General features: G+C 35.6%; 1 protein-coding gene and 1 pseudogene across 1 annotated transcript; both read left to right on the forward strand.

Annotated features, from left to right (window-relative positions):
* The first annotated feature begins 2770 nt into the window (after nucleotides 1-2770).
* Nucleotides 2771-47859, forward strand: Aadacl2 (arylacetamide deacetylase like 2). Its single transcript, XM_013078863.2, is given in 5 exon segments — nucleotides 2771-2908; nucleotides 31729-31951; nucleotides 34815-34884; nucleotides 36661-36832; nucleotides 47260-47859. Coding segments are annotated over 5 exon segments (1203 nt in total).
* A 7142-nt stretch (nucleotides 47860-55001) lies between these two features.
* LOC110347793 (ADP-ribosylation factor-like protein 5A pseudogene) lies at nucleotides 55002-55846 on the forward strand (annotated as a pseudogene).
* Nucleotides 55847-72089: the final 16243 nt, after the last annotated feature.

The raw sequence follows: 72089 nt of genomic DNA on the forward strand, positions 1-72089 counted from the left end.
TTCAGGAACCCATTCCTGTGGCAATGGCATCAATTCATTCAGGAGAGCTCTGCTACCTCTGTAAATTACCAACTCTCAACTCTGTTGTGTTGGGGATTAAGTGTCCAATGTATGAACTTTAGGGGATACATTCAGCCCATACTGGAAAGGGAGGTTTTGCTTAGAAAGAGAGAATTAGAGGTGACTTCTATAGCATGGAATCACTGTACTAAAGAGAATCACTGTAATAAAGAGAAGGTCTGGGAATTCTCGTTCCTGGGGGGAATCCCAAACTTTAGAGATGAGCAGGGGAGAGGGAAGCAGGAAATGGGATGAAAGAAATTTGAAAAATTTGACCCATTTTGTGTTTCTATTTGGCTCAGCCCTGAATGGTATCCTGGTGGCTCAAGTCACTTATGCCAATCTTAGAGAGAGACATGGAGCTGACCCACCTCATTCAGTAGATTTGACAAGTTTTCCTACTAGCACAAGCTCTCAGAACTTTGTTTTGTGTTGGGCTTTAGCTTTATTTATCCCTTTACTGAAATATTGGGCTAGGCTTTACAGTTCATGTAAAGATCATTCTTGCTTGGTTCTGGGAGCTTGATTTGTAAATTTCTGGATTTTGCTTTTACTTTTAAAGCAACAGGAAATGATTAGTGCATTCTCTATCCAAGTTTCCATCACACAAAATTCAGCATTATCAATTCTTCTGTGGGTGTTTATGTGTGTCTCTCATACCTCTTACCTATCAGCCTAACCACAGGAGGAGGCAAGTCATGCAGTTACCTTGAAATAACTTTGTCAATAGAGCAACAGAATAATGTATAGTCTAAACCAAGGTCACTGTGAAAGTGAAAGGGTACTGTTATAGGGATAGAGACCTGTAGGCAGGGAGAGATGAGGGACACCTCCCCCACTGAAGGAGTTCAGACAGCTGGCAGAACAGGCTTAACCACCAGTGAAAAGCTGACAGTCTGCGGTTGCACCTCCTCTTCACGCTGTACCCTGCAAAGCTTGGTTTGCCAAGATCAAAAGGCAAAATCCTTGGCCCTAAGTTGTAAAAGGTCCCTGAAAAGACCCTAGTAATGAGCTAAGTTGTCCCTAGTAATGAGCTAAGTTAATCATTAACCAATCAAGTAGGGGCACCCTCAGTCCAGAGGCAGGATAGGCCCCACAACTACTATAAAACCAGCATCTTGAGCCCCCTTCATCAGTGGCCCCATTTTGGGTACCACTGCCTGTCTCTCTGAGAGAAGGCAGCTGTACTCTCGCATGCTTTCTGATTAAAAGTACAACTTTGGTTCTATGCTTTCAGTCTCTGATCCTTCCACAACCTTCTGTGTCCTCGGGACAATCAGGCCCGGGACTGTGGGGACTCACCACCTGTCTCTGCCTGCGACACTGTCTTCAATACTTACAGCAAAAAAAGCAGGTTTCAATTGTGGTGACCTCAGGCAAAGAGGAACAGGCCAACCTATTTGTAATAACCAGTGTTCCTACCAATTACTTTAGAAAAAAGCCAAAACTCCTAGGTATGGCACATAAATATTGTCTTTGTCTCAAGCCAACTTATTCATGTATGTGTCCATAATTGTACTCTATAATTTCCTGGACTTTGAAAATGTCACAAATTCTTTCATGTAAGTAACAGAAGACAGAAAAAGAAGAGCATGCAAAAGTTGGGTAATATTTCAAATTTTGGGTCACTTTCTATTATAAACATGTTGGCTTATTCAAATTTAGACTACTTTCAACCTCCTTGTCATCTTATCCTCTTTTATCCATGTAATTCTTATGCCTCATGTATTTTAGGACAAAAACCTTTGTACCTATCATTCAGGTGTTCATATAGATAGTGAATTGAGGTTGTAATAAGAAATTAATTCATGGATTAACATGAGTAACATGGAGTAATTAAGAGTAAAAGTAACAACTTTCATTTAAAACTTAGTGGAGAATCTTGGGAGGGGTCTTAAATTAAGAATCTATTCTATTAAAAAAAAGCAAAAAATAGTCTTACAAAAATGGAAATTAGAAGAACAGAAGAAATATCACAAAGGAATGGATTCTAGGTTTACTCACTTGTGTAATGCTTTTGCTTAATGCTGAACTTAGTATACATAATTGTGCAATAAATATTTATTTAATGAAGACATACTTTCCCCTGGTTATATAGCTACTGTATATGGGTTTAAACACTTTCAAATTTAATGCAAAGTAAACATTGCACAAATATTTCTGCGCTAAGTGAAGTAATTCTGGAATTGGAACAAGAATGTTTCCTCTCCTATTGTCTAAAGGTCTGCTGATCCCAGTAGATTTAAATTTTCTTAATGATCTGTGCGATATTTTTGACATTGATTCAATGTCATAACAGGGCTCTTTTTAAACCTCTTATTACTGATCATTGTAAAATAACCATCAGAGAAGTTGATTTCGTGGTTCTTCTTGTGCTGCTCTGAGGATACTAATAATAATGTTTGCTGTGGTGATATCCACAGATGATGAAAGAAGGCAATGCTGGAGGCTAGAATTTTAAGTTGTTTGTTATTAAGGCATAGTTGATGAGATATATTATAAAATAAGTTTTATGGTAAATGCAATTGCAGAAGCAGTTATTGCAATCACTGTTAATATTGCAACTGAAAGTTAGGTCAGTGTTACTAAAGTGATCATATTACTTGTGAGAGTTTGCTATGTACTTTTGTCCTACTGTTTAGCCTACTTAGCCCTTTATATATGGGGTGCCATTAAATTTTTACCACACTGAATTTGGGAAAAGAATATCATGGGGTGGAAAACTCTGGGCTTTGCCTTGTTTTGTTTTCTTTTTGCTTATTATATTTATGCACCTATACCAGAGAATATTGAAGAATGCTGGAAAATAGGAATTATGAATACTTTTCTGAAAATTACTTCATTTATGGTAATTTTTCCTCCCTGGGAAATTGGGATGCATTGTTAGAATTATGTGTAAATTTTCTTTCAGTTAGTATTATGCAAGAGCTTTTGTTTGTATTTTAGGGATTCAACCAAATAATATTAATATATTGAATTTGATCAATTAATGTTACTTGAATCTAGATAAAGCAAAGGGAGACAAAATGTGTGCTACGAATCTGTATCTAAAAATAATGACCATATACTGTAATAACAGTAAAAGATATGATATTGTCTAAAATGAAAATGGAGGGAATTGTTAATAGCTTGAATGCATTTGACATTTTTGTGATAACCTAGTCTCATATATTCTCCAAAACTTATATGTATTTATCAATTATGTTTTTCACACTTTTATTTATATTTAAGACTTTTACTGTTTTAACCATTTTTTCTTTCTAAAGAGTTCTCCAAATTTCTGGTCTCCAAAATTCTTTCCATTATTTGAGTTACTAAAGGCCACAAAGAACTTTTCTTATGTGAGCTACATTTATTAATATTAACTGAAATAGAAATTAACATTATTAGTATTTAATTTATTTAATGACAATGATGATGATGGTGTAGTAACCTCATTACAAGTTCACAAAAATGATATATTTGTATTGAGACAAAATGTACTGTTTTAAAATAGGAAAAAGTGATGATAGTGGCATTTACCACATATTCTCAGACCTCTTTAATATGTGCCTTCATGGAAAATAGCTGTATTTTCCTATTGGGTTTTGCAATTTATCTATTGTGATATCTCATATCATGTAACCTCTTGCAAATTCCATGGAATCATGAGAAAATTGATATTTTAATAGATACCAAGAATAAAGGTATTCCTTTATTGCTCCTACTCCTTGATCAAGTCTGAAATGTATGAATAGATTTTCAGATTTTGAGATATGCTGGTAATTTTTTCTATCCTCAGTTCTAAGTTACTGATTTCAGATTTTTTTGTGTTTGTGACAGTGTCAGAATTTGAAGTCATTTATACCACATTGAAAATACTTTGCCCATTTTTCCAAAGTCTTGTGGATAATGGGAAACTTCAAGAAGACAACAACCAGCAAATAAATGGTTAGAGAAGAGAGGATAAACAAGACAGATGACAGATTTTTCATATCTGTCATATTCTTCAGAAATTTCAAAGTTTATTGATTCACCCTCGTTCCACTTTTCCCATTAGTTTCTCTAGTCTTGCTTCTTCACTGAACAAGAGGAACAAATGTCATCCTACAGAGAAACTACTATGTTATCATCTCTGAGTAGCTCATGTATCTTTAGACTTTAAAGTTAAAATTATTTATTTCAAAAGCAATATAAGGATAGAAGAAAAATATGCATTTGTTGAATTGATTTTACTCTCTCAGATACAAAGTAGAATTATGTTTGACATTGCATGTGTAAAATAGAACTGACTTTATCCATTTGCTCCTATGCATATATTTCTTTATTTACAGAACCAACATGTGAGAAATAATTATTTAATGATTATGCTAGAGGTTGATTGGCTTCCACTTGTTGAAAGGATAAACACTTTTTTCTTTTTTTAAAATTAATTTTATTGGCATATTTTAGGTACACTTTTTCATTTTCTCATATTAATTCCATTCTCCTCTTTCCTTTCCCCTACCCCTCCAATTTCCTATGCCCCTTTTGTTCCTATTTCACATTATCCATTATACCTTTTAGTCCTCATTTACACTTTCAGTTTCTCACACTAGAGAAACTATTCAGTATTTACAAATGTGTGCCCTATTTATTTCACTTAAGAGTATCACCTCAAAGTGCATCCATTTAGCTATAAATGTCTCTAATTCTTCATTCTTTATGGCTCAGTAGTATTTCATTTTGTAAAAAAAAATCCCCACATTTTCTTTATCCAGTCTCCAGTTGATGGGCAATTGGACTGCTTCCAAGTTTTAGCTATTACAAATTGTGCTGCTATGAACATGGGTGCACATATATCATTGTGGTATGATTCTTTTAATTCTTTGGGGAAGATACCCAAGCAGGGGAATAGCTGGGTCAAATGGGACTTCCAGTCCTAGTTCTTTGAGGTATCTCCATACTGATTTCCACAGTGCTTGCACCAGTCTACACTCCCACCAGCAGTGGAGCAGGGTTCCTCTTTCTCCACAGCCCCACCAGCATTTGTTATTGGTTGTCTTCTTGATAGCAGCCATTCTTTCTGGGGTGAGATTGAATCTCAGCATTGTTTTTATTTGTATCTCTCAAATGACCAGTGATGTTGAACATTGTTTTATACATTTATTTGCTATTTCTACTTCTTTGTCTGAGAAATGTCTGTTCATTTCAGATCCCATTTTTGGATTGGGTCTTTAAATTTGGGAGGTCTGATTTTTTTAAGTTCTTTATTGATTCTAGATAGTAGATCGTTGTCTGAGGAATAGCAGGTGAAAATTTTCCCACATTGTGGGTTGTCTCTTCACACTGCTGGTGGTTTCTCTTGCTGTGCAGAAGCTTTTTAATAGGAAGAGATCCCACTTGTTGATTGTGGTAGTTCACGGGCAACTGAGGTTTTGTTCATAAAATCATTTCCTACATGAATGTCTTTCAGAGTTCTACCTAACCTCTGTTCCAGTCAGTTCAGCATTTTTGTTTTAATATTTAGATCTTTAATCCATTTTGATTTTAGTTTAGAGCATGGGGAGAGATATAGGTCTAGTTTTAATCTTTGACAAGTTGAAACCCAATTTTTCAAGCACTATTTATTAAAGAGGGTATCTTTTCCTCCAGTGAAGGTGTTTGGCTCCTTTGTCAAAGATGAGGTGGCTGAGTATGTCTGGAGTTGTTTCTGCATCTTCTAATCTGTTCCACTGGTCCTCAGGTCTGTTTCTTTGCCAGTACCATGCTGTTTTTAATCACAGTAGCTTTGTAGTATAGTTTCAAGTTGGGGATTGTGATACCCCCTGCCATGTCTCTGTTGCCTAGAATTGCTTTAAGCATTTTTAAAATTTTCATGGTGAATTATAACTCAAGTGACTTCCAGGAGAAGTAAAATTTTTAATATACATTAGTGAAGAATATATCACAGTCCTTGATAAGAGTGTGGAAAAAATTAATATTGTGCAAAACCACATTGTTTTAATTTTCTTTATTATGATATTATCTTTTTATATCTATCTCTATTTTGTATTTTAAAAGCAATCTTCAAAACTTACTACACATGATTTTAGCCAAAAGGCTGAGAAGCAATGCAATCTTCAAAAGTTTTCACACATTATTTCATAAACATCATTTCTGTGGTGCTATTTCTCCTCTCTTTTTTTGGCTCCAGTGACACAACTGTTAGACCTTTTGATATTGTCCTAAAGGACCCTAGATACTCTCCTGTTTTATTTATATTATTATTTTTATTTCTTTCTGTTTATAAAATTTCTTTTGAACTATCTTTAGGTTTAGTGAATTTTTTGTCATCTTCACTTTACTTTTGAGCTCATCTGCTGAATTTTAAATTTTAGATAAATTAATCTTTCTTCATAAGATTTTCATTTAGTTGTTAATTTGTTTATTTCCAGAGAATTTGTCTTCATTTTGTGGAGGATGTTTAAAATATTTGCTTTGATTTCACTTGAGATCAAGGTTTGTATCTCTTGGTATATTTCCCTTAAGGAAATGGTCTGATTTCTTTCTTCTTTTTATGTCAAGAAATTAAGATGATATTCTGGTATTTTGACTATTTTGTTATGTTAGCATGGAGCTTTTTACTCTGAAGAATATAGCCTTTTTTCTCATTGTTTTGTTTTGGAAGGAAATTATTCATTTTAGTAAAGGGCCGAAAGATCTGCCCTTTTTCCTGTGAGATTCCAATGTCAGTTCAGTTTTCAAAATTTTTCCATGTTGTCTGTGTTTGTCCAGTCAGGCAGCACTTATGCGTTGGCTCAGAACTGTGTACCTCTTTACACTGCATTCAGCTACCAGAGCCTTTGCTGTGCTTCTTTGATTCTGCTTAACACTGTGCAGTTTACAGGTGAACCCAGGACTCACACCTTTTCATTCATAATGTGTGGGGGCGCTGTTTCTACCTCTCTTTCTTTCTGGGATTTGTCCCACACTTTCTGTCTCCAAAGATCTTTTTCTTATTAGTGCTTCTGGCCAGCAGAATATTTTTACTTAGTTTTAGTAATCCATGATGCCAAGTAGTTTGATATCTTCAATGTGAACCTTTGAAGAAAACAAAGGCAAAAATAATGTATGATTGCTTTACGTGTTTTGGACAACAGATGCCCCTTTCCAGTTTCTCTGGCTATAGAGTTTTAGCTGAGGGTTTCACATGCCTTAACCTTCACCACAATGGATGAGCAGCTTTAGCAGTGGATCCAGATGGAGCAAAACAAGAGTTAGGAAAGTATAAGAAAAATAAAGGAAATGAAAATGGAAATGATGTACTTCCCAGCATACACAGTCTGTGCACAGGATATGCATTAACCTGTGCAGAAATGGGAAGTTTCTCTTGGAATATTTCTAGTCAACTCCTGCTGCATCATTCTGGGGCTTAGTCTAGAAGGTCAAAGAAAGATGACTAAACAAAGTCACCCTCATTAATCTTTAACCAAGTTTTAAACTTTCTTCTCAACATTTTTTTAAATTTTCACAGTAATTTGTTTCTTTTTATTTTGTGCAGAATTTTTTAATGTTGTCAATGAGAGAAACAGTTTTTAGTGAAAGTCCCCAGAACCTATAATTTTAATTATCCACTACAAATAGACTCAATAATTAATAAACATTTCCATTATGAGTATATTCTTAAGAATTTGAGAAACATAAATTAATACGAGAATGTTGAAGATAATAAATGTATTTGTATATGACAAATATATTTATATTTTTTAAAAGATATTCAAGAAGGCTATAAAATAATAATAAATAATAATAAATAATTTGACACTGCAAGATTGCAGGATGTGATTATGGTGATAACTCATCTCTACCTGTTTTCATTGTCTTTGTTTTTCTGCTTAAGTTTCAAGTTCCAGTGTTAAAGAACAGTAAGAAACCCCTACCTTAGGTTTACATATTACCTTTTGACTAATGAATGCTTGTCCTCTCAATCAGCCAGCTCATCAAGACCTTCAATTAATAAGCAGGGGTTGTTCTGTAAAGTGAAATAGGACACTGTTGCTAAACAAAGAGGTATTTAAGTCTATGTGGCTTGTATAGACAAGGGTGTCTACAGTACAATTTTACATTACCTCTTTGACTTATCCTATTCTAGAGCCCCAAAATACCTTCATAATTGTAGTTGGCTGTCTGCTTTACAAATGCCTGAAATGTGTGTGTGTGTGTGTGTGTGTGTGTGTGTGCACCTTAAGTTAAAATTCAATGGTTTTTAAAAATAATAATGGCAATGTGGCAAAATGGCAATTTCAAGACCATACAATATCAACAGAACACATTACTTCTGATACATTATTCCTCATTCAACTGTCATTTTTAAAAATTGAAAGTCCATTTCTTGCTATCATCAAATCTTTTGAATTCTTCTAGCAATTAGGAAGCTCTCTTTTTTCCTATTCTTTTTAAATGAACAGACATTTCTCAGACAAAGAAGTAGAAATAGCAAATAAATACATGAAAAAATGTTCAACATCAGTGGTCATTTGAGAGATGCAAATGAAAACAACACTGAGATTCAACTTCACTCCAGAAAGAATGGCTGCTTTCATGAAATCAACCAATAACAAATGCTGGCGGGGCTGTGGAGAAAGAGGAACCCTGCTCCACTGCTGGTGGGAATGTAGACTGGTGCAACCACTGTGGAAATCAGTATGGAGATACCTCAAAGAACTAGGACTAGAGGTCCCATTTGACCCAGCTATTCCACTGCTGGGGATCTTCCCCAAAGAATTAAAAGAATCATACCAGAGTGATATATGTGTGCCCATGTTCATAGCAGTACAGTTTGTAATAGCTAAAACTTGGAAACAGCCCAAATGCCCATCAACTGGAGACTAGATCAAGAAAATGTGTTTTTTTAATAAAATGGAGTACTACTCAGCCATAAAAAATGAGAAATTAGAGACATTTATAGCTAAGTGGATGCACATTGAGGCAATATTCTTAAGTAAAATAAATAGGACACATGGATAAATACTGAATAGTTTCTCTAGTGTGAGAAACTGAAAGTGTAAATAAGGACTAAAATGTATAATAGGTAATGTGAAATAGGAAGAAAAGGGGCAAGGGGAAGGAAGTGGGAGGGCTAGGGGAAAGGATAGAAGGGAATGGGATTAATATGAGAAAATGGAAAAATAGGAACAAAATCTTTGTAAATAGGGAGGAATGGAGGGGTTGAAGGGAGGGCTGGGCAAGGGTGAAAAATAAGAACCAAGAGAGACTATGTAAAGGTGCAAATTTCCAATGATGAATGTCATTATATTGTATACCTAAATGTACCAATGATTAGAATGAATAATCGATAATGCAAAATAGGAAGAAAAGGTCCAAAGGGGTAGGGGTAGTGGGAGGGACAGGGGAAAGTAAAGAAGCGAACGGAAAAATGATGAGAAATGGAAAAAATGAAAATAAAGTCTTTGTAAATAGGGAAGGGTGGAGGGGATGAAGGGAGGGCTAGGAATGGGGAAAAAATAAGAACCAAGATGCATTATGTAAAGGTACAATTCCCAATAAGAAATGTAATTCTGTTGTAAGCTATTGATTTTTGTGTGGTGACCTTGTAACCAACAACTTGACTGAATTTGGTTATTAAGTCTAGAAGACTTTTGGTGGAGTTCTTGGGGTCTTCTATACAGAGTATCAGGTCATCTGCAAATAATGACAATTTCACTTCTTCATTTCCTATCTTTATTCCTTTTATTTCTTTCTCTTGTCTAATTGCCGTGGCTTATGTTTCCAGCATTATATTGAACAAGAGTGGTGGTAGTGGGCATCCTTGTCTTGTTCCTGATTTTATTGTGAAGGATTTCAGTTTTGAACATTTAGTATGATACTGGCTTTTGGTTTTTCATAGATAGTTTCTCTCAGTTTGAGGTAGAGATGATCTATTCCAATTTTTTGTAGGGTTTTTATCATAAATGAAAGTTTGATTTTGTGAAATGCTTTTTCTGCCCCTATAGAGATAATCATATGGTTTTTGTCCTTGGCTCTATTGATTTAGTGTATTACATTGATGGATTTGCGTATATTGAACCATCCCTGCATCCCTGGGGTGAATCCCACTTGATCAAGATGTATGATCTTCTTGATGATCTTCTGGATTCTGTTTGCCATTATCTTATTGAGGACTTTTGCATCTATGTTCATTAGTGAGATTGGCCTATAGTTCTCCTTCTCGGTTGGGTCTTTCTCTGCTTTGGGGATCAAGGTGATGCTTGCTTCCAGGAATGAATTTGGGAGTATTGCTTCCCTTTCAATTTCATTGAAGAGTTTCAACAGTAGTGGCAGCAGTTCCTCTCTAAATGTCTTGTAGAATTCAGCAGTGAAGGCATCAGGGCCCGGGCTTTTCTTAGTTGATAAGTTTTGAATTACATTTTCAATTTCATTGGTTGATATTGGGTTGTTCAGAATTTTTAGGTCTTCTTCGTTCAACTTTGGTAATTCATATGTATCTAGGAATCTGTCCATTTCTTCTTTGTTGTCCATCTTATCGGTGTATAGGTTCTGGAAGTAGGTATTGATGATCCTCTTGATTTCCACTGGTTCTGTTGTAATTTCACCCTTTTCATTCCTAATTGCATGGAGTTGGGCCGTTTCTTTTCTTTTTGTGACAACGTTGGCTAAGCTTTTGTCAATTTTCTTGATTCTTTTGAAGAACCAACTCTTGGCTTCATTGATTTTTTTGTATCGTTCTCTTAGTCTCCATTGCATTGATTTCTCCTCTGATCTTTATAATTTCCTCCCTTGTATGAGATTTGGGGTTGTTCTGCTTTTTTTTTTCCAGAAGCTTGAGGTTCAGCATCAGGTTGTTTAATTGGGCTCTTTCTGTTTTCCTAATATGCGTATTCACTGCTATGAATTTCCCTTGTAAGACTGCTTTCATTGTGTCCCATAGATTCTGATATGTTGTATTGTCATTGTCATTTAATTGAAGGAACTGTCTGATTTCTTCTTTATTTTCATCTGTAACCCATTGGTTATTCAGAAGTGTGTAGTTCAATTTCCAAGTGTTTATGAAATTTTTCCAGTTTCCTTTGCTATGGATCTCCAATTTCATTGCATTATAGTCTGATAATATACAGGGGATAACTTCAATTCCTTTGCACTTACTTAAACATGTTCTATGTGTGAGTATGTGGTCTATTTTGGAGAATGACCCATGTGCAGCTGAGAAGAATGTGTATTCTGATTTTGTGGGGTGTAAGATTCTGTAAAGATTTGTTAAGTTCATTTGTTCAAGAGTTCGATTGAGTTCTAGTATTTCTTTGCTTATTTTTTGTCTAGTTGATCTATCTGTTTGTGACAATGGGGTGTTGAGGTCCCCCACTACAATTGTATTAGTGCATATATGACTTTTCATGTCCGTTAGTATTTGTTTTATATAGTTGGGTGCACTAGTGTTTGGTGCATAGATATTTATGATTGTCTTCTCTTCCTCTTGGATTCTTCCCTTTCCAAGGATGTAGTGTCCTTCTTCATCTCTCTTAATCAGTGTTGGTTTGAAATCTACTTGATCTGCAAAGAGGATAGCTACTCCTCCTTTTTTTCGGGTTCTTGTCACATGGAGTATTGTTTTCCACCCTTTAACTTTCAGTCTATGAGTTTCCTTTTGAATTAAGTGTGTTTCTTGTATGTAGCATATTGTTGGATTTTGTTTCTTGACCCATTTTGCCAGTCTATTTCTTTTGATTGATGAATTGAGACCATTAACATTGATGGTTATAACTGAAACACATTGACTTGTCATTGCCATGACTTTTTCTTTTTGTTGGGTTCTCCCCCTTTCCATTTAATTTCTTGTCATGCCAGATGGGTTCATTCTGCTTTGCTTCCTGGGGTTGTGATCCTCAATGTCTGTTCCTAGGGTATTGTGTAAAATTCTTTGGAGTGCTGGTTTGGTATTCATGAAGTTCCTAAGGTGCTCTTTGTCATGAAAGTATCTTATTTCTCCATCCATTTTGAAAGATAGTTTTGCAGGGTCCATCAATCTGTGTTGGAGGCTGTTTTCTTTTAGGGCTTGGAATATGTCACTCCAAGCTCTTCTTGCCTTGATGGTTTGTGTTGAGAAGTCTGCTGTGATTCTGATGGGCTTTCCTTTGTATGTGATTTGTTTCTTTTCTCTGACTGCTTGTAGAACTTTGTTCTTCTGTTGAGTTTCTGGAATCTTAACAATGATATGCCTTTGTGTAGATTTTTTTTGATCAAGGTTATTTGGAGTCCTATATGCCTCACTTATCTGTATGTCAAGCTCTTTTCCCCTGCTTGGGAAGTTTTCTGCCATTATTTCTCTGAAGAGATTTTTTTTTTATGTCCTCTCCACTCTCTCCTGTTTCTTCATTGACTCCAGTCAGTCTTATGTTATTCTTCTTTGCATCATCTAGCAGCTACTGGTTTGATTTCTCATGTTCCCTTATAATTTTGAAGCAATTTTTCTTTTCCTGGTCACTAATTGCAATCTTATCTTCTATATCTGAAATTCTGTCCTCACATTGGCTCATTCTGCTGTGTAGACTTTCAATGGAGTTTTTCATGTCCTGGAAAACTATTTGCATCTCTTTTATGGATTCTATTTGTTTCTCATGTTGGGATTTCATCATGTTCCTGAGCTCCTCTCTAGATTTATTAATCATGTCTTGCACTAGGGGCACAATTTCTCCTGTTATCTGAGAAATTATTTCTGATTTCATTTTTTCCAGATCCCCTTTTGTTGCCAGTTCAGTGGGTCCAGGTGCTTGAGTATCAGAGTGTTCCATCTCATTTCCCTTTGTGGTTGCTGTAGGTGATCTGGAAGTCTGGTTTTGAGAGTTATTTACGTGTTTTCTCATTTTGACTGGGCCAGGGGGCTGTTAGCGCCTGCCTGGATTACCTCCTCTGAGCCGGGAGAGGTCGGACAGGGGCCAGGAGCAGTGGTAGGGATGGTGGCCCAAAAGTCCTTTCCTGTGGGCTGGGAGCAGTGGGAGGTATGGTGGCAGGGAAGCCCCTTCCTCTGGCCCAGGAGCAGTAGGATGGCGGCTCAGAAGCCCCTCCCTCTGGGCTGGAAGTTGTGGGAGGGATGGTGGCCCGGAAGCCCCTTCCTCTGAGCCAGGAGTAGCATGACCAGAGGTGACCCAAAAGCCCTTTCCTCTGGGCTGGGAGCAGCAGGATGGATGTTGGCCAGGAAGCCCCTTCCTCAGGACCAGGAGCAGTGGGATGGCAGCTCAGAAGCCCCTACCTCTGGGCCAGGAGCGTTGGGACTCAACATCATGGTCTGGTGGTCTGGTGTCCTCTGCAACTTTGTAGTGTGGAACCAGGTAGCTGTACGGAGGAGTGGGGTGGGGGGTTGTCCAGTGGATTGTTGCCAGGGCGTGGGCTGATTCAGTGTGTTTCACATGACTTGCAACCTCGGTAGGGTGACACTTTCAGTTTCTCACAGCAGAGAAACTATATGGCATTTACACATGTGCATCCTATTTATTTCACTTAAGAGCATGGCCTCAATATGTATCCATTTAGTTATAAATGACTCTGTTTCCTCATTCTTTATGGCTGAGTAGTGCTCCATTTTATTAAAAAAAAACCCCACATCTTCTTTATCCAGTTTCCTGTTTATGATCACTTGGGCTGTTTCCAAGCTGTAGCTATTACAAACTGTGCCTCAATAATCATGGGTGCACATATATCACTGTGGTATGATTCCTTTAATTCTTTTGGGAAGATACCCAGCAGGGGAATAGCTGGGTCAAATGGGACCTCTAGTCCTAGTTCTTTGAGGTATCTCCATACTGATTTCCACGGTGGTTGCACCAGTCTGCACTCCCACCAACAATGGAGAAGGGTTCCTTTCTCTCCACACCCCCACCAGCATTTGCTATTGGTTGATTTCTTGATAGCAGACATTCTTTCAGGGGTGAGGTGGAATCACAGTGTTGTTTTCATCTGCATCTCTCAAATGACCAGTAATGTTGAACATTTTTTTATACATTTATTTGTTTGTTTGTCTGTTGAACCATCCTTGCGTCCCTGGGATAAAGCTGATTTGGTCAGGATGTATGATCTTCTTGATTACCTTCTGTATTCTGTTTACCAGTATCTTGTTGAGGATTTTTGCATCTATGTTCATTAGGGAGATTGGACTGTAGTTCTCTTTTTGGGTTGGGTCTTTCCCTGGTTTTAGAATCAAAGTAACACTAGCTTCTAGGAATGAATTTGGAAGTATTCCTTCCCTTTCAATTTCCTTAATGAGTTTAAAGAGCAATGGTGATAGTTCTTCTTTAAATATCTTGTAGAATTCAGCAGTGAAACCATCAGGACCCTGGCTTTTCTTTGTTGGTAAATTTTTAATTATGTTTTCAACTTTTTTTTTTTTTTTTGGTCCCAGGGATCGAACTCGGGACCTTGTGCTTGCAAGGCAAGCGTCAGAACCCCTGAGCTAAATCCCCAGCCCCTTTTTCAACTTTTTAAAAAAAAATATGTTTTCAATTTCACTTGTTGTAATTGGGTGTTTAGAATTTCTATATCTTCTTCATTTAACTTTGGCAATTCATATGTATCTAGGAATCTGTCCATTTCTTCTGTGTTTTCCATTTTATTAGAGTACAGGTCCTCGAAGTAGGCGTTGATGATCCTCTGGATTTCTGCTGGATCTATTGTGACTTCACCTTTTTTATTCTCAATTGCATGGATTTGAGACTTTCCTTTTTTTGATAAGATTGGCTAAAGGCTTATCGAGTTTATTTATTCTTTTGAAAAACCAACTCTTTGATTCCTTGATTTTTTGGTACCATTTTTTTAGTTTCCATTGCATTGATTTCTGCTCTGACCTTTATAATTTCCTCTCTTGTATGAGCTATGGGTTTATCATGCTCTTCTTTTTCTAGGAGCTTGAGGTTCAGCATTAGGTTATTTGAGCTCTCTCTGTGGTCCTAATATGGGCATTCACTGCTATGAAGTTCCCTTATATAACTGCTTTCATTGTGTCCCATAGATTCCTGTATGTTTTACTCTCATTATTATTTACTTGTAGAAACTGTCCAGTTTCTTCTTTAATTTCCTCTGTGACCCATTGGTTGTTCTGGAGGATGTTATTCAATTTCCATGTGTTTGTGGGATTTTTTTGGTTTCTTATCCTATTGAACTCCAATTTTATTGCACTATGGTGTGATAATATACAGGGGGTAACTTCAATTCTTTTACATTTATTTAGACATGTCCCATGAGCTAGCATGTGGTCTAATTTGGAGAATAACCCGTGTGCAGCCAAAAAGAATGTATATCCTGATTTTGTGGGGTTGAACACTCTGTAAACATCTATTAGGTCCATTTGTTCAATAGCTTGGTTCAGTTCTAGAATTTCATTGTTGACTTTTTGTTTAAATGGTGATAGTGGGGTATTGAGGTTCCCCACTACAATTGTATAAGTGCTTATTTGGTTTATCATTTCAATTAATATTTATTTTGTATAGTTTGGGGCATTTGTATTTGGTGCATATATATTTAGGATTGTCATCTCTTCCTCTTGGATTGTTCCCTTCACAAGGATGTAGTGACCATCTTTGTCTCTCTTAATTAGTTTTGGTTTGAAATCTACTTTGTCTGCAAACAAGATTGCTACCCCTGCTTTTTTCTAGATTCCTGTCATATGGAGAACTGTTTTCCATCCTTTTATTTTCAGTCTATGAATTTCTTTTTGAGTTAGGTGTGTTTCTTGTATACAGCATATGGTTGGATTTTACTTCTTAATCCATCCTGCCAGTCTATTTCTTTTGATTGGTGAACTGAGGCCATTAACATTTATGGTTATCATTGATAGATAATGACTCACCCTTGTCATGATGTTTTACTGTTGTTGGCTCTTTCATTTTTTATTTTTCCCCCTTTTCCTTTAGTTTCTTGCCTTTCCTGGTGGCTTCCCTCTGTTGGGCCTCATGGAGTTGTGACCTTCATTGTCTTTTTGTAGGATATTGTTTAGAATTGTTTGGAGTGCTGGTTTGGTGTTCATGAAATTTCTCAGGAGTTCTTTGTCATTGAAGTATCTAATTTCCCCATTGACTTTGAAAGATAATTTTGCAGGATACAACAGTCTAGGTTGGAAGTTATTTTTTTTTTAGGGCTTGAAATACTTCACTCCAGGCTCTCCTTGACTTTAGAGTTTATGTTGGAAAGTCTGTTGTGATTCTGATGAGCTTCCCTTTGTCGGTGATTTGTTTCTTTTCTCTAATTGCTTGTAGGATTTTGTTCTTCTGTTGGGTTTCTGGGATCTTGATTATTGTATGTATAGGTATAAATATTTTTTGATCATGGCTAGTTGGAGTTCTGTATGCCTCACTTATCTGTATGTCCAATTCTCTACCTTTGTCTGGGAAGTTTTCTACTGTTACTTCTGTGAACAGTTTTTTAATGTCAGTTGTACTTTCTCCTGTTTTATCATAGACTCCTATCAGTCTTATGTTATTCTTCTTTGCTTCATCTAGCAGTTGCTGGATTGATTTCTTGTGGTCCCTAACTATTTTTAAGAGATCTTTGTTTTCATGGTCCTTAACCACAATCCTGTCTTCTATGTCTGATATTCTGTCTTCAGATTCTCTTTGTCTGCTCTGCATGCTTTTAATGGAGGTTTTAGTCTCCTGAATATCTATTTGAATCTGTTTCATGGATTCCATTTCTTTCTTATGTTGGGCAACCATGTTTTCCATTTCTTTCTTATGCTGGGCATTCACAGCTACCAGCATGTTTCTGATCTCATCTATTTTCTTGTCTGTTTCTGCTCTAGAGCTTCTAATCATGTCTTTCACTCTATTCACCATCTCTGTATTCATCTGGTAGATTATTTCTGTTTGGAATTTTTCTAGAGCCTCATTCATCTGTTTTGTTACTTCTTGTGCTATCAGTTCAGGGTGTCCAGGTGGTTGATTATCAGATTTTTCCATCTCATTTCCCCCAGAATTCACCCTTGGTGGTGTGGAAGTCTGAGTTTGTGCCTTGCTTAAATGTCTTCTCATTTTTTTTTGTACTGTCCTTGGTTTAATTCCTGGGTTGATACTTCAAAATTGCTTGTTGTAATTATCTTTGTTGCTTGTAATTAGAGCCCTTATGGAATGATTGCTTCTCAGAGGTGTCTTCCAGATATAGCTGGTCTTTAGGTTTTAAGTCTCCAATGACTCTGAGGCTATCTCATTTTCGTTATACCAGGAAGGATCACTGACTAGATCAATCACAGTAACTTAGCCCAAGTGATACAATCAGCAACACCCTAGTATCAGGTACATCTTAGAAAATGACAATTTGTGAAAGTTATTAATCTATCACCTTTAACTGTGTGAATTAAATAAAAATTGAGGATCTACCCAACATATGTTTATAGAAAATAAACTCTTCCATACAGCAACTTTACCCTTCAGGATGGGGAGTTAGAAGGAGTTGTGGAGTGAGGGTTAGATAGGTAGAAGGATAGGGGAAGGTTAGCAGTGAGGCCAGAGGGCACAGGTGAGAGAAGGTAAAAGAGAACAAAAGAAAAATAAAGAATAAATCCAAATTAGGGCCAGAACACGAACAAAAAGTGAGATGAAGAACAATGTGGGCCAGTAAGGGGGGGGGAGGGAAAGAGAAAAGAAAGAAAAAAAAGAAGAGAAAAACATTTGAAAAGAGTAGGAAAAAAATTAAAAATAAGAGCAACCCCCCCCCAATAATAATAATTTTGGAAATAAAAAATAAAAATGAAAATGAAGGATCTCCTTCAGGGTATGTCTCTGCTGTCACAATAGACAACGTGGGCAGCAATGTGCAGTTATAAGTCAATGAGCTGAAGCAAGTCAGTCGCAGTCCCATGAGATTCAGGCAGATTTCTAGCTGCAAGTCCCAAGTTGAGCTCCATGTCTTCCTACAAGGTTGAACTCTGCAACGTTCTACTGCAGGTTCCAGCTGCCCTTCCCCTGAAGGTAGTCCAGGTTCCGATGGGAGGTGATGATCCCTCCAACTTACCCAGTATGGTGATCTGATGTTCCCTGTGTCTTTGTTATGTGGAACTAGGTAGCAGTACAGCCAGGAGGCCAGTGCGCCTAAGCGGATCACCGCCGTGGGCGTGGCCATTGGCGAAAGATCCTCACCTTCTGGCTGGTCCCCCTTGGTGTGCTTGGTGCGGGCTGGATGGGCGCAGCAATATATTGTTTTAGAAAGCTCTTACTAACTTTTACTCTGGTCAGCTGTATGAAAGCATGATCTCTCCTTTGTATCTTTGAAAGAACACAGTATTTTTATTTTTTGCTAAGTCGATCAGTGAAAAACAATATCTAATTGATGTTTTATGTAGAAATTTCCTTCACCCAAAGTGAGGTTAAATACTTTCACCTGTTCATTGGCTCCTTGCAATTCCTCTTTTGAGAATTGTGACTATGTCTTATGTCTATTTTTTTTCCTTGGATAACTTCATTTTCTCTTTGGTCCTCTTTGGTGCAGTATATTTTTTTTCAATTAAGGGTATTAATTTAACATTTGACATTTGGGTTGCTAATTTGTCTGCATGTTTATTATTTTATTTTAATTACTTGCTGCTATTTATTGACATAGTAAAATTTTAGATGGTCAAATCTATCAATCTTTTGATTTGTCACATTTTTTCTCTTTTACATTGGAGATTTAAGTTGTTTGAATTATTTATTTATTTAAAAGGCAATACAAAGACATAGCACCAGCTGGGTATAGTGGTACATGCCTGTAATCCCAGAACTCAGGGCTCTGAGGCAGAAAGATCACTGCAGCCTTGGTCACATAATGAGTTTAAGGCCAGCATGAATTACATAGTGAGACACTGTCTCAGAAAACCAAAATCAAAGTAAAAGGCATAGTACAAAAATAAAAAAGACACAATAATTGGTTTATAGTGAAATCTCAGTGTCCCTTTAATGTCTGATCCTCATTAACTCTCCCCTGTACCCTTCCCTGGCAGAAATCATGCTTGGCAATTCTTTAGGTGTTTTCCAGTGGCTACTAGGTAAGAGCACAAATCATCTCCATATTCTTTCTATGTTATCCCTTTAACAACTTTTTTTCTGTTTTTTGGAAATCCTTTGCTAAATATTCAACATTTGTTATTTTAGAAATTAATCTTTTAACCATTCACTTAGTTTGTGAATCTATTAGGTACTTATGAAAGTAATAATGTACTTTTTCTTCAAAACAACTAATTTAATGTTGCCACCATTTTTACTGAAAAATTCATTCCCAGGTAATTGTTTTACATACATAAGTTTCTATTGCACATCTGTGTTTTCCATTTTCTTGTTCATTTTTTCAATTCTTCCACAGTACTAATTTTGCCACTTTATATGTTTCATGAAATTTTAAGGGTGCTTCTTAATATATTTTACATTTATTGTTGTTTCTTCCTAGAAAAGTCTCATTTTCCCCTTCATTAGGACTTTAAATGAGTTATTGCTGATTAGGTGAACTTACTGCTTTTGCTGTTTTCTTTGTTTTCCAACCCTGGAGATTGAACCCAGTGCTTGCACAAGCTAGGCAAGTTCTCATCCACTGAGTGACAGTTACTAGATCCCCCTATTGCTTTTTGTATTTATTTTGCATCCAGTCATTCTCAAGTATAATATATTTTCAAATCATTCTCTTGGGTTTTCTAGAAAATTTCTTTCTGTATTTTATGCAACCTTGCTGAGGTCTATACATTTTAATATATCTCAAAGCTTATTTTGTTGGCTAGAATTTCCTGAGCTATTTTTTTTTCACATACAAGTGATTAGATAAAGAATGTTGGCTTAGTTCCTGGTTTTTGTCATAAAATCTTATGGCCCAAACCAAGAAAATACAGTAAATTTTTTAAACCATGTAGGATGCATCACTTTCTTCCTATTTTTTAAAGTTTATATATTGATAATTTCTTTAGTAAGCATTATGCTGGATTTTTGAGGTAAGATAAATATAATATTATAATAATTTTTAACGTTAAAGAAGTATCAGCCTATTTCTATTTTATTGAACTTATTTTTAAACCAAGAATGAATGGGGTGTGTGTGTGGGGGGGGGGGTTGGAGATGTGGCTCAGTGCTAGAGTACTTGCATGGCACATGAAAGGCCCTGGGTTCAATCTCCAGTACCACGAAAGAAAAAAAAAAAAAAAAAAGAATGACTGGTGAATTTCATTAAATGCCTTTTTTAGTGTCTATAGATATTTTGTTTTTGTCCTCACAATTATCACTGTGATAAGTTATAGAAGCAAATTTCATAATATCAATGAACTTTGCATTCCTGGAATATATCTTAGTGGATCCTGGGAAGTAAATTTTTAATGTGAGGTTGGATTCTGTTTTTAATATTTTATTTAAATGTTTTGTGTCAATATTTGTTTTTTCAGTTAGTCACATTTCATATCAATTTATGTTAATTTCATAACAGGATTTGGAAGATTTATGCTCTCTATAACCTTACTTTTTAAAAAAATTTAATGTGTCATAGCCCAAGAGAAGTGAATGAAAATTTTCTGCGAATAATGTGTCTATTTTCCCTGACATTTCCTGGAGTTTTTGTTTAATGAATGCTGTGGAATTTGATGCATAGGTATTCTTAAGCTTTATAACTCTTGTGACTCAAAGCCTGTGGCATAAAAATACTGTTTTGATCTTACATAATGGTTTTTAGCATGAACATTTTCCTGTGTCATATAAAGATCATGATTTCTGCTTCTTTTGTTTGTGCTTGCCTAGTGTTATTTTCCCATTTTATTCTTATTTTAAAATTTCTTTTACAGCCTATATTGCATCAAATGAATGGGTGCTACCTTTTTATATAAGTTGGTAAAAAACAGTTTAGTGGCCATTATTCAGTGATTTATTTTTTCCGGTATCAGGAATTGAACTCAGAATCTTGCACTTGCCAGGTAAGTGCAGTGCCACTCAGCTATATTCTCGGCACTATTCAATGATTATTAATAACCAAAGGCATGTCTAACATGTGATATATGCAAAATAAAATGGTGTTATTTGATTATTCATTAGATTTCAAACTATTGTATCATAATCAAGAATTTAAGCCTAATGGGACTACGTATAGACTCAACAGATCTTCATTTGAAAACAGAGGGTCCTGTCTTAGCAAATAAGTGGGCAACTTGCTTTTAATAATATTTAGCAGAAAAAAACCATTTTGACTCAGCACTGATTTTCTCTTAAGGTATCTTTTCTTACACTTTATGTGGTAATTTGGTATGGTATAAAAAATAATAGCCTGTAAAGTAGGTCTGCATATGTGATATCATTTTACTTTAAAACTACTCAGTTTCATTTGAGTTATCAAAAGAAACATTCCATTATAGGATGCACTTAGTATACTAAGCTAGTGATTTCAAATGTAGCTGAAGTGGACTATCCTAGACATTAGGTATGTACACTGACTAAATCCTCCATCCAGAATAAAGGCATTCATCACCTCATTTGTTGGCTCACAGCCAGGTCTGCATGCAGAAACTGTCCTTGGTCACATTTGTTCTTCCCTTGGGACAGTCGGCATCCAATGACTAGTCCATCTGGGGATAGGAAGGCCTGTTCATCTGTCTTAGATGGACTCTGAAGGGTGACTCCACTTTCAGAGCATCCTGTGAGATTGATCCAGGCTTTTTTCACCACTGCATTTCAGGTCAACTTCTCCCTCTGCCCAACTCTTTTTATCCACTTCCCTACATGTATTGCTTCTAAGAGCATGCCTTTAGAAATGTCCTGCCTGGGTCTGCCCATGCCCTACTGAGGTCCCCAGTTGTGCGGAATACACCGAAACAGCCTGCTGCACCTGCTGCAGAAGGCAGCCACCTGGTTCCACACTACAAAGACGCAGAGGACACCAGACCAACAGACCAATGAACCGAGTCCCGCTGTTCCCGGCCCAGAGGTAGGGGCTTCTGAGCCACCATCCCACTGCTTCAGGTCCAGAGGAAGGGGATTCCGGGTCACCATCCCTCCCGCTGCTCCCAACCCAGAGGAAAGGGCTTTTGGGCCACCTCTGGTCTCTACTCCTGGCTCAGAGGAAGGGGCTTCCGGGCCACCATCCCTCCCACAACTTCCAGCCCAGAGGGAGGGGCTCCTGAGCCGCCATCCTACTGCTCCTGGACCAGAGGAAGGGGCTTCCCTGCCACCATACCTCCCACTGCTCCCAGCCCACAGGAAAGGACTTTTGGGCCACCTTCCCTACCACTGCTCCTGGCCCCTGTCCGACCTCTCCCGGCTCAGAGGAGGTAATCCGGGCAGGCGCTAACAGCCCCCTGGCCCAGTCAAAATGAGAAAACACGTAAATAACTCTCAAAACCAGACTTCCAGATCACCTACAGCAACCACAAAGGGAAATGAGATGGAACACTCTGATACTCAAGCACCTGGACCCACTGAACTGGCAACAAAAGGGGATCTGGAAAAAATGAAATCAGAAATAATTTCTCAGATAACAGGAGAAATTGTGCCCCTAGTGCAAGACATGATTAATAAATCTAGAGAGGAGCTCAGGAACATGATGGAATCTCAACATGAGAAACAAATAGAATCCATAAAAGAGATGCAAATAGTTTTCCAGGACATGAAAAACTCCATTGAAAGTCTACACAGCAGAATGAGCCAATGTGAGCACAGAATTTCAGATATAGAAGATAAGATTGCAATTAGTGACCAGGAAAAGAAAAATTGCTTCAAAATTATAAGGGAACATGAGAAATCAAACCAGTAGCTGCTAGATGATGCAAAGAAGAATAACATAAGACTGACTGGAGTCAATGAAGAAACAGGAGAGAGTGGAGAGGACATAAAAAAAAAAATCTCTTCAGAGAAATAATGGCAGAAAACTTCCCAAGCAGGGGAAAAGAGCTTGACATACAGATAAGTGAGGCATACATGACTCCAAATAGATGTAATAAAAAAAAAATCTACACAAAGGCATATCATTGTTAAGATTCCAGAAACTCAACAGAAGAACAAAGTTCTACAAGCAGTCAGAGAAAAGAAACAAATCACATACAAAGGAAAGCCCATCAGAATCACAGCAGACTTCTCAACACAAACCATCAAGGCAAGAAGAGCTTGGAGTGACATATTCCAAGCCCTAAAAGAAAACAGCCTCCAACACAGATTGATGGACCCTGCAAAACTATCTTTCAAAATGGATGGAGAAATAAGATACTTTCATGACAAAGAGCACCTTAGGAACTTCATGAATACCAAACCAGCACTCCAAAGAATTTTACACAATATCCTAGGAACAGACATTGAGGATCACAACCCCAGGAAGCAAGGCAGAATGAACCCATCTGGCATGACAAGAAATTAAATGGAAAGGGGGAGAACCCAACAAAAAGAGAAAGTCATGGCAATGACAAGTCAATGTGTTTCAGTTATAACAATCAACGTTAATGTTCTGAATTCACCAATCAAAAGAAATAGACTGGCAGAATGGGTCAAGAAGCAAAATCCAGCAATATGCTACATACAAGAAACACACTTAATTCAAAAGGAAACTCATAGACTGAAAGTTAAAGGGTGGAAAACAATACTCCATGTGACAGGAACCCGAAAAAAAGCAGGAGTAGCTATCCTCTTTGCAGATCAAGTAGATTTCAAACCAACACTGATTAAGAGAGATGAAGAAGGACACTACATCCTTGAAAAGGGAAGAATCCAAGAGGAAGAGATGACAATCATAAATATCTATGCACCAAACACTAGTGCACCCAACTATATAAAACAAATACTAACGGACATGAAAAGTCATATATGCACTAATACAATTGTAGTGGGGGACCTCAACACCCCATTGTCACAAACAGATAGATCAACTAGACAAAAAATAAGCAAAGAAATACTAGAACTCAATCGAACTCTTGAACAAATGAACTTAACAAATCTTTACAGAATCTTACACCCCACAAAATCAGAATACACATTCTTCTCAGCTGCACATGGGTCATTCTCCAAAATAGACCACATACTCACACATAGAACATGTTTAAGTAAGTGCAAAGGAATTGAAGTTATCCCCTGTATATTATCAGACCATAATGCAATGAAATTGGAGATCCATAGCAAAGGAAACTGGAAAAATTTCATAAACACTTGGAAATTGAACTACACACTTCTGAATAACCAATGGGTTACAGATGAAAATAAAGAAGAAATCAGACAGTTCCTTCAATTAAATGACAATGACAATACAACATATCAGAATCTATGGGACACAATGAAAGCAGTCTTACAAGGGAAATTCATAGCAGTGAATACGCATATTAGGAAAACAGAAAGAGCCCAATTAAACAACCTGATGCTGAACCTCAAGCTTCTGGAAAAAAAAAAGCAGAACAACCCCAAATCTCATACAAGGGAGGAAATTATAAAGATCAGAGGAGAAATCAATGCAATGGAGACTAAGAGAATGATACAAAAAAATCAATGAAGCCAAGAGTTGGTTCTTCAAAAGAATCAAGAAAATTGACAAAAGCTTAGCCAACGTTGTCACAAAAAGAAAAGAAAAGGCCCAACTCCATGCAATTAGGAATGAAAAGGGTGAAATTACAACAGAACCAGTGGAAATCAAGAGGATCATCAATACCTACTTCCAGAACCTATACACCGATAAGATGGACAACACAGAAGAAATGGACAGATTCCTAGATACATATGAATTACCAAAGTTGAACAAAGAAGACCTAAAAATTCTGAACAACACAATATCAACCAATGAAATTGAAAATGTAATTCAAAACTTATCAACTAAGAAAAGCCCGGGCCCTGATGCCTTCACTGCTGAATTCTACAAGACATTTAGAGAGGAACTGCTGCCACTACTGTTGAAACTCTTCAATGAAATTGAAAGGGAAGCAATACTTCCAAATTCATTCCTGGAAGCAAGTATCACCTTGATCCCCAAAGCAGAGAAAGACCCAACTGAAAAAGAGACCTATAGGTCAATCTCACTAATGAACATAGATGCAAAAGTCCTCAATAAGATAATGGCAAACAGAATCCAGAAGATCATCAAGAAGATCATACACCTTGATCAAGTTGGATTCATCCCAGGGATGCAGGGATGGTTTAATATACTCAAATCCATCAATGTAACACACTAAATCAATAGAGCCAAGGACAAAAACCATATGATTATCTCCATAGACGCAGAAAAGGCATTTGACAAAATCCAACATGCATTTATAATAAAAACCCTGCAAAAAATTGGAATAGATCATCTCTACCTCAAACTGATAGAAGCCATCTATGGAAAACCAACAGCCAAGATCATACTAAATGGTGAAAAACTGAAATCCTTCACAATAAAATCAGGAACAAGACAAGGATGTCCACTATCACCACTCTTGTTCAATGTAGTTCTGGAAACAGCCACAGCAATTAGACAAGAGAAAGAAATAAAAGGAATAAAGATAGGTAATGAAGAAGTCAAATTTTCATTATTTGCAGATGACATGATGCTCTATATAGAAGACTCCAAGAACTCCACCAAAAGTCTTCTAGACTTAATAACCAGATTCAGTCAAGTAGCTGGTTACAAGGTCAACACACAAAAATCAATAGCTTTCCTCTACACCAATGACAGACTCACTGAGAGAGAAATAGGGCAAATAATTCCTTTCACAATAGTATCCAAAAAACTGAAATACCTAGGAATCAACCTAATGAAAGAAATCAAAGACCTCTTCTCTGAAAACTGTGGCACTCTGAAAAGAGAGATTGAAGATGATATCAGAAAATGGACAGACATCCCCTCCTCCTGGGTAGGAAGGATTATTATAGTGAAAATGGCCATACTTCCAAAACTGCTATATAGATTTAATGCAATTCTAATTGAGATTCCAGCAACATACTTCATAGACCTTGAGAAAACAATCCAAAAATTCATTTGGAACAAGAAGAGACCCAGAATAGCAAAAGCAATTCTAGGTAACAGAGACATGGCAGGGGGTATCACAATCCCCAACCTGCAACTCTACTACAAAGCTACTGTGATAAAAACAGCATGGTACTGGCAAAGAAACAGACTTTAGGACCAGTGGAAGAGATTAGAAGATGCAGAAACAATGCCAGACACACTCAGCCATCTCATCTTCGATAAAGGAGCCACACACCCTCACTGGAGGAAAGATAGCCTCTTTAATAAATGGTGCTGGAAAAATTGGGCTTCAACTTTCCAAAGATTAAAACTAGACCTGTATTTCTCACCAGGCACTAAATTAAAATCAGAATGGATTAAAGATCTAAATATTCAAAGAGAAACTCTGAACCAGTTGGAACAGAGGTTAGGTAGAACCCTTGAAGACATTGGTGTAGGAAAAGATTTTATGAACAAAACCTCAGTTGCCCATGTACCAGCACAAAAAATCAACAAATGGGATCTCTTCTTATTAAAAGGCTTCTGCACAGCAAGAGAAACTACCAGCAATATGAAGAGACACCCCACAATGTGGGAAAAAATCTTCACCTGCTCTTCCTCAGACAAAGGTCTACTATCTCAAATCTATAAAGAACTTAAAAAGATCAGACCTCCCAAATGTAAAGACCCAATTGAAAAATGGGCATCTGAAATGAACAGACATTTCTCAGACAAAGAAGTAGAAATAACAAATAAATACATGAAAAAATGTTCACCATCACTGGTCGTTTGAGAGATGCAAATGAAAACAACGCTGAGATTCGACTTCACTCCAGAAAGAATGGCTGCTATCATGAAATCAACCAATAACCAATGCTGGCGGGGCTGTGGTGAAAGAGGAACTCTGCTCCACTGCTGGTGGGAGTGTAGACTGCAAGCACTGTGGAAATCAGTATAGAGATACCTCAAAGAACTAGGACTGGAAGTCTCATTTGACCCCGCTATTCCACTGCTGGAGATCTTCTCCAAAGAATTAAAAGAATCATACCACAGTGATATATGTGCACCCATGTTCATAGCAGTGCAGTTTGTAGTAGCTAAAACTTGGAAACAGCCCAAATGCCCATTAACTGGAGACTGGATAAAGAAAATGTGCGGTTTTTTTATGAACTGGAGTACTACTCAGCCATAAAAAATGAGAAACTAGAGACATTTATAGCTAAGTGGATGCACATTGAGGTGATACTCTTAAGTGAAATAAATAGGACACACATGGATAAATACCGAATAGTTTCTCTGGTGTGATAAACTGAAAGTGTAAATAAGGACTAAAATGTATAATAGGTAATGTGAAATAGGAAGAAAAGGGGCAAAGGGGAAGGAAGTGGGAGGGCTAGGGGAAAGGATAGAAGGGAATGGGATTAATAGGAGAAAATGGAAAACTAGGAACAAAATCTTTGTAAATAGGGAGGAATGGAGGGGTTGAAGGGAGCGCTGGGCAAGGGTGAAAAATAAGAACTAAGAGAGACTATGTAAAGGTGCAAATTTCCAATGATGAATGTCATTATATTGTATACCTAAAATGTACCAATGATTAGAATGAATAATCGATAATGCAAAATAGGAAGAAAAGGTCCAAAGGGGTAGGGGTAGTGGGAGGAGTAGGGGAAAGGAAAGAAGGGAAAGGAAAAATGATGAGAAATGGAAAAAATGGAAATAAAGTCTTTGTAAATAGGGAAGGGTGGAGGGCGTGAAGGGAGGGCTAGGAATGGGGAAAAAAATAAGAACCAAGATGCATTATGTAAAGGTATAATTTGCAATGAGAAATGTAATTGTGTTGTATACCTACAATATACCAATAAAAGAATTTAATACAAAGAAAAAAAAGAAAAGAAATGTCCTGCCTGGTAACTGCCATTGCAGACTGTTTTTTTCAGAGCCCAATTACAACAGAATTTGTATTGATAACATTGAGGAACATATACAAATCATAGTTTTACAGTAAATGGCAAAGAGATTTTCATTTACATGAAACAAGCCTCAATGAAAATACATAATGTACTTATGTGTCTTGATTCATGAACACCAAGACCCAACTTCCAAGTTTAAGAAAGCATTGAATTATCAGGTAATTTTAAAATGAGCTTTTGAAATGAGGCTGGCATATGCGGGGTAGCATCAGTGAGGTTGTTAAACATAAGGTATGTGTTTTATGATTTCTAACTAGAAAAATTTAGAAGCTGTCAGTAAGGATCAATTACTTCACACAGGTCCTAGAATTGCAGCTAATACATATAGTAATATGTTAGTTTAGATAACATCATTTATAAACTTTGATATTACCATGAACCTCTTGAAGCCAAGAATTTCTTATTTACTAAAAAAGTGAAGATATTTTTAACTTGAAAAATTTTATATATTCTAATCCTACATATAAAATACAGAATATTTTCCCCAAAAATAATTTCTCCAAAAACAGGAAAAATCTGCATAAGCAGCTAACTTCTTCCTTCAACAAATATTCAAAAAGACAAAAAATTTTAACTGGTTTCAGTGATATAATTGAATGGTTTAAAAGTTTTTGATGAATGGTCAGCATTGCAATTAGGATTTTTCTGATTCATATTGCAAGAGATAACCTATTTTTATGAAATATATGTATGCATGTGTATATGTTTGAGCTCAATTTTGGTTCAGTATCTGTGCATATTAAAATAAGCAACTTTTAAGGACCAGATATATTTAATGTAAACCCATCAAGCTGGGTTTAGACAGTCATTCTCACAATGACCTGATCATTGTCAATTTTAAAATAATTTATCCTGAAGTGGTAGGATGTCAAATCAAAGAACTAGGACAACAAAAAATGCCATGAATGGTGCTGCTCCTGGCCTAATTATCAGGATGGCTCACTCTCACTCAGCCAGACACTACACCTTTACTTTAGCCCCCATTTACCTTTCAAGTCACACTTCACTATGCTGAAAACAGTCTTTGGGGAATGGGTCACTGACCCGAGGAACATGCAATATCAGAAATAAAGCATTTTGGTGGTGAGAAGACTGGATTTGACCAGGAATGCAAATTTGGAAGAGAGAATGAAGATATCTTAAGGCAAAGGATGTCATTATTTCTCCTTCTATTCTTTTAGATACAGCATTACACAGTGCTTACTGACATGGATTATGTCAGACTGGATTGTGCCTGTGCTGAATGCTAGGTTCTATTCTTATGAACTCTGTGTCTTGGGCAACTGTTTATCTCCCTGTACCTCAGTTTCTTAATCTTTAAAATTGGGATATTACTGATACTTATCTCCTAGGATTTTTATGCAGATTAAATGTGTTACTATATGGAAAGGACCTACAACAGCATCTGACACATAGTAAGTACAGAGAAATGTTAGCTATTATTTTTATTATTTTGCTTCATAAGGAATAAAGATGAGAACAGAACAACATAACAGCAATAGGGAGGCCAGAAACTGTATTTACTTTCCTTTAAAACTAGTGACAATCGAGAGAAGGAAAAAGAACAGAAAAAAATAAAGAAGAAATACGAATTGGGGCCAGAACAGGAACAAAAAGGGAGATGAAGAACAATGTGGGACAGCAAGAGAACGAGAGGGAGAGGGGTGGGGGGAGGGAAAAGAAAAAAAAGAAGAGAAAAATAAAAATTTGAAAAGAGTAGAAAAAATAAAAATTAAAAATAAGAGAAAAAAATTGCAAATAACAAATGAAAAATAAAAACGAAGGGCCTCCTTCAGGGTATGTCTCTGCTGTCACAATATACAACGTGGGCAAGAGTTTGCAGTTATAAGTCAATGTGTCTCAGCAAGTCGGTAGCAGACCCATGAGATTCAGGCAGATTTCTGGCTGCAAGTCCCAAGTTGAACTCTCTGTCCTCCTACAGGCTTGAACTCTGGAAGTTTCTACTGCAGGTTCCACCTGCCTTTCCCCTGAAGATAGTCCAGGTTCCTATGGGAGGTGATGATCCCTCCAACTTACCAAGTAAGGTGTTCTGGTGTGCCTTTATTGCAGAGATTCTCTTCACTTTTCCAGTGGGCTTCAGTTTTCATCAAGGAGTCTGAGAGAGGCCCTCTTTCTGTTGTTCACTTTTGCTCTATCTTCTGAAGCTCAGGACAATGGCCTTTATGACCCTCTGTGCCTCTGTAGTGTGGAACCTTGTAGTGGCAAAGCCTGGAGGCCAGAGGCAGGGGTGGGGGGGCTGCAGGGACCCGCAAGGCTAAGCTGGTCGCTGTGGGTGAGGCGCCGGAGGGGAAGACCCCCTCAAGTGATATTAAGAATAAGAAAGCCCATTTGCATTTGAAAAGTGGAAATTTAGAATACTAGTAATGTAGCAAGATGATTTTTTAAATTACACAGTAGACAACTGTTAAAATAATATGAAAATATTGAGAATATGCTGACCACATAGCTTTTTAGGTAAAAATTTAAGTTAAGGAGCAACTAGAGCAACACAAATTATAACACTAAAAATGATGTCTTTTTTTAATTAAATTCTTTTATTGGTACATTTCAGGTATACAACACAATTACATTTCTCATTGCGAATTGTACCTTTACATAATGCAACTTGGTTCTTATTTTGTCCCCATTCCTAGCCCTCCCTTCACACCCTCCACCCTTCCCTATTTACAAAGACTTTATTTCCATTTATTCCATTTCTCATCATTTTTCCTTTCCCTTCTTTCCTTTCCCCTACCCCTCCCACTACCCCTACCCCTTTGGACCTTTTCTTCCTATTTTGCATTATCGATTATTCATTCTAATCATTGGTACATTTTAGGTATACAATATAATGACATTCATCATTGGAAATTTGCACCTTTACATAGTCTCTCTTGGTTCTTATTTTTCACCCTTGCCCAGCGCTCCCTTCAACCCCTCCATTCCTCCCTATTTACAAAGATTCTATTCCTATTTTTCCATTTTCTCATATTAATCCCATTCCCTTCTATCCTTTCCCCTAGCCCTCTCACTTCCTTCCCCTTTGCCCCTTTTCTTCCTATTTCACATTACCTATTATACATTTTAGTCCTTATTTACACTTTCAGTTTATCACACCAGAGAAACTATTCGGTATTTATCCATGTGTGTCCTATTTATTTCACTTAAGAGTATCACCTCAATGTGCATCCACTTAGCTATAAATGTCTCTAGTTTCTCATTTTTTATGGCTGAGTAGTACTCCATTTAATAAAAAACCCCACATTTTCTTTATCCAGTCTCCAGCTGATGGGCATTTGGGCTGTTTCCAAGTTTTAGCTATCACAAACTGCACTGCTATGAACATGGGCACACCTATATCACTGTGGTATGATTCTTTTAATTCTTTGGAGAAGATCTCCAGCAGTGGAATAGCGGGGTCAAATGGGACTTCCAGTCCTAGTTCTTTGAGGTATCTCCATACTGATTTCCACAGTGCTTGCACCAGGCTACACTCCCACCAGCAGTGGACCAGGGTTCCTCTTTCCCCACAGCCCCGCCATCATTTGCTATTGGTTGATTTCATGATAGCAACCATTCTTTCTGGAGTGAGTTGAAATCTCAGCATTGTTTTCATTTGCATCTCTCAAATGACCAGTGATGTTTAACATTTTTTCATGCAAAAAATGATGTCTTTTAAAGAGATTGATGCTATTTGCTAACTCTATACATGCAGTTTCTCTAGAATCACCAAAAAATACATGTATTAGGATGTGCAACATCTTTTAGAATCATATCACATTATTTACTCCTTTTTATTGCTTGTTTATATGGATTTGGTGTTATTAAAAATGAAAAGTTTAATTATTTAATTTTCTGTTTGTTTTGATAGGCTATGTTTTTTGAAAATATAGGCATTATGAAATATGAAGACTTACTTAGAATATTATTGGCAATTGACCTTACAAAACCAATTTCAGATGAAAACGTTACAGTGATTGATACAGCCTTCAGTCACATTCCAGTACGGCTGTACTTGCCAAGTAGGAAGTGAGAAAGACAGAGACCAGCTGTAATTTTTATTCATGGTGGTGGCTTTGCCCTGGAAAGTTGCAGTAAGTTAATTTTATACATATGTATGTTGTATTTTATATATATCCATACTTATATTAATATGTAGTGTGTTCATATAAGATTGACAGTCACTTATTGATAAAGTATTGTTCTCTATATAGTTTATTTAGTTTTGATTTGTATGGGTACATTTTTGTAGTACATTAAGATTATCTTCATCATAGGAAATTGGTACTTGTACATAACACTGTAAACATTTTTAGGTTCCTTTCCTCCCACTTTCCATTTCTTGGTCATTTTCCCATTAACAAAAGATCTATATTCCTGTTTCCTATTGTCTGTCTTTTATTTTGCTCTTTATTTGGGGTTTTCTCATGTAAGAGAGACTATATGATATTTAAGCTTGTTTACCTGATTTATTTCACTTAACATTATGGTCACAAGGTGCATCTATTTACCTACAAATGACTCTGATGTATTCTTCTTTACAACATATAGAAGTACTCCTGTGTTTATCTTTTGTCAAGGTTTGATCTCTTTACTTTGCATGGTGTCATATTTTCTCCTATTTCATTATTTGATTTTATAAATATTTCTCCTTTAATATTCTGCCTACAAATCTGTCTTTTTTGCTGACTCCTAAACTTACTACTGTCTCTTCTACCATGATGCTTCAACCCCATGTCACTGTCTAGTTATTACTCTACCACTATTTCTTGTCTTAGACTCACTTCTTTATACCTTAGATTCGGTTTTTCCCTTTTTGATAAATTTTTCAAAGTGTAACTGAAAAATGAACACTGTCTTCTGTTTAGCTGAATCTCTGTTCCTGTATTTACCATGTAGCCAATTTTTGTGGATTTCTTCTCCCCCTTTCATTTGTTCGCAGCTCCCACTTAAAAAATACAAAACACCAAAAGAGAGATGATCTTTGTTTATTTTTATATCTGTCCGTATCCCCAGCATTTTGTCTGTCACTTTGGATTCTATATCTTCCTTTAGTTTGTCATCTGTACTTTTCCACCCTACTGCCCACACTCATGCTGCTGATTTTTGGTTCTGTATCTCCATTTATCACATTTTTCCTGAATTTTACTTCAATAAATTTAACTTCTCTCTAAACCAGTATTCCTGGATTTACCATAGATCATTTAACCTTAACAAAAATTCAACCTTAAAAGAAATCAACTTCTTTATATTCTAATATTTTAATACAAATAAACAAATAAAAATAAGCAAAATGCTCCTCAGTTTGTGTTCTGTCAGTATATGGCCACATTGATCAATTACATCTTTTCCCGTTGATCCCAGATATAATAACCAATTTCATCCTTTGTACTTTCCAAATATCTTCTCATTTCTGTTCAAACTAAAGAAAAGTGATTTATCATGTAGATCTTTTTCTGTTTTTATATCTCTGTTCCACACCATTTCTTCATTTAGAACATCTTCATTTGAATTAAATTTTATAATATTCAAATCTGGTTATATGGCTTGTTGCAAATTTTTATTAAAGTCTACCACCTGTTGACAGTGAAATCCCAAGTGTAACATCCAAGTTCAGACATTTATATTCTTATTTTTCTATACAGTCTCACTTTCTTTCCTTTCTCTCTCTAAATTTATATTTCAATTGTATTTAACCATACTTATTTTCCTTAATTCTCTATGCATTCTCATTAGTCTTCATCTTCGAGCATATTTTTCCTTGAAAAGAACACATTTTACTTTCTCCATTTAATAGCAGTCATCATATCTTTACTTTTAGCAAAAGTCCAATTAATACCCTTTGAATTAATGTATATTGAATGACTAAATAGAATTTTGACATTGCGTTCACATAGGATTTTTTCACAAAATTTTACCCATTTTTTTTTCTTTGGTGGTATTGAATATTGAATCCAAAGCCTTTACAACTGAGCTATATCCCCAGAATTTTTATAAAATTTTTATTTTGAGACAAGGTCTTGCTAAGTCACTGTTTCCCAAGCTGGGGTAGAACTTGTGATCCTCTTGCATCAGCCTCCCACCTCCCAGGTTGCTAAGATCAAGCACATGCACCATTATGCCTGAATGACTTTTAAAAATCACAATACAAAGTAAAACTAGTATTGGATACACTAACATTTTATTGCATGCACAATGTTACTGACTAGTATTTCCTGCAAAAATGGATATGGTTGAGCTTTTGAAAATATAGAAATTATAATGCAGATATAATATTATCTTCAACTTGATTCTTGAGTCTGGCCGATTCTTGTCAAATGAAGTTTCATTGGATATCATACTAATATATTTCAGTTACAGAGTGAAAAGATACACTTTCTTCTGGTCCTTAGTTTTGAAAATATATAGAAATATAGGATTCAACCAAGGGATAGTAAAAATAATATGTCTATTCCTGACAAATTACTGCAGAACATGTCTTCATTCTTGTTAATGAGTCACCCATGAGTCAGATATTTACTAAAGATAGTTTCTAGCAGTAGTACATGATCCCAAGCTTCCTCCTGGTGAAACCTTCTAGAAAAGGGGCAGATCATAGCATGTACACACCATCTTTGGTGAATGGTGTCCCTTTGAAGTGTGTATCACAGTGAATCTGGAAGAAGCACTCCCACGAAAACAATGGGACAAGCAGAGCATGGTGAGTTTCTTCTCCCATTGTGATCAATCAGATGACCTGTCTTGGTCTTTTCCTCCTGAGTAATTTGGAAGGTGGTGGATTGGGACAGTCTTCTTACTCTGACAGAGTGTCTTTCTACTTAGCAACAAAGTAGAGATTAAAGAGTTTCTAGCACTTAATCATAATCCATACTTCTGTCACATTTCCCAAACATAGGTGGTTTTTCCATGGCTCTTTATTTACAAGAACTCCCTTTATGTTTCTTTCTCTCTTTTCAGAGCAATTTTCCTCTGACTTTCTGAGTCGATGGACTGCAAACAAACTTGATGCTGTTGTTGTGGGAGTAGAGTAAGAGAATGACTGATCTTAATATGGCTCTTGCCCTCTTTTGATATGTGATTTCCTGAGCAAGACTGCCAGACCTTAGAAATGACTGGATCCTAGAGATTTTTGGATTACATTAAATTTTTCAATTGACAGTATAATACTCATGACTTCTCAAAGGGGCCCACTTCCACTTTAATCTTTGCCATTGCAGAAACCTCTGAGGAGACTTGGTCAATGCTATGTTTGCCTTTTGGTCAACTTAGCTCTGATGACTTCTAGGAATATAAAGCTTAGGTTCTAGGAAAATCCTAAGTATTGAACTTGGACAGGGGCAGCTTAGTTACTCACTCCACATAGGAATGTTGGATTTTGTTTGAGCTGGTAGTAAAAAGATGAAGTTGGGAGAGATTCTTGGTGGAGGAACATTAGGTGAAAAATGTCGGGACCATGTGAGCATTTCAAGTTATTCAGAAAAGGAGAGTTCTTAATGACTTCTGCCCAAATTTCCAATATTATACCAGAAAAGTGCATACATGTGTATTCTGTACTTCTGAAACTACCTCCTTCAGAATGAATAATTTTTTAAATCTCTTCTGCTATTTCTGCAGTACAGAAAGGTATCTGGGGCCATGCAGACTGATGCTGTAAGAAAATGTACTGTGATTTGGCTCCATGGCAGTATAATGGAGTCAAATAAAGAATACTAATGAAATCAGTGCTGTCCTACTCATAATTACTGCTTTACAGCAAGAGAAGAATCCTTTATATGTTCAGAGATATTTCTATTTACAACAGTAACCAGATATACCATGATTTTAATGTAATATGTCACATTGTCATTTAAAACCCACAAGTCTCTTGGTGCTACATTTTGTGGATATTTTAAGCAATGTATCAGTTATATATATTTCTTCTTCATTACACTATAGAAAATTTAAAGTAGTGGTCCCACCTTTTGAATCTTACACTGTTTAGATTATTCTACATTGCAGATATTTTATACATAAATTATAATACAACAAAATTGCAAGGGCCATCTGGCCAATATTGCAGGTTTTGTATTGGCTTGCAAATAATTCATTAATTTTTATGAATATTAAGATCACCATTATAGATAGAAATAAAATTACTATCCAATAGATGTATGATTGTATAATAGAAAGTGATATGTGACACATACAAAATCACAGACACACATATACAACATATGTATATATATATGCACTAAAAGATGCTATTGTAATTGATCTTAGAAATGAACTTATAATGACTAAGCAAGATCCTTTGCCGTATTTAAGTATTATTAATATTTTATTTTGAATTATTTTCACATAGCATTCAAGATGAATCACATGTAACTCGTCCGATTTTGATGTAAATAATTTTTGTACTGTATGACAAAGATAAATCACTGCCTGTCAAATTTTCTGCTTTTGAAATGTCATCTGTACTCCCATCAGTGATTCTGAACTTTTTTGAGTTATCAATTACATTTGCAACCTGGTGAATATTGTGCCACTGTGACTAATTGTTGTTTCGCTGATAATTTTACATAAAATTATAGGAGGATGAAGATATATCCTTTTCTCACAAATCTCCTTGATAAAAGGAAGATTTTAAAAACTTTTATATGAGAATATATTTATCTCATTTTAAAATAGAAGTTAGAAATAAGTTCATGTTTAGTTGATTAAATTAAGATTCAATGTACAGTTGATTTTGGTCAATAATTTTGTTGGTGAAATTGACAGATAAACTAAGTTTCATCATAAATGTTTTCTTTTTTTCTTTCTCAAGTTATAGACTAGCTCCTCAATATAAATTTCCAGTTGCCCTTGAAGATTGTATTGTTGTAGTCAAGTTCTTCATACAAGATAAAATTCTTGAAAAATATGAAGTGGATCCCACCAGAATCTGTATTACAGGATATAGTTCTGGGGGTACATTGGCAACGAAAGTGGTTTATCTGGTATGTTATGTGTATGTGTGTTTGGAACACTATGATGCTAACATTAATGAATCACTTCTTTAGTTGCAGGGCTTCTTAATCTTGTGCTTTCAGTTGTTAAGTACAAAAAAAAGTACCAAAATATTTTCTATTCCATAATTTTAAGTAAATTTTATATGAATTTGCATACTTCCTGCATGCTATTACATTTAGGTAGCTATGCCTGACACATATTGAGGCAATACAAAATATAATGCTTCCTTCCCTGCATCTCTTGGTTTCTTTCCCATTTGCAAAAGAAGTACGCCTCTATTTCCTATTATCTTTTATTTTTCTTTTTGATTTGCTTATACTTTCTTTTTGAAACAAGGTCTCACTATGTAGTTTATGTTGGCCTTGAACTCACTGTGTAGCCCAGGCTGGCCTTGAACTCATGGCAATATTCCTGCCTCAGCCTCCCAAGTGCACCTTGCACCACCATGCCGGGCCATACTTTACACTGACTTATATAAGAAAAAATATGATACTTAAGCTTATGTGCCTGATGTATTTCACTTTGCATTATAGTCACAAGGTGCACTATTTTCCTACAAATGACTCTAATTTATACTTCTTTAAAGCAGATTCCTACTGTATAAATACAACTGTGTATAAACAGAACAGTTTCTTTAACCTTTCATCTGTTGATGGACATATACCCTGCCCTATAAGATTTAGTTGTTATATATTGTGTTGCTATAAATAGGGTTATACAGGTACCAGTGTAGTATTCTGTCTTTAACTCTTTGAGAAGATACCTAGGAGACTAGCTGGGTGAATGAAATTTCTGTTTTAAGTTTTTTGAAGAATCTCTATACTGATTTCCACAGTAGTTGTAGTAGTTTACATTCTCACCCAAAGCCTTGCCAACATTTGTTGTTATTTGATTTTTTTCATGGTTACCATTCTTTCTGGAGTCATATGGAGTCTCAGAGTTGTTTTAATTTGGATTTCTGTATTGGCCAATGATGTTACATTTCTTCATGTATTCATTAGCAAATTGTACTTTTGAGAAGTGTCTATTCATTTCATTTGTCCATTTTTCATTAGATCTTTTAATTTAGGGGGACCTAATTTCTTGATTTCTTTATAAATTCGAGATACTAGTCCTCTGTCTGAGGTGGGGGTGTCAAAATTTTTTCCCATTCTGTAGTTTGCCCTTTTACTGTCATTTGTTTTCTTTGTTGCAAACTTTTCTCTGAAAAGTTTAAAATATACAATATGTCTCAGATCATCATTTAATATAACAAGGGGTACATGATTCTTCACATATTAATTATAAACTTTGGTAGAAATTTATAATTATTTAGTTATTAAAATTCAGATGCTGAACCCTGTAGAGAGTCATGAAATGACACTTGGACTGTGTGTCATGCTGTGTCAGAAAAGGAAATTTGCCTCATGTTAAAAGCCTTGCTGTGTATTACTGAATAATTTATTTGAAAAATTAACAGAAATAAATAATTTTGTTCCACAAAACCATTTTCAATGGGATAGAATAAATGTAATCATGCAAAATAAATGTAATACTAAAAATTCAATGAAATAATACCTCCAAGCATGAGATGACCTTCAGATATTCCATTTAACATTCACAAGGAGGCAAATGAACCTATAACCTCTTGCTAGAGTCCACTATCTCAGAGTCCTTCTTGGTCCATTGCTCTGAAGACTTGTGTGTCTTCAAGCATTTTAGGTGAATGGGATTTTGATCATGAGTTTCAACCTTCCTTCTCTGCATCTGGGGAAATCCTTCAGCAGCAAAAAAATCCGCAAGCAGGAAGAGAGTCTGGGGGAAGAGCTTTCAATACAGGAGCGAAGCAGATGATACCTAGGAGATCATTGCAATGAGCAGAGCAATGTGGATGGATAAGGAGTTGGATGTTTATGTGTGGTTATTACTAGGTCAGGTGTCTGTATGCAAGGGATCTTTATAGAACATTTTTAGTGATTTTAGTGTTTTGAAGTTAACTTCAATAGCAGCAACAGTGTACAATACCCTTCTCTAGCCTAGTAATATTGTAATTTTTGAAATTTTTCTTTCATCGGTACATTTTTGGCATATAATGAATACATTCATTGTGGAGAGTACATGGCATATCTTAATTCTTTTTATGTTCCCTTTCCCTCTTGCCATCTCTTGGTACTCTTCCCATTTTTAAAAGTTCTATCTTCCTGTTTCCTGCTATCTTTCTTTTATTTTGCTCTTTAACTTATTTATGGTTTGGATTTCTCATGTAAGAGAAACCATATGATACTTAAGATTGTGTTTCTGATTTATGTCACTTAATATTGTGGTCTTAAGGTGCAACCATCTTCCTTCAAAGAATTCAAATTCATCCCTCTTTATAGCAGGGTATGAATGTATCATGGTAATATAACATCCTTAACTTTATCAGAGACATACCTAGTAGGGGAATAGCTGGCTCAAATTCCTCCCATTTTAAAAACCATTATAAAATTCTAACAAAATTAATAACATAAAGTCTTAAGATACCAACATTCAGAAGCTCATAAGAGGCTTAAAATATTTTCTAGAATTATCCTAATGATCTAAATAGAAGCTCTGATAAGAATAGGAGAGAAGTTTCTAGTAGCAAAACCTCAAATCACACTGCATTTTAAAAACAGAACAAGAGCTATACAAACAGGAGTTCAAAGAATGTATAATCTCCAATTTTACAAAAGTACAAAACTTATTAATTAGTTCTCCTATGAATTTTAATGCAGATAAATTCTTTATGTATGCCATTTCTTCAATATTCAATCTGACTGCCTTAAAATAGATTTTCATAAGTAGAACAACTTAATGTTTAGCATGGAGAGACACAGTGTCAAATGAGCTTTAACAGTGTGCTTAGAGATTAGAAATGTATATAAGTGTCTGCTTCATTCCATTTTCATAAGTAATGCATAATTATATTTATAATGGTCTTATTTTTTAATAGATAAAGGTATACTTTTCCGTACTATAGTTTGAATGCACATACCTTTCATTATCAATATATTAAGATATATTTTACTGAGAACATAAGATGTCCATAAGGGTCTCTTTATTCATAGTCTTTGATAATTTATGTTTTAAAGTAACCTTATTGGCAACTCATAATCATTATTTTTGCTAAATTTGCTAACTTTTGTCTGTAATATGTTTTAATGAGTTTCCTTGCATTCTAAATGAGATTGTGGGTTTTTTCTTTTTAAATTTTCTTCTTTTTCATTTAGAACATTTTAAAATGTAAAATTTGATTATATTTTAATTTAATATTTCTTTCATTGCCTCTCAGTTCAGAAAGAATATCTGTTTTAGAAATTTGCTGAAATTAACATTTTGCATACAATTTCATAACTATTTATGTCTCTATATATGATCTATCATAATTCCAAAATTATTAATTCATTAAAATGTGTGTGTTACATTATGGCTTTGATATGCTTTAATAGGTTATGAACTAATGTTTCAATTATTATGCTTATTCTAATTTGATATTTATTTTATCTTTTGACCTGCCAAACCTCATGAGACTATCTAATGATGTCAAAAAAAATTGAGCTAGGTTAATTGCTCATTAAGACAATATACTAGGATATATATATTAGGACAGATAATTCTTTTTTATTATTACCAACAATAATACTAGATGAAGTTAATGTTTATGAGCAGTCACTACATTCCTGGAATTATTCTCCTTTAGTTTAATCTCATTTTCACCACATAAAGCCATATAAAACTTTGGGTAATTTCCTGCCCCTTTAGAGTTAAAAAACCTGAGCCTTTAAAGGGATAGGTAATTAGATAACTAGCCTAAGGCCATAAAATTTATGTTATAAAGCTAGAACTCTAACATATCAAGGTCTACAAAACCTATATTTTCACATATTGGAAAGTTAGTACCTTTCAGTCTCTTTTCTTCTTTCTGGTAGATTGGGTGTATCACCAGGCTTCTGTTTTTAAATATAAGGTAGTTTCATAAGTTTTAAATATAAGGTAGTGTCCTGCTTCGGGGACACATAGTGGGCTGTAAGACCACTTGGGAGAAATAGCGAAAAGGGGGAAGAAGTGAGAATTCACAAGATAGGGAATATAGAGTCAGCAGAGCAGTAGTTAGATAATATCCACCACCTGGAATCCCAATGCAGAAGCCCTCCAGAACCAGCACAGACTGCGTATGTGTCTTGGACTGGGCCAAATTACTTCTATTTCTGGAATTGCTTCATATAACCTCTTGTTCATCTCGGTGCTGTCAGACTTTCCTCATGGAGTAAAGATTGAGCAGAGCTAGGAGGCTAATGGAAAAAAGGAAATTAGACAAAGTGGTAACTAAATTGGATGTTCTCAATGAAAAAGTGAAGAACTGATAAATTAGATGACTTAGCTAAGTTAGGATTTCTCACCAGGTCAAATACTCAATGAATATTTTGTGTATATCCATATTATCCATACCTATACCTAGGAAGGTAAGACTCAGGGGACTTTACTGTATGCCTAAACTGGTGGATAAATGGGAGATGAATGTGGGAATCAGTGGCAAAGACCACAGATTTTGTGTGGAAGGCTCATGGGTGGTGGGGTGTGAGATGCAAGGAATGAAATCTGGCTCATAGAAGGATATCTAGCTTGGGTTAGAGTTATATCCGCAGGGATGATCCCAGAGCCATTTGAGACATGGTAGCCTATTCAATATAGGTTTGGGTTTTCTGAAGCAGGCTACATACAAGGTGTGGATGTCCATGGAAGCTACTGCTTAGAAAGACAGTTAAAGGAAATAGAAGCTATCAAGGGACTTTTTGTGGCACTAAAAGACAGATGAAATGATCTGACAGAAGTTAAAATCAAGAGTCAGTCAGAGTAAAACAAAATCATACAATTTAAAGAGGACAATGGAAGATGGCCACACAGTATGTGATGGTATAAGATAGCAAGAATAGATAACCAAGATAATCAAGAATATCACTGGTACATAAAGAGCACAGCATACAGTTTTTCTTCTTTTGGATCATGAGATGCATTAAATGAATGCTTTTAAAGCATATTCAACTGAGGATGGGGTGAAAATGTCAGTGTTTTTCTAGTATAGTGGTGGCCCTGGGTTTGGTTCCTCAGCACCACACCAAAGGAAATACAATTGATGTGTAAACAATAACAGAGCAATCTGTACTATGTCTGTAGTTCCTTATCTCCAAGTATTTTTAACAGGATTCTAGTTTATCATCACAGACTTCATATCCCCACAACACCTATATTCAGTCACTCAGAAAGTACTGATAATTTTTAATATTTCATAAATATTCTATTCCTCCGCCATCAGTTCTTTCTTTGCACCTCTTGCCAAATATGTAGACAAGGCTTTTCAACAGATTTCCCCCACTCCTATCATTGCTTACAAGGTCATTCTCTAAAATCCAAGCTTCTGTCAGGATGTAGAAGATCTTCTGTAACTTGGCTGTAAATTTTGCTTTCAACTTCAAATACTAGAGAGTTGCCTAAGTCACTGGTACATCGTCAAATGAAAAGCAGGACCACTTCTTCAAAAATTAAGAAATGCTATTGTTAAAGATCCTCTAACACTTTTCCTTTATTTACTCTTTTTCCTTATAAACCATAAGGGAGATCATTATTACATAGAAAAATAAATTTCAAATTTTATTTCATTAACTTGAATTTTGCAATTCATATTCATGTTGTGCAATGCCAATTTTAAACATAAACACAAATACACTTATATGCAGAATCACTGATGTTTTTCAGCTTACAGATGCATTTTGTTCTTAACAAAAGTCTGTAAATGTGCATAAAATTGTTTACCTTATAGTTGATACGCACACATTCCACCAGTACTCTCTATCTTTAGCTTGATGAATGAGACAGATTGAAAGTACAAGGAACTATAGCTGACCCTATCTTTCTCGTTTGTCTGTATCATCATTTGCACTATATGTGGTTGGCTAATGCAGGATGCACCATGATTGAAAAAGGATATGCTTAGGGTAAATTGATTGCTTGTTTCTTCTGCATTTAAACCAAGTTCTGGTTGTAAAGAAAGCTTGGCCTCTTAAGGCTACTATCAGCACCTTTGCTTATTTAACAACAAATATGCTGATATGGAACATAGTTGGATTCATCCTTGTGGATCCATGATGCTTGAGAGTATTGTAATAGTCAAAGAGAATAAAATTAAGTATGTTGTGGAAACCACTTGGCAATTGTGAACTTTGTATGCAAATGTCAGAGAAACACATGTTAACTCTTCTGCTCATGTGCATGTACCATTGTCTTATCAGTTACAAAAATCAAGTTAAAAGATGGAATTATTTAGAATCTCAAGGCTGCAACAGCTGAGCTAAACCAAGCATCCTTCTGAGAACTGAATTTGCTACTTGCCCATGAGTGCTTTTGGTACACAATCTTGAACCCAGCTCTACTGTGGAGAATTAATCTTTAATTTTGTCTTCCTAAACTCATTTTTGATAACACAAACCTGAATAATATGATCAACAACTAATATAAAGTATAAGAGATTAAAACTGGATAGGTTCAATAAGTAGCAGTGATTCCTTTATAAGAAAGTTGAATTGTCCAAAGCTAGTGTGTTAAAATTGGAATCCTTTGAGAAATTTCAGAATAAAAAGGGCCTGTCTTTAATATGACACCAGCCTCTTATATTCTGAGTTACTAAAAAGTACCCAGTATAATAAAAAAATACTAAAATATTAATTCAACAATTTCAGTTTTGTGAAGACAGCAAGATTAGGATGTGCTGAATATAGTTTGCATTTTTTCCTAGTTTTTTTCTAAGTAATGAAATATCCAGGTTAATAAATCATTTTTGTACCCTCATATACATATTAGTTGTTGCTGAGGTGGTAAATGCACATCAGAGTGTTTGATGTCCATGCTCTTTTCATGAGGTACTCCATTCCCTCCTTAGTGTTTGGTGTGGTTCAGTGCCATTACTTCCTTGCACCCCTGCATTCTGGTTAGTCTGTGCTCTTTAGTCTGTATGTCATCAAGATACAAACCTATGCCATGTGTACTTTAATAAGCAAGGGTCATTTCAGGAAGCTACTTGTATACTTGTTGCTGCTTTTCAAATAAATATTTCAGATTAGGAAGGTGATATAATGCTATCTTGTTTAAAAATTAATAAAATGAATAGCATTAATTAACTCATCCTGTCATTTTCTTCCTGTTACTGTATATATGTTGCCTTCCATATATCATATATACCTATATATATATAACATCTGTATCTTCTATATATAATATAGACCCTGTATGTGATACAGAGTATTTATCTCATAGTAATAGCAAATATTTAAAAATGTATAATAGAAATAAATCTAACAAATAAATTTAATATATATTCAAATAGATAATGAGAAAATAGAAAAATGATGAATAGATAGAAAGAAGATGATAGTATTGTGGTGACTCAGAAATATTGTCAGGAATAAAGGAATTCAAAACCTAGTGGGAAGAATAAAGAACTACCTTGCATAACACTGCATACAGCTTTATGGTTTTTAATATGAGTAATGGGAACTGGTCTGATTAAACTTAAAATTAATTTCTCTGAGTTTAGAAGAAGAAGTGATTATTTTTGTTAGGTGTTTCTGTGTTCAATCAGCATATACATATTTATGAATAATTTGAATGTGTACTAAAATAAATGGAGAGATTCATGTGAAAGTAATAAAGATGGGTTGTGGCTGAAGCAAAATTACCAAATTTGGATAATATCATGTACCAGTTTATTTATTTATGAGATTTATTTTCTCATAAATTTGGAAGGTACAAGTTCAAGATCAAGATGTGGAAAGTGTCTTGCTTTATGCTCAGATTGTATCAATTCACATGAGAAAGATAAAAGTCATGTACTACTCACATGTACTAATAAACTAAAATAATAAAAAAACCCAAAATTCCAAAGATTCCTAATAATCTATCAGCTTATCGAAAAAGTTTCTAGTTAACTGCAATCTTGAAGAAGCCAGAGAGGGAGTGGAGAACATTGAATACTGTCAGCATACAAGTTGAGTACATAGGGATATCACGATTGAAGTGTCTGTGACAAAATGAAGTTACTAATTTGACACATCAGCAATGATTAGGGGCACATTTTGGAAGTGTGAGGCAAAAAGCACCACATAGAGAGTTAAGCTCAGCTACCTTCTGTAATTCTTGGATTGTTCAGCCAGCACTGTACCTACCATTCAGCAGGCTCTGTTTTTGCCTTCTACCATGCCTTACATCCTGCTTCGGCAACCACACTTAGTGTCACAAGTATGCCCAGGCTTGGTGATTGCCACCCTGCTATTGTGTTTCTCCGAGGAGGACACATACTCTACCAGTGCTGCCTATAAAAACAATTAGAAGTAGTTTGAATCATGGCAGATTCAATTTGTATTATTTTCTCCTTTGCAATTTCATATAATATTCTAACTGAATAGTACCTATCCTTTGCCAAAATAAGTCCTTCTCTTCCATGGTTTTGACACCAGGTTTGGTTTTGGATATAGAGATTTATGTGTCTGCACAAGATTTTAATGTCTGAAAATTGGGGCAGATAGGCTTCCCGCAGAGCAGAGACCTGCTTTCATCCATGTAACTAATGTCAGATGTAAAACGTCTGTGAAATAGGAAAGGTTTTTCTGACAGTTCTCCCCTTCTAAGGTCCTGGAGATTAACATATGCTGCTTTTCGGTTTAGGCATTGTCATCTGTCTGACTTGCACAAGAAAGGTCTGCAACTGTTGCTCCCAATGTTTCCAATATTCTAGGTTAACATAGGCAATGTGAAACCTCCTATGCGGATCCTGCTGAGTGAAAAAGAAGCCCTAAAGGGAGGTCTTGGTCATCAGAGGAGCTCTGAAGGATTTGACAGTTGATATTCCAGTGGCCTTTTCATGCCCTAGAAGCACTGTTTGGGGCTTTGTAGTAAAGAGAGTGATTTCAGTGAGTATTTGTAAGTAAGAACAGATATTTTTGTCACTTCAGAGCAGTAGCTTTCGCACAGTGGATTCAAGACACCACAGCAACATTAACGTTTGTAGGCCCAGATAATCTCTCCTTTGGTTCTCTTTGCATTAAGCTCTTACTGAGAAAGCCATTATTCTTGCTTATTTCCCAGTATTTCTCATGTCTTCATTTAATTTCTAAGTTCTGTATTTGAATACAATTTGGAAAGGAAAAATTGTTTGCATGATCCTCAAATACCACAGAAACCAGCAGAATCTTCTAACTCATCTTGGGAAATCACTCCTACTAGACTGAGAAACTATAAGGTGAATGTCTCGTTTTGTTTCTGTGGTCACTATTATTTCTTGCCCTCAACTTCTGCGATGATTCATTTTTTAAATAAATTTTCAGTTTTAGGGCACTGGGGAGGAATCTTCAGCCCAGAAGAGAGTCTCCTTGGTACAGAACATTGTATTTCTCCTCCTCCTCCTCCTCCTCCTCCTCCTCCTCCTCCCCTTCCTCTTCTTCCTCCTCCTCCTCTTCTTCCTCCTCCTCCTTCTTCTCCTTCTCCTCTTCTTTTTAACTTTTAAGGCATACTTTATGTTGAGTGTGCATTTTGGTGTTGATCAGATATTTCCCCTTGTGATGTACTATTGAAATTTCAACTAATTGCCTCATTTAATACCAGTATACTACTTATTGAGGTTTTAACCTTGGATACACCTACAATCCTATTTCCCCAGATATCATTATTACAACAGCTGATGTATAGCCTGGGTACTTATTTCTGGGAGCCAATTCTAGGTTCTCTCTTACAGTGTGCAGGACAAAAAAAAATAAAATAAAAAGAGAAATAACCATGTAAGCAAGAACTCAGTATGGGTGTCTCTGGTAAAAGAGGCCACAAATACAGTGCACTACATTGTTTCCTGTTCTTGCTCTTAATTTTTTATAAATTATTCTACTTGCTTTGTCCATACTACAGTAATTTGTTCTCAAAATGAACTGTAAAGTAGAAGTATTTTCTTTAACTTGGTACATTTCTATTTTGAATTTGATTAATATGTGGATTTTGGCATAAATATTTTGTTATTATATTTATTCTTTCTGTCCATTTTGATTACTTTATACAAAATTCTTTAAACTTAGATGTCTTGTCATCTGCTCTGGAAATCTCACAATTATATTTCAACAATTATACTTCTATTTGGTGTTCATATGTAAATAAATGTGCACACATGTGCACATTCATGTATATGTGTATGTGTGATTCTTTACTGATGAAAGTGAAATGGTACCTTTTCAGATCTTTAAAATAATGTATCAATATTGTAAAAGTAGTACATTTTCAGTCAGTTTTATAAATTTGTTTATCTCAGATAATTGAAGTAAAGCATTCTATTCCTATACTTTGAAAACTTTTGAGTAATATTTTATTACAATTTTTTCAGCTACAGAATGATCCAGAATTCAAAGGTAAAATTAAGGCACAAGCCTTAATTTACCCTCCCTTACAGCTAATTGAGACCTTGATGCCCTCTCATCAAGAATATGAACATGGCCTAATTTTGACAAAAGAAACAGCTATTAAACTTATTTGCCTATATTTGACTAAGGATGAAGCACTGCCTCAGGCAATGTTAAAAAACCAGCATATGACTGAAGAATCCAGACATCTGCTCAAGTATGTCAACTGGAGTGTCTACCTTCCTGAAAAGTATAAAAAGAACCATGTTTACACTGAACCAATTTTCGGAAAACTTAAAGGTTCATATCCATTTCTTGTTGATAGTAGAATATCGCCTTTGATACTCAGTGATTCAGAGTTACAGAAATTGCCATTAACTTACATCCTCACTTGTCAACATGATATACTAAGAGATGATGGCCTAATTTATGCCATACAACTTCAAAACGTTGGTATTCTAGTTACTCATGACCATATAGAAGATGGATTCCATGGGGGTTTATCATTTGGCGTAACATTTTCCTTACCGATAGGCTTTAAAATAAAAGATAAATATATTAGTTGGTTAGAAGAAAATCTATAAATCTACAGAGAAAATAGGGGACTATATAATTATTTAGTTTGAATTACAATCTGAAATTTATATTTTGAATTTTGGGAGGTTTAATGAATGGAACAATGATATAAATTTGAGATAAACCTAAGCTTAAATCAGAATAAAGGTTATAGAGTAACTTTAAGAAATTAAGAGTAATTTCAGTAATTTTAAAGTGAAGATATTCATTTTATTATTCTCATTAAGTACAAATTATTCTTCCTGATAAGCTAAAAGCATACATCAGTAACAGTAGAGTACTAAAACACAAATATGCTTACAGGTAAAATAGGTGTGACAGTTTCAAGGCAGACAGAAGAATGGTAGTGGTGACTGAGGAGACAGCAGAAAGAAGAAAAATTGGAATGACAATTGCAGGGAGAAGAGTGTTATGCTAAATGAAGCCAATGTCTTTCAATCAGATTTTGTCCATACATTAATTGGATCTTCTCAGTCTAAATTCTGCTACTTTTTCATTTGCTTCACATAAAATTAGCATATTTCTAGGCTTCTTTGCTCAAAGAAGGAAAAAGCTATCATCTGGACTGTAAATCATTCCTACTGCTTAAATTTTTGGCATTCAATCAAACTTTTAGCAATATTCCCCTGAAAGTATGTAAGTTAACTGCATCTTATGTTATTGACTGATTATTAATATAATCAGAAGTATTAGAATTAATCGAGTCAGATTTATTTATTCTATTATTTTGAATTGGTAGAGCTAATCACTTTTATGAAGGCTACATGACTGGCAAGGTATTTTAACTTATTATCTCCCAACCTATTTGCTTCCTTGTGATAATGGGATCCACACTCACATCAGCCTGATTCACCCTACAATGAGCTAGAATTCATTACCACTTATGAATTCATTACCTAGCACAAGCAATGTTCGACTTTCTGAGGTCCCTGTGATGCTGCTATTTGTGTGGCATTGCTTCCTCTGTTCTGTGGCTTTTCTTCATGGTGAGTGCATTTGGTGCTGTAGAAATTGAACTGTATCTTCTGAGTTTCCTTGATAATCCAATTTCAAAATATTTTAAATTTACTCTCAGTGTTTGCCTGCAGTTTGACATTTGTTTTTTTGTCATCTCAATCCTAATGTGCTTACTAACCTCTCAGCAGATTTCACCATATAAGGGTCTTCCCAGAAATGGGAGATACTACATCAAATCCAGAAAGTTGATTCATAGGTTTTCTCTACATTAATTGCCTCGTGATCTATATGAAGTGATAATGTGCTATGCAACAATCATCTCCTAGTTTCATTTACAAAACAGAAGGGACATGGATCAACTCATTTTAAACCATGATTGAAAAAAATTTGCCTGAATTCACCATTAATATTTAAATTATGTGAGTAGGTAGTGAAGGTCAATATTTGTTTTGTTAACTTCATCCTCCAGGAACTCTTTAAACAAATCACAGCATTCATCCATTCATTTGTACATTGATTCATTTACAAGATTTTATTGCTGTTTTCTCTAATGACTGAATTTCAAAGAGACCAGGAGAATGGAAAAAGGATGAGAACACTGAGCTATAATTTCTAATCATACTTCATAATCAGAACTATGAAAATTAGCACTCTTGTGTAACGGTGAGGTGACAGAGAAGACAAAGTTGGATGACTTTGAAACAGGAAAATTCTAAGGAGGAAGAACAAGTGGGTAGGAATACAAAAGATGCTGAGTTTTTTCATATTCATTAAAATGCTGAATGAATGCCTGCATCAGCTTACAAACTAGTCATGTCATGGTCTCTTGAGTCCTGAGATATCAGCACAAAGGTGCAGGTTGTTCCTGAATGAGCCAGGTCCTCATATTTTTCACAATTTGAGGATTAAGCTTTATAATATCTCCAGTAGTTTTACAGTTTCAGGCTTTTGATTTAAGCCTTCAGTGGATTTATGGGTGTGGTATGAGATAAGGGCTCAATATCATTCTTCTGCATGTGAACATAGGATTTTCCTAGTGCTATTTGTGAAAGACTGTCATTTCCCCATTGTACAGTCTTACCACCTTTGTTGAAGATCAATTGACTATAAATATATAGATTCATTTCTGGGTATCTAGCCTATCTTATTAATTTCTGGTCTTTTTAAATGCCAGTGACATACTATATTATGAGTAAAGTTTTGTTGCATATTTGGAATAAGGCTGTGCAATGCCCTCAGCTTTCTTCTTTTTGTTCAGATTGATTACATTATTTAGAATTTTTAGCAGATCTACAAGAATTTTGCAATTATTTTCTCAATTTCTGTGAAAAACATCATTGGAATTATAATAGGGACTGCAGTGAATCCATAGATGGCTTTGCATGCACATTTTTACAATATTAAGTTTTCTAAACCATGAACATAGGGTATCCTTCCATTTATTTGTGTCATCATTAATTCATTTTATCAATCTTTTATAGAGTTCAGTGCACAGATTGTTCATCTCCTTGGTTAAATATATTTCTAAATATTTTATTTTAATTTTTGAGGTTATAAATGAAATCACTTTCTTGATTTATTTTCAGATAGTTTATTGCTGGTGTATATGAACACAAGCAATATTGGAATGCTGACTTTGGTTTCTGCAATTTAAGTTAATTTCTTTAGTAGTTTTAACATATTTTTGTTGATGTCTTTAGACTTTTATATATATGACATTATGTCTTCTGTAAACAGTGATGGCTTTAGCAAATATTTCCTAATTGAGAAGTCTTTTATTTCTTTTTCTTGCCTAAATCTTGTGACTAGAAAACCAGTACCATACTGAAGAAATATAGTAGGAGTGCCCATCCTTGTCTTGTTCCTTATCTTAAAGGAAACACATTCAGCCTTTCACCACTGAGTATGATGTGAGCTGTGAATTTGTCATATATGGCTTTTATTGTGCAGAGATATATTCCTTCATATTAACTTTGTGTAGATTTCTATCAAGAGAGAATGTCAAATTCTGTCAAACTCTTAAAAAGCACAAGGGAAAGCCTCTTGACACTGGCCTGGGCAGTAACTTTCTGGATATGAGCACAAAAGCACTGACAATAAAAACAGAAAACAAAACTTTCTGCACAGCAAAGGAAACCATGAATACAGTGAAGAGACAACCTACAGAATGGGAGAGAGCATTTGCTATTTAACACCTGCTATGGGGTTCAGGACAGTTCTCTGAGTGGCTTTGCTTTGAGCCAGCTCTCCAGACACTTCCTGATTGTAATTCTCAAGAGTAACTGTAGACTCTGCTGGGGATGCATCATCTTGAGAGAAGCAACAGCAGGACCAAACACCCCGGAACGTACTCCATTCTACCTTAGGACAGAATGTCCTTCCAGGTATAAGCCCAGCATATCACATTGTATAACACCCAGGGTTGGATGCTTTATGGGTTCCTTCAGCTGCAGTAAAAGTAGGATATATGCAGTGGAGACTCTGATTTCCCAGGCAGCTTGTGTGAGCTCTGCAGTAAAGCTGACAATGAATCCCAGGCTTCTTTTGTGCCTTGTTTTCTATGTCCAAGTAATAAACCTGCTTCCTTAGCACGTGGCTTATAAGTGTGTTGTCTTTCTGGAATCAGGAGTTCATTATCAGTGCACAGTCAACCTGCTTCACAAAATTGGCACAGTGAGCAGGGTTCAGTCTGGAGAAGGGATGACTTCTGTGAGGCAGGAGGAGCAACACGGCCAAATGCACAGTCCAAAATAAGACATAAGTCTGGGGGTACAGATTGGACATGTAGCTGGATGAAGAGTGGTAACCGTGGCAAAAGTCATCTTCCTCTTGAATAGGCATAGCTAAGTGCATGCAGCCAGAGACCGTGTTATGAACTATTTCTCCTTTGTATATGCCTCTGCCATGCCAACCTTCTTTTGAGGTAACCAATTATGTACTGAAACCTCTACAAACTGTGCACCAAAAGTACACTTTTTCTTCTTTAACTTTGAGTGTCTCATATATTGTCTCAGGAACAAGGAAAGTAACTAAGACAGATCTTTTGTATGTACAAGACTATGCTAACAGCTTGCTGCCTAGAGGAGCAAATATATGGCACTTGATGGATGCTAGGACTTCCATAGCCACAGTTAAAGAAAATTCTATTAACTTAGTTGAATACTGTATAGGACTTCATTTTTCCTGAGGAAAATCCTTACTTCCCCAACAACACAATAATGAACACAATCTTATGGGGGTACAATGTACTTCCCATGCATTTGCAGGCCAATGGAGACCTAAAATAATGGAACACCAACTGCTGTGTTGGGGTATCCCCATTTGACTGTTATACTATGGATAACAAACACTGTACTTTTATAAAAGTCCATATGGCAGTGCAGTACACATAAAGAATCATTGGTGAGGGTGTAAGTAAACCAGGGAGCTCATTGATTTTAAACTGTGCTTCGGAAATCCCATTCATTCTGTTTTCCTAATAATTCTTTATCCTTTCTTCCTTTGGAGTGCATGTTCTGTGACTGGTTTGTGTTTCAAGTAGCAGAACCTAATACAGTGTACACTGATTCTAATCTGGAGGTGATACTTCTCCTACTTGTTCTCCTACTGGATCCCACCTAAAAGGTAATAAGACCAAAGAATAACAGAAAAATAACATTCTTGTAGTGACACAAAGGATATATTTTCTTTCCCATTGGATAGAAAACTTTATCATACTTGCCTAGACTTTATTTTTTTTTATTCATTAATTTTATTGGTACATTTTAGGTATACAATATGATGACATTCATCATTGGGAATTTGTACCTTTACATTACATATCTAGGTTCTTATTTTTTTCCCCATTCCCCTGTCCTCTCGTCAACCCTGCCACCCCTCCCCATTTGCAAAACTTTGTTTCTGTTTTTTCCTTTTCTCATATTTTTCCTTTCTCTTCTTTCCTTTCCCCTACCCTTCCCAACTCTCCTTCCCCTTAAGACTTTGCCTTCCTATTTCATATTATCTATTATACATTTTGATTCTTATTTACACTTTCAGTTTCTCACACCAGAGAAACTATTCAGTATTTACATATGTGTGCTATTTATTTCACTTCAGAGTATGGCCTCAATGTGTATCCATTTAGCTATAAATGTCTAGTTTCTTGAGTAAGTGTATGCATATCCCAGTGAGAAGCCAGTGTGGACCAGAGCAGTGCTGCTACATGGAGGTCCAGCTAGGGCCCAACCCCAACCCTAGCTATTGGGCCCACAGGCTCCAGCCAAAGACCTGCCTGGAAAAGAGCTGCACAGACACACAAGCAACACCCAGAGGCCCATGCTTATACAATTGAAAAGTGTGTGCAGACGCTAGCCAGGAGCCCACCAGAGAAGCAACTGGGGGGCACAAACCCCAGCCAAAGACCCTTCCAGACAACAGCTACCTAGGAGGGCAGGACCTAGGCAGAGGCATGCCTAGATACCATCCCAAGTGTGCACAGGCCCCAGTCAGAAGCCTGCCCAGACAACAGGACAGCACAGGGATCCAGAAGCCCACCACTCTGAACCTAGGAATTGTTGCAATGGGGAACAGCAGAGAAAAGGCCTCTTGGTGGCTTGAAAACCACTGGGTGAGCAAAAAGCTACCTAGACAAAGGTACAGCAGGCTGCCTCTTTTGAAATGAGAAGACATGTAAATAAATCTAAAAACCAGACTTCCAGATCACCTAGGGCAACTCCAAATGGCAAGAAGATGGAACAATCTGATACTCAATCACCTGGACTCCCTGAACTGGCAATGAAAGAGAATCTGGAAAATATGAAATCAGAAATAACTTCACAGATAATAGAGACTGTGGCCATAGTGCAAGACTTGATTAATAAATCTAGAGCAGACACAGTTAAAAATATACAGGTGCTGATGAACATGATGGCATCCCAACATAGGAAACAAATGGAATCCATAAAACAGATACAAATAAATTTCAATGAGATTAGAAATTCCATTGAAAGTTTATGCAACAGAATGAGCCAATGTAAGGAGAGAATTTCAGATATAGAAGACAGGATTGCAATTAGTGACCAGGAAAAGAAAATTTTCTTAAAAATAGTAAGGAACCATGACAAATCAATCCAGCAACTGCTAGATGATGCAAAGAATAACATAAGACTGATCAAACTTAATAAAGAAACAGGAGAAAGTGCAGATGACATAAAAAAACTGTCCAAAGAAGTAATGTCAAAAAAGTTCCCAAACAGGAGAAAAGAACTTGACATACAGATAAGTGAGGCATATTAGACTCCGACTAGCCATGATTAAAAACAAAAATCTACACTTAGGCACTTAATAGTTAAGATTCCAGAAACCCGACAGAAGAACAAAGTTCTACAAGCAGTTAAAGAAAAGAAACAAATAACATACAAAGGAAAGCCCATCAGAATCACAGCAGACTTCTCAACACAAAACCTCAAAGCAAGAAGAGCTTGGAGCGACATATTTCAAGCCCTAAACGAAAACACCCTCCAACCCAGAATAATGTACCCTGCAAAACTATCTTTCAAAATTGATGGAGAAATAAGATACTTTCATGACAAAGAGCACCTGAGGAAATTCATAAATACCAAACCAGCACTCCAAAAAATTTTAAATAAAATCCTAGGAAAAGACAATGAGGATCACAACCCCAGGAAGCCCAGCAGAATAAATCCATCAGGCATAACAGTAAATTAAATGCAAAGTGGGAGAATCCAAGAAAAAGAAAAAGTCATGAAAAGGATAAGTTTATACATATCGGTTATACCCATCAATGTTAATGGTCTCAATCCACCAATCAAAAGAAATAGACTGGCGGAATGGGTCAAGATGCAAGATCCAACAATATGCTGCATAAAAAACCCCCACATTTAATTCAAAAAGAAACTCATAGACTGAAAGCTAAAGGGTGGAAAACAGGCCGCCAACGCAGCGAGGAACTGGGGAAGGACGGTGGCCCGCGCGGCTCGACGCAGACAACTCGGCGGCGATGTCCGCGAGCCAGGCTAGTGCCGCGGCGGGGCCTCGCGCGCGGCAGGGCGGCCTGGGCTTTACCCTCCCTCCGGTTCCCTGGAAGCGGGCCGGCGGCCAGCGCGGGAGCGGTAGTAGCAGAGGCGGAGGCTCCAGGGCGTCTCTCTTGCACTCAGCCCGAGCCAGGGGAAGGCCTGGCGGTCCGGGTGGCTGGAGGGGCTTTGCTGCCCGAGAATGGGAATTCTCTTCACCAAGATATGGAGACTGTTCAATCACCAGGAACACAAAGTTATCATTGTTGGGTTGGATAATGCAGGGAAAACTACCAATCCTTTACCAATTTTCTATGAATGAAGTTGTACATACATCCCCTACAATAAGAAGTAAGGTAGAAGAGATAATGATTAATAATACATGTCTCCTGATGTGGGATATTGGTGGCCAAGAATCTCTTCGCTCTTCCTGGAATACTTACTATACTAATACAGAGTTTGTAATAGTTGTTGTGGACAGTACAGACAGAGAAAGGATTTCTGTAACTAGAGAAGAACTCTATAAAATGTTAGCTCATGAGGACCTAAGGAAAGCTGGACTGCTGATTTTTGCTAATAAACAAGATGTTAAAGAATGCATGACTGTAGCAGAAATCTCCCAGTTCTTGAAGCTCACTTCAATTAAAGATCACCAGTGGCATATTCAGGCATGCTGTGCTCTTACTGGTGAGGGATTATGCCAAGGGCTTGAATGGATGATGTCACGATTTAAGATTAGATGATCTGTACTGACCTCTTCTCATAGACTTTGTAAAAGCAAAGTGCTGGACTTTACCTGAAAGCTGCAAAAATTAATGGTTTAGATATATTTATAATAAACTGATTTAAACTTTTTCTAAAGAAGAAAAATTAAGACCACTTATTTGAAAACAAGGATGAAGTTTCACCTTCCAATTTGCTTTCTCATTAGTTCCTTCCAAAGTATGTTATTAAAGCTGTGATCAATATTTTTCTCATAATAAATCCTCTCAGGACATTGGAGAGTCTGTGGTAAGTACAAAGGGAGAGGAAGACATTTTGAACTTTCAAGAGCTTTATTGTCAGTGTAACCCTCCCTAGTTGAATGTTCTCTTCTTGTTCCATTAAGTGAAAATTCAAATCAGCACATACTATTTCCAATATTTTGAAATGTAATGTTACTTACAAAAAGTATTTTGCTTAAGGCTGTGTATGTATTGTGTATATACCTGAAGTTCAAGTTAATGGCTTTGACGTATGTCCTAAGAAAAGCAAATAACAAAAATTAATATCCTTAGTCGTTACCATAATGAGATAAGTACTGGCACTGGTGTTAAAGTGCTGTTTTGTACTTTTCTCCTATGTTATCTGTATTGTGCTAACCAACCGCCCTAATCATTGATCTGCTCTTCAGAAAAAAAAGTGAAAGAAGTCCAAAAGCTTGACATAGTATACCTATTTTTTGTTGCATAATAGCACACATGAAAACATAACCCAGTCGAGTAGATTGTCCGATTCTTGCCTTGGTATTACTAATGGACCAACTTGCACAGCGAAGAGTTGCCACATTTATTCCTTTTGTTGATTTCTAAATTGCTGAATAAATTGTTAATCCATTAATCAGTTGGTCATAAATTGTGATTAAAACTATCCAGTGATTTCTTCTTAATTGAAAACTATTATGTGAAACATGTCTATCCAGAGAGGTAACATTCTAAAACTATTGAACTATTTAGCTAAAGTCTTTTAAGGTACTAAATTATATGGCAAACAGTTAATGTGAATTAGAGAGTAAGAGTAAGGCATACTTTCCAAGCAGTATTGGTAATTTCTTAACTTGGGAATCTCTTATTTCAGGAATTGGAACAGTCTGAGATTTTGGTTCTGTAAGTTTTCTTAGATCTTCCTCAACCACATAAATGTATTGCTTAACAATTATAAAGTGCATTTTTTAATGCTTTTGTGAATTTGATTGAGAAATTTACATGGTATATTATTTGTACTAGGAAATAACTTGACCCAAAACACCTTTTATATTTGTGTAGGGTTTTTTGGTTTGTCTTTTACTATCTTTAAAGGTGTTTCTGTTATAATTATAAGCAAAATTAACTTGTGTTAAAACATATTTTTGGGTATTCATGTATCTTTCATGCTCTGAAATTTTGAAGGTTAATTAAAAATGGCATGTTATAGAATATTCAAGAAAAATAACTACTCAACACCACCTTTTTAAATTTCAGTGAAGGTTTTGGTAAAGAGTATTACTACATAAAATAAAAACACTAATGAAACTTTGCAAGTTTCTATAAAATATAAATTACTCAATATTTTAAATCCAAATTAGACATGGAAGATCAGTATTAAGGTTGGGTTTTTATGTTTTATATTTGCTTTAATGTTCAAATGCAGATAAAACATTTAATATTTATCATGCTTTTACAACAGTAAATCTTAAAGTACTAAGCTTTGTTCATATGTTCTTGAACTTTTTCACATCACTACAAGAAATTACTTGTGTATTAAAAATTCCTTTAAAACCCATCTATTTTGTAATTTCCTCACAGACAAACATTCTGTAAAGTAGACCTGAAAATCTATACCTTTTATTATTTTTATGTTTTAATTTGAATAATAATGTGTTTAGTCTCCTGAATTGCTACCACATGAGTCCAGTGTGATACCAGCACATTCCCTTACCACTGAGATATTGTCTGCAGTGTATTCTTGGATATTTAAAGCATATACTACATTGTTACAGTTGGTTTAGTATAGTTGATTATTGACATCATACCATAAGAATGCATGAAATCTTATACCACATTTACAATACATGACTTTGGTTGGTTTTTCTACCCTTCTAGGGTATACATAAAAAATAAGATGGTAGCTGTGTACATAAAACCAAGATTACAGCTGGGAAAAAACAATGTAAGTTCATGTAGGAAAATACCAAAATCATTTTAACAGTATTATTTCCAAATAAAATATAAAGCCTCATGAACAGTCATATTGGCAATTTATATGTAACATAAGTGGAATTAAGCAAAGGAGAATGCTTGTGAGTTTCTCATATGCTACTTTTGGGTGTAAAAAAACATCTCATTTAGTATAATTGTGCTCAGCTTTGAAAAGAACAAAAATTTATACCTCTGTACATGTGGCTGGATTTAAATATCCTGTTTTGATACTAATTTTGAAAGTCATATAACTTAATAATTTGGTTAAAATTATCATATGCTAAAGCATCTGAATATATTTAATTTTGCTGTAATAGCATTTATAAAATAGATCTTTCACATTATATTGAGGGTTCTGTTTGAAAGTTTTAGTTTTCTTTATCTTTGCAAAACATCTTGGCCTTCATGATGGGCAAAAAAATGCAGTGAAGACAAGTATGTTGGGGCAGCAGGGCTTGGATATTCATTTTCTTATATGACATTTTACCTTAAGTATAAAAACGTGCTTTAGCACTGCTGGTTGGCATTTTTAATGCAGGTGGTGAATATATTTTCTAGTGGTATGGCATAAAGTAAAGGGAATAAGAGCTTCTGTTTTCTAGCCTTTTAAGAAGTGTGTATTAGAAGTAACAGAGTCACAGCGGGGAGCTTAAGGAAAGAAAAGTGTGAGGCTCCTGAGATCTTTTCATCTTATTTGAGTATATAGGGTTAAGATGCCGAGACATGGGACTCTATTGTCCCCTTTCTCACAGGCACTTTACATTTCTTGCTGTAACCACAGCTACTACATACAGTACAGACAACCTCAAAATCTGTTTATATTAGTGTAAATAGAAAAACTACAGACAACTTTCTAATTTGCAGGCATGTTTTAGAATGCATCTGTATGCTGCTTTACTTTGTATATAAGGGATAGCAGCACATCATAGACTGTATGAACTTCGGGATCTTTTCCCAACTGCCCATTTGTATCCTGGCATCAGTCCCATTTTTAAGGCTGAGTAAAGATAAAGTTTCTTCACATGACTTGACTTTGGCCTCTCCCATTCTTCAAATATAATGTGGAGCTTCTTGCGAAAGGATCGACTTTCATGTAGCTTAGCTATCCTCATTCTCCTGTATGTTCATTCATCATTAGTGAACTTACATTTTCTCTGTCCTAAAAATATGCTAAACTTTTTCTGTAACTTATTCTCCAGCCACTACTTTCTGCAAAGCTTCTCTGGTTCCTAACTATGCACCCATCACAAGCTTGATTTACTGGTTTGGACTTTGCTTATTAGAGGGCATTGCCGGAAGACTAGATTGAGTCGATCAGGAGACCAGATAGTGGTATATACAGTGTACAGCTGCCAGTAGTTAGTTGAATCCTATAAATTAATAATGTATTTAACATTTTAAAGCTTCTTAATTTTAACTTTATATTCTGAGAAGTGGATTCAGAAGGATAAAGGAAATACCTAAACTCTCCCAGCTACTTGAGCTACTTACTAATTAGGCTTGGAGTTTGTTATATGTATGTTACCTGCCCTTTACCAAGAAGAGTTGATTTAGAGATAATAGTTCAGTCAGGTTAAGTTGGAAAAAAAAAATGCCGAATGGAATTTGTGTGTAGTGTTTAACCTAAAGACTTCCTTAATCCATTGCCCTATTCCATTTTTCCCCTTCGTATTTACTGAAAGAACAAATACCAATATTAGATTCTAAAGGAATTAGTAGTAAGCTTATTTTTTACAAAATAAACCTATTGAAATAGGTTTTAAAAGACATCAAAATAATCAGATTCATGCATTGACTTTTTAGATGCAGATAGATTACAAAAAATTGTCTTTAAAGCTCTACTTAAAAGTAAAACTATATCAAAGAATCTAAAATAATTTTAAGACCATGATAGTGGAGTAATGGAAAGCTAGAATTTAACACTTTGAATGCTAAAACATGACTTCTTCGATTTAACCTTAGAATGGTGTGGTGAGGATGTGAAGAAATGTAACAGGATACTGTTGGATTGCTTATGCAGTAGTTTTTACAATTGTCCAGCCCTTGTGTATTGTTCTAAAAACTAAAGCTTAAAATTTTATGTTATTGCCTGCTAGATGTGCTGTTCTCTGGTAGAAAATTCCCATGGTCTGTATTCCAAGAAGTGCCTGAAATTGATTTGTGTTGATTTTTAAGTCCATCTAATAAATTATATATGTTTTCTAAAAAAAAAAAAAAAAAGGGTGGAAAGCATTACTTCATGTAACAGGAATATGAAATAAGTTAAGAGTAGCAATCCTCTTTGCATATCAAATGCATTTCAAACCAACACTCACTAAGAGTGACAAAGAACACCACAACCTTGAAAAGGGAACAATCCAAGAAAAAGAGATGACAATCATAAATACATATGCACCAAATACTAGTGCACCCAACTATATAAAAAAGTACTAACAGACATGAAAAATCAAATAAGCACTAATACAACAGTACTGGGGGACCTCAATACCCTACTGTCACAAATAGATAAATCAACTAGACAGAAAATAAACAATGAAAGACTGGAATTCAATCAAACTCATGAACAAATGAACTTAACAGATGTTTACAGGCTGTTCCACTCCACAAAATTAGAATATACATTCTGTGCAGCTACACCTGAGTCATTCTGCAAAATAGACCACATACTTGCTCAAAGAAGTTGTTTAAGTAAAAGAAATTGAAGTTATCACCTGTATGTTATCAGACCATAGTGTGATGAAATTGGAGATCAATAGCAAAAGAAACTGGAAAAATTTCATAAACACATGGAAACTGAACAACACACTTCTGAATAACCAATGGGTCACAAAGGAAATTAAAGGAGAAATCAGACAATTTCTACAATTAAGTGACAATGCCAACACAACATATCAGAATCTATGGAACACAATGAAAGCAGTCTTATGGGGGAAATCCATAGGGGTTAATACTCATGTTAGGAAAATGGAATGAGCTCAAATAAATAACTTGATGCTTAACCTCAAGATTCTAGAAAAAGAAGAGCAGGACAAACCTAAAATTCATACAAGGGAGGAAATTATAAAGATCAGAGCAGAAACCAATGCAGTGGATACTAAGAGAATGATACAAAAAATCAATGAAGCCAAAAGTTGGTTCTTCAAATGAATAAACAAGGCTGGGGATTTAGCTCAGTGTTTCCACTGCCTGCCACACAAGCACAAGGACCCGAGTTCGATCCCTGGTACAAAAAAAAACAAAACAATTTGGACTACAAATGAATAAACAAAATTGACGAACACTTAGCCAACCTTATCAGACAAAGGAAAGAAAAGGCCCAAATGCATGCTATTAGGAATGAAAAGGGTGAAATCACAATGGACCCAGCAGAATTCCAGAGGATCATCAATACCTACTTGCAGAACCTGTACACCAGTAAGATGAAAAACACAGAAGAAATGGACAGATTCCTAGATACGTATGAATTAACAAAGTTGAACCAAGAAGATGTAAAAATTCTAAACAACACAATATCAATCAATGAAATTGAAAACATAATTAATAACTTACCAACTAAGAAGAGCCTGGGTCTTGATGACTCCACTGATGAATTCTATTAGACATTTAGAGAAGAACTATTGCCACTACTGTTTAAACTCTTCAATGAAATTGAAAGGGAAGCAATACTCCCAAATTCATTCCTGGAAGAAAGCATCACCTTGATTCCAAAAGCAGTGAAAGACCCAACTGAAAGAAAAACTATAGGCCAATATCCCTAAGGAACCTAAATGCAAAAATCCTCAATAAGATACTGGCAAATAGAATGAAGACTGCTTCTCAGCCTTTTGGCTAAGGTCAAGTGAAGAATGGAGAAGATCATCTGACCAAGTGGATTTCATTCCAGGGATGGAAGGATGGTTCAGCATACACAAACAAAGTAATGCCATACACTATATTAATAGAGCCAAGGACAAAAACCATACAATCATCTCAATAAAAGCAGAAAAAATATTTGACAAAATCTGACACTCAGTCATGATAAAAACCCTACAAAAATTGGAATAGATGGTCTCTACCTCAAGCCGATAAAAGCCATCTATGAAAAACCAATAGCCAATATCTTGCTAAATGGTCAAAAACTGAAATCCTTCACAATAAAATCAGGAACAAGACAAGGTTATGTCCACTATCACCACTCCTGTTCAATATAGTTTTGGAGACATTAGCCACAGCAATTAGACAAGAGAAAGAAATAAAAGAAATAAAGATAGGAAATGAAGAAGTCAAATTGTTATTATTTGCAGATAACATGATACTTTATATAGAAGATCCCAAGAACTCCACCAGGTCTTCTAGACTTAATAACCAAATTCAGTAAAGTAGCTGGATACAAGGTCAACACACAAAAATCAATAGCTTTCCTCTACACAAATGACAGACTCACTGAGAGAGAAATAGGGCAAACAATTCCTTTCATAATAGCATTAAAAAAACTGAAATACCTAGGAATCAACCTAACAAAAGAAATCAAAGACCCCTTTTACGAAAACTATAGCACTCTGAAAAGAGAGATTGAAGATGATATCAGAAAATGAAAAGACATCCCTTGCTCCTGGGTAGAAGAATAAACATAGTGAAAATGGCCATACTTCCAAAACTGCTATATAGATTCAATGCAATCCCAATTGAAATCCCAGCAGCATACTTCATGGATCTTGAGAAAACAATCCAAAAATTCATTTGGAACAAAAAGAGACCCAGAATAGCAAAAGCAGTTCTACACAACAGAGACATGGCAGGGGGATATCAAGAACCTCCAACTTGAAAGTATACTACAAAGCTACTGTGATAAAAACAGCATGGTCCCGGCAAAGAAACAGACCTGAGAACCAGTGCAACAGATTAGAAGATGCAGAAACAAATCCAGACACACTCAGCCACCTCATCTTCGACAGAGTAGCCAAACACCCTCACTAGAGGAAAGATAGCCTCTTTAATAAATGGTGCTGGAAAAATTGGGTTTCAACTTGTCAAAAATTAAAACTAGACCTATATCTCTCATTATGCACTAAACTAAAGTTAAAATGGATTAAAGACCTAAATATTAAAACAGAAACATGGAAATGGCTCAAACAAAGGTTAGGTAGAACTCTTGAAGACATTGGCATAGGAAAAGATCTTATGCAGAAAACCTCAGTTGCCCATGAACTAGAACAAACAATCAACAAGTGGGATCTCTTCTTATTAAAAAGCTTCTGCACAGCAAGAGAAACCACCAACAGTGAGAAGAGACAACCCACAATGTGGGAAGAAAGTTTCACCTGATGTTCCTCAGACAAAGGTCTACTATCTCAAATCTATAAAGAACTTATGAAGATCAGACCTCCCACATTTAAAGACCCAGTCCAAAAATGGGCATCTGAAATGAACAGATATTTCTCAGACAAAGAAGTAGAAATAGCAAATAAATACATGAAAAAATGTTCAACATCACTGGTCATTCGAGAGATGCCAATGAAAACAATTGAGATTCCACTTCCCCCTAGAAAGAATGGCTGCTATCATGAAATCAACCAGTAACAAATGCTAGTGGGGCTGAGGGGAAAGAGAAACACTGTTCCAGTCCTGGTGGGAATGTAGACTGGTGCAACCACTCTGGATATCAATATGGAGATACCTCAAAGAACTAGGACTGGAAGTTCCATTTGACCCAGGTATTCCCCTCTGGGTGTCTTCCCCAAAGAATTAAAAGAATCATACCACTGTGATATATGTGTACCCATGTTCATAGAAGCACAGTTTGTAATAGTTAAAACTTGGAAACAGCCCTAATGCTCATCAACTGGGGACTAGATAAAGAAAATGTGGTGTTTTTATAAAATGGATTACTCCTCAGCCATAAAAAATAAAAAATTAGAGACATTTATAGCTAAATGGATGTACATTGAGGTGATACTCAAGTAAAATAAATAGGACACACATGTGTAAATACTGAATAGTTTCGCTAGTGTGAGAAACTGAAAGTGTAAATAAGGACTAAAAGGTATAATAGATAATGTGAAACGGGAAGAAAAGGGGCAAAGGCGAAGGGGAAGTGGGAGGGGTAGGGGAAAGGAAAGAAGGGAATGGAATTAATGTGAGAAAATGAAAAAATGGAAACAATGTCTTTGTAAATATGGAGGGATGGAGGGGTTGAAGGAAGGGCTGGGGAAGGGGGAAAAATTAGAACCAAGAGAGATTATGTAAAGGTGCAAATTTCCAATGATCTATGTCATTATTTGTATACTTAAAATGTACCAATAAAATTAATTTAAAAAAAGAAGGAATGGAGTAGTAGTTACCATGAAGAATGAAATATTGTTTACTAGTGTTTGGAGAAGGTGGTAGCTGGTGTGGGGCTGATTGGAAAGACTTTAGTCAAAGGATACAAATTTCCGGTAACATAGGAGAAAGGATTTCAAGAGATCTATAGTGTAGTGTGCTTACTACAGTTAATATGTAGTGTATACTTGAAATCTCTGGAGTGAGTTTTAAAAGTTCTCACCACAGAACTGATAAATGCATGAGATAATACATGCATTAATCAGATTGAATTTGTTAGATCACAGTGCACACATATGAGGTATAATCTAAAAACACAGTGAATGTTTAAATTTAATAATCATTACAGTAAAAGATATATTGCCATTTATCCACTTGGAAACATGCTGTCTTGATTTATAAACACTTATCCCATTGTTTTTGCCCTTTTCTGAAACTGTTTTGGAAGTCTTGTTTCATGTCTTCAGTTACACACTCCTGGCTGCCTTGATGTCCTGAATGCCTTTCATAGTTATTTTGAGTTTGGGCAAGAGTCAGAAATTTTATGGTGCTGGACCTGATGAAAAAGGTAGATAAGGCCACACTGCAATGTCCTTACAAGCTTGGCTTTCCACTGGATGCCACATGGCAACAGGATTCACAAAATTTTTGATCACTCTTTATCCTAAAGACACAAAAGATATCTCCCAATATTGCCTCAAAGTGGCACAAAAGATGTCTGAAGCAAAGGGGAGGATTTTGAGTGTTCTAATGGCAATGCATTTTTTATTTTGATTTTTAAAAAATTTAAATATTCACCATGTATTTTGATCACCCCTCACTTATCAAAAACATCATCTTGAAACCTTAAATATATAGTTTTTATATCTCAATAATACTATAGTAAAGCAAGGATCGATAAGAGTTATATTGCCCTCAAAAATCTGATATGATTGAATAAACAAATAATGTGTCACACCACTCTTGGTGTGACAGTGGATTTCATGTTCAAGTTACTTCTCAGAATCTCTTAAAATATCAAAGCCATTGGTCATATCTTATTCTTAGCAATGAAGTCTCAGAACTTATGAAATATATACTGACCCATTACTTTCAACCTTCAGCCATTCATGGGTAATAAAACAACAATAGCTGTGTAGTGGATGATTTGCAGAATTTGAATGTAGTGGTAGTGTTTACTTTAGGGTTGGTGCTATAAGAATGTAATGAACCTCTTTAAAACATCAGAATTAATTACAAAGCTTAGTACAAAGTCAAAACACTGTAGATATAAATATTATAAACTGTTATGCTATATGTAAATAGTACACTGACTAGAGTCAGAATGTTCTGCACTATTAACACATAATTTCATAAAAATATATAATTTTTACTCCATGCAGATATAAAAATGAACCTGCACTAGAGACTATGTTTTAGTTCGTTCAGTACGGGAACCAAATAGGTATTGTGGTTTCTCCAAACAATAATGAAATTGATCAATATGATTAAGTAGTTGCCAAAAAGCTCAAAGATAACGAACAGTAAAGTGTTTGCTTTATGCAGGCAATGAATAGTTGTAAAATGTTTCAAAGACAACAAAACACTAGAATCAGATACCTTAGAGAAGTACTGTCTATGTAGTATATAGGTCTTTTTTTTTTTGTACCAGTGATCAAACTTGGGACCTTGCACTTACGAGGCAGGTGGCAGAACCACTGAGCTAAATCCCCAGCCATATAGCTTCTTAATGAAGTACAGATTTTCTATGTTCAAAAGGACAAAGAGAAGATAAAGTTTTCAACTTTTCAAACTACAAAAAGAATTAACCAGGTGAACTATTTCTGTTTGTCTATAGAATGAATGGATCAGATACTCAAAAATCTTTTGGTGCATGGTTAAATCAAAAAGAGTCAGAAAAATGAATTCCTTCAAATATAGAATATTAAGTTTTTGAGGCTTAACCTCAAATCTGTTATTTATCTGCTATTTATAAGATATGAAGTTTGTAAAGTGATTATTATAATTTTTTTTGGTACTGGAAATCGAACTCAGGACCTTGCGTTTGCAAGGCAAGTGGCAGAACCACTGAGCTAAATCCCTAGCCCCTATTATAATTGTTTTAATTAGAACAATGTGTGCTTGATATACATGCATATTCAGTTAATGTTTGGTGTTTCTGTTCAATGTTATTGCTAATGATCAGGTTAGGTTCTTTAGCAGAATGATAAGTTTTGATTAAAAAAGAAGAGAATGAGAAGTGATTTAGGTTTCACTTAAGCCTGCAAATAGGGAATCTCAGGGACCACTGGTATCTGTGGGAATCCAGACCCTCAGATGTGAGCAGGGAAGAGGGAGCAAAGAACTGGTATAGAAGACACTTAAATAACGTGATCCACTTTATTGCCCTGACTGGCTCAGCCTGCCAGGCTACCTTGGTCCCTGAGGTAGTCAATGTCAACTTCAGAGACTGACAGAATTAATCCCAGACTTAGCAGATGTGATCACTTTTCTTGTTGGCACAAACTGTCAGCCAAGTGGTTTGATGCTGGGCTTCATATTTGATTATTTCTCCTTTTCGTAGAAATATTAGGGTAAGACTACAATTCTGGTGAAAGGTCAGAGTCCTGTAAATTTTGGAGCTTGGTTTATGAAATATTGTCTCTTGGCTTTGTTTGTGAAGCAATAGGAAGACAATTACTGCACTCTGTCAGGGTTCATATCACAAAAATTAGGTGTCATCATTTCTGTGGGTGTTTGGCTGAGGATTTCCAACGCCTCTTCCCTGTCAAGGGAATTGAAGGAAGAGGTCAGGCATGTGATTACCCTGAAGCAGCTTTACGAAAAGGACAGCAAAATAATGCATGATCCAAACTTCACCATTGTGAAAGTTAAAAATGATGGAAAAACAGCAGGAATCAACTGTGGTGGCCTCAGGCCAAGAATAAAAGTCATTTTATTTGTGGTATTCAGTGTTTCTCCCAATACCCTCAGAACAAATCCCACATTCCTACCTTTGTCCTATAAAGTTCAGATTCTTCTCAGGCCATCTCATCTATTTATGTGTCTATGATTGCACTCCATACTCTCCTGGAGGTAGAAAATATCAACAGACCCTTTCATTTGGGTCTTTCTTCTGCTAGAAAAGTGCTATCTATTACCTTCTTTCCAAGCAAACAACTGGGAAAAAATACTCAGATATCAATTCATTTTATTTATTTATTTATTTATTTATTTATTCATTCATTTATTTGTATATATATGTTTGTAGTAGATAGTGGTTACATTTTTCATGGGAGAGTTTATACCTCTGTATAACACATTTTAATTCTTTTTTCTTCCCCTTCGTGTTCCTTCCCTCCCTGCTCCTTCCAACTTTTGTTTACCTTCCCATTTATTAAAGCTCTACTTTTGTTTTTCTTTCAATTCTCCTTTTTTCATCCTTCTTCTCTTCCCTTCCATCCTCCTCCTTCCATCTCTTGTTCCTCTTGCCATTTGACAAAGATATCCGTACTTCTTATTATCTATTATTTTGCTCTTTATTTGTATTTTTCCTCCAGTATAGAAAGCCAGCTGTGAAGAAAAATCTCAATACATCAGTCAATCAGAAGGCTGTAGCCAGGAGCCATCTTAAGAAGGGTCCTATTGTTATGGAATAAATTGCTCTGAGGAGCAAAAAATTTGGAACAATCGCAAATCAGTGTCCCTCTGCACTCTCAACCACACTGACTGGGTCAGAAAATGGTTACACAGGAATGTAATAACTGGGTAAATTGTTTTTACCTTGGGGTTGTTTGGGGGTGTTTCCTTTATTCTGCGTGGAGCCTAGGAATCACTGAACACAGTGGGTTACTGTATTGCTGCTGAGCTACAGCCGCACTCCATTTATGAGAAATTACACTTTACTCTAGTATCTAGTCCTCTTTAAATCTTTGCAGATATTTTAATTTAAAAAAAAATCGTGATAAAGACACCCAAAATAGGTACAGTTAGAAAGAGCCTATAGTTCCATTCCTGTAATCATTATGTACTACAAACGTACTAGTAAAAAATTTTTAAAAATCAATGAATGAAAAGATGATACCAATAAACAGCTAAATTAATTAAGGAAGAGAATTTATGATATAAAAACAATTCAGTAAAGAGACTAAGATTCTGAAAATACTACAGAAAATTTAAAAATGAAAAGCTCAGTAGTTCAAATTAAAACTTAGTTGAAAGTCTTAGGAACTTGAAAACAAGATTTCTTAAAGTATCACAGGCAGCACGTAGAGAAGAAAAAGTGAACTTATGGGACATTGTGAAATAACAATGATCAATTTTCAGCATAAACAAAGGAAAATGGGAACGCGGAAAAGGCATAAAAACACTATTCAGTGAAATAATAGCAGAAAATTTCCAAAATCATGCAAATGATATGGAAATCCATATAGGTTTGGAAGCACCTGGAGCCCCAAATATATATGACCAGAAATGTAACTCTCAATATCACGATATGATTAAACTGGTAAGAATATGGAATACAGTGTTCAAAGCTGTAAAACAGAAGCATGGCGTCACTTATAAGGGTAAACCCAAAGAGCAAGTCAAGCCCCAGGGTCATACAAGGGAGGAAATTATAAAGATTAGGGTGGAAATTAATGTAATTGAGACTAAGAGAACAATACAAAGAATCAATGAATCAAAGAGTTGGTTCTTAGAAATATTAAATGAAATTGATAACCTCTCAGCCAACCTTATCAAAAAAGGGAAGAAAGACTCAAATCCATGTAATTAGCAATGAAAAGAGTGAAATCACAGGCCAGGGATTGAGCTCAGTGGTTCCGCCACCTGCCTCACAAGTGCAAGGACCTGAGTTCAATCCCAGGTACCAAAAAAAAAGAGTGAAATCACAACAGATCCTGCAGAAATCAAGAAGATCATCAATTCCTAATTTGAGAACCTATTTTCTAATAAGACAGAGAACACAGAAGAAATGGACAGATTCCAAGATACAGATGAATTACCAAAGCTGAATTAAGAAGATATAAAGATTCTAAATAACCCAGTATTAGCCACTGAAATTGAAAATCTAATTAAAAACCTACCAACAAAGAAAAGCCCAGGTCCTGACTGATTCAAGAAATTTAGAGAAGATCTTATGCCACCACTACTAAAACTCTTTAATGAAATTGAAAGGGAAACAGTACTCCAAAACTCATTCCTGGAAGCAAGCATTACCCTAATAACAAAACCAGAGAAGGATCCAACCTAAAAAGAGAACTACAGGCCAATTTCCCTAATGAACATACATGCAAAAATTCTCAATAAGATACTGGTAAAGAGAAGGCAGCAAGTCATCAAGAAGATTATACACCATGACCAAGCAGGATTTATCCCAGGAATGCAGGGGTGGTTCAGCATATGTAAATCAGTAAATGTAATGCACCATATTAACAGAGCCAGGGACAAAAATCACATGATAATCTCAATAGATCCAGAAGAAGCATTCGACAAAGTCCAACACCCACTCATGATTTAAAAAACTCAGAAAATTGAAATAGAGGGTCTTTATCCCAATTCCAGTCTGATAAAAGCCAAAAACCAACATAACACTAAATGGTCAAAACCCAAAAGTTTTCACTATAAAATCAGGACTAAGACAGCTATGTCCACTATCAACAATCCTATTCAGTATAGTTCTGGAAACATTAGCTGGAGCAATTAGACAACAGAAAAAAATAAAAGGAATAGGGCTAGGAAAGGAAGAAGTTAAATTATCATTATTTGTGGATGATATAATTATCTACATAGAAGACCCCCAAAACTCCACCAAAAGATTTCTAGATTTAATAACCAAATTCAGTAGCATCATTGGACACAGTCAACACTCAAAATTCAATACCATTTTTGTACACAAATAATAAACTCACTGAGAGAGAAATTAGAGAAAGTACACCTTTCACAATAGCATCCAAAAAATGAAATACTTAGAAATCAATGTAACAAAGGAAATAAAAGATCATCACAATGAAAATTACAGTACTCTGAAAAAGGAGACCAAAGAGGACATCAGAAAATGGAAAGATATCCCTTGTTCTTGGGTAGGAAGAAGCAATATAGTGAAAATGGCCATACTTTCAAAATTATTATACAGCTCTAATACAATCCTGATCAAAATACCAATGGCATACCTTACAGAATTAGAGAAAACAATCCTAAAATTCATTTGGAATGAGAAGCAATCAAGCAATACTGGGTAACAATGATAAGGCAGGGGGCATCACAATACCTGACTTGAAATTATACTACTGAGCTACTGTGATACAAACAGCATAGAACTGGCAACAAAACAAAACAAAAGAAAAACAAACAAACAAATAAACAAGGAAAAACAGACCTGAAGATCAATGAGACAGAATAGAAGATGCAGAAACAACTCCAAACACACTTAGCCACCTTCTCTTTGACAAAGGTGCCAAACACCTTCACTGGAAGAAGGATGGTGCTGGAATACCTAGCTTTCCACAGGACAAAGACTAAAACTAGACCCATATCCCTCACCATGCACTAAACTAAAATTAAAACGTATCAAAGATCTAAATATTTTAACAGAAACACCAAATCTGCTGAAGGTAGAATATGTGGAACTCTTGAAGACATAGGTGTAGGCAAAGACTTTATGAACAAAACTCTAATTGCATAGAAAATATCACAAAGAATCAACAAGTAGGATCTCATCTTATTAAAAACTTTTATACAGTAAAAGAAACCCCCAACAGAGTGAAAAGACAACCCACAGAATGGGAAATATTTTTGCCAGCTGTTCCTCAGATGAAAGACTAATATATAGAATATATAAAGAACTAAAATAAACCAGACCTCCCAAATTTAATAACCCAATCAAAAAATGGGCATCTGAAATGAATAGACACTCTTTAGATGAAGAAGTAGAAGTGGCAAATAAATATATGAAAAATGTTCAACATCCCTGGTCATTCAAGAGATGCAAATTAAAACAATATTGAGATTCCATCTCATTGTAGAAAGAATGGCTATTATCAAGAATTCAACCAATAACAAATGCTGGCAAAGCTGTTGGATAAAAGAAACCTTTCTCCACTATTGGTGGGAGTGTAGACTGGTGCACCTACTGTGGAAATCAGTGTGGAGATTCCTCAAAAAACTAAAACTAAAGATTCCATTTGATCCAGCTATTTCCCTTGTTTGTATCTTCCTGAAAGAATTAAATGCTTCATACCACAGCGATATATGCACACCCATATTTATAGTGACACATTTTGTAATAGCTAAATCTTGGAAACAACCCAAATGCCCATCAACTGATGACTGGATAAAAAATATGTGCTTTTTTTTATACAATGGAGTACTACTCTGCCATAAAGAAGGGTAAACTTGAGACATTTCTAGGTAAATGGATGCACTTTGAGATCATACTCTTACATGAAATAAATTGGACACACATGTTCAAATATTGCATGGTTTTTCTGGTGTCAGAAACTGAAAGTGTAAATAAAGACTAAAATGTATAATAGATATTGTGAAATTTGAAGAAAATTTTCAAATGGGAAAGGAAAAGGGGGCAAGGAAGGAAGGGAAAAGGAAAAAAGAAAATAGAAGAAAAAATGGAAACAAAGCTTTTATAAATAAGGAGAGGAAGAAGGATTGAAGGGAGAGGAGGGAAAAAGGAAAAATAAAAAAGAAGATATATCACATACAGGTACAAATTTCATGTGATGAATGTTATCATTATGTATATCTAAATATACTAATAAAATTAATTTTAAAAAATAACCCATCAAACTAACAGCAGATTTTCTAGTAACTCTAAAATCCAGAAAGGTATGGAATGATATTTCAAGCTCTGAAAGAAAAAAACTGCCAACTAGATTACTATACCTGTCAATGATATCCTTCAGAACTGAAGGAAAAGTGAACATCTTTTGTGATAAGCATAAACTAAAGGGATTCATGACTGCTAAACATACATTACCGAAGATAATTTAAGAAATATGACATGCAGGAGAAGCAAGATAAACACAATCATGTTTA

This window comes from Heterocephalus glaber, unplaced genomic scaffold, assembly GCF_053883595.1.
Source record: "Heterocephalus glaber isolate CG9 unplaced genomic scaffold, H.glaber_assembly_v1.0 deba00001504, whole genome shotgun sequence".
Lineage (NCBI taxonomy): Eukaryota > Metazoa > Chordata > Mammalia > Rodentia > Bathyergidae > Heterocephalus > Heterocephalus glaber.